The sequence below is a fragment of the Ochotona curzoniae genome, unplaced genomic scaffold, assembly GCF_017591425.1.
Source record: "Ochotona curzoniae isolate NIBS_2020 unplaced genomic scaffold, NIBS_Ocur_1.0 patch361, whole genome shotgun sequence".
In the NCBI taxonomy this organism is placed as follows: Eukaryota; Metazoa; Chordata; class Mammalia; order Lagomorpha; family Ochotonidae; genus Ochotona; species Ochotona curzoniae.
The window spans coordinates 34085-95032 of record NW_024466930.1 but is presented as its reverse complement, the minus strand read 5'-3'; the positions used below and the strand labels follow the sequence as shown (position 1 = coordinate 95032).

At 42.8% G+C, this 60948-nt stretch overlaps 5 protein-coding genes and 1 pseudogene across 5 annotated transcripts; 4 read left to right on the top strand and 2 right to left on the bottom strand.

The window, feature by feature from the left end:
• Nucleotides 1-4092: 4092 nt before the first annotated feature.
• Nucleotides 4093-5028, top strand: LOC121167324 (olfactory receptor 1361-like). Its single transcript, XM_040996775.1, has one exon. The coding sequence runs from the start codon at nt 4093-4095 to the stop codon at nt 5026-5028; it is 936 nt and encodes a 311-aa protein (XP_040852709.1).
• A 3222-nt stretch (nt 5029-8250) lies between these two features.
• Nucleotides 8251-9270, bottom strand: LOC121167323 (olfactory receptor 11A1-like). Its single transcript, XM_040996774.1, has one exon. The coding sequence runs from the start codon at nt 9268-9270 to the stop codon at nt 8251-8253; it is 1020 nt and encodes a 339-aa protein (XP_040852708.1).
• Nucleotides 9271-23393: 14123 nt separating this feature from the next.
• On the top strand, nt 23394-24332 carry LOC121167322 (olfactory receptor 10C1-like). The gene has a single exon (XM_040996773.1). It carries the CDS (start codon nt 23394-23396, stop codon nt 24330-24332), a length of 939 nt encoding a protein of 312 aa, XP_040852707.1.
• A 7033-nt stretch (nt 24333-31365) lies between these two features.
• Nucleotides 31366-34363, top strand: LOC121167321 (putative olfactory receptor 2I1). Its single transcript, XM_040996772.1, has 2 exons — nt 31366-31446; nt 33422-34363. Exons 1-2 carry the CDS (start codon nt 31366-31368, stop codon nt 34361-34363), a joined length of 1023 nt encoding a protein of 340 aa, XP_040852706.1.
• Nucleotides 34364-35392: 1029 nt separating this feature from the next.
• On the bottom strand, nt 35393-35881 carry LOC121167364 (ubiquitin D-like). The gene has a single exon (XM_040996815.1). The coding sequence runs from the start codon at nt 35879-35881 to the stop codon at nt 35393-35395; it is 489 nt and encodes a 162-aa protein (XP_040852749.1).
• A 14998-nt stretch (nt 35882-50879) lies between these two features.
• LOC121167320 lies at nt 50880-51783 on the top strand (annotated as a pseudogene).
• Nucleotides 51784-60948: the final 9165 nt, after the last annotated feature.

Here is a 60948-nt window from a genome sequence, read left to right as displayed (position 1 = left end):
ATCAGAAAAATAAAATCCTGATAATTTCAACAGAATTGGCAAAACTAGAGGACATATGTTTAGTGAAATAAGCCAAACTCAGAGAAACAAAAATACATTGCAAATTGAACAAACCAAGGTGTAGGAATAAAATATAAACCTTCCTTATCTTGTTTTAATCTACATGCTAAATGTCAAATTATATATTTAGAATTATGACAACTGTTTCGCCACATCCCTGCCTCCAGCCACCTTTCACCATTCATGGGCAAATGATATCACTGTTTGCTGTCTGTCCTTGAATCCTTTATGCACCAGTGGAAAAGATACTTATTTTTACAAATGTATCTATCTTCAAATTTTTGCTGCAATGCATAATCACCCATGTATCACTTATACAAGTTTGTTTATAAACTCTTACACATGAAAATTAGACCAAAGGACACAAGTATTATAACATAACAGATAATATTAAATTTTTCAACATAGAGGCCATGTAAAAAAGCAGAGTTTATACTGTGCTGAATATCAGCAATTTTTTTCTTTCTAGATATTCCCTGAAAATATTTTACTCACTTTGTGACTTAATTTAAATCACTTCGTGACTTAACAAATAACATCTAAAGTCACTTCTATACTATGGAAATATATATCTTTTTGCCATTCTGTAATTTTTTTCAGGAGCCCAACACAATGGCCTAGTGGCTAAATCCTCGCCTTGCATCCATCCAGGATCCCATGTGGGCACTGGTCCGTGTCCTGGCTGCTCCAATTCATATCCAGCTCCCTGTTTGTGGCCTGCAAAAACAGTAGAGGATAGCACAGGGGCTTGGGACCCTGAACTCACATGGGAAACCAGAAAGAAGTTCCTGGCTCCTGGCTTTGGATCAGCTCAGCTCAAGCCATTTCAGTCACTTAGTAAATGAACCAAGGGACGGAAGATCTTTCTCGCTGTCTCACCTTCTCTTTGTAAACTGAATTTCCAATAAAAAATAAGTAAATCTAAGAAAAAATTGAGATTATTGGAAGCCCCAAAAAGAGTGAAATTGGAAGGAGAAGATAAGATTTAGGCTATTCTAAGAGGCATGCATGCAAACTGAAATATTCCGTATTTGAGCTTAAGATACATACCATTTTCCACTTAGTATACCAACTGCTATTTACATGAAAACATAACCAGTTGGTTTTTTTTATTATTTAGTCAACAATATCTCTGTACATATTATGCTTACCAAAGTTACGCATGAAAAATTTTAAATAGACACAATGAACTCATAGGGACCAACTCCATAGTAAAAAAGAATCTCGTAAGAATTCTTCTGAAGAAACAATGACCCTGAAAAGAACAAGTGGAATGCTTCATCACCATTACAGCATACCGAAAATTCAGGATTGAAAATAGATTGACAAGTTGATGCTTATTATTCCCTTTTTCATTGCTTATAATTTTATTTGAAGCACTCAAGCATTCAACTAAAGCATTTCACTCACATCCTTTCCTATAAATTGATTGTGTTTACATAACTAAGTTCCAGTCTATCAGCTATGGAAAAAGTTGTGACATTTCTTAAAAAAACATCTGAAATGGGTCAGAGAGTTGGGAGAGTCTTACGCATACACACATACACAATACATTGTATGCCTGAGAAGCAGCATAACTACCAAAACTAATACAATTGTAGCACTAACCTGGAATTTAGAAGTCTCCAATACATAGAACTGATATTTTAGGAAAACAGAAGGAACTCGAGTTTCTTACGACCCCAGAAATCAACCATACTCTCCCAATGCTACCAACATCTAATCCTCTTTTTATGAGAGAAAAACAAAATAAGCTTTTACATTATTTAAAACTTTGCCTCTTGATAGTCTCAAACACCTGATGTGATTCTTAGCTTACTTCAACAAAGGATGTTCCATAAAGCCATTCATTAATAGGTGAGTGTAGAGTGAGACACAAGGAGAAGGAAAGGGGTTATAACAAAATTTTACATTTGGATGGAAGTAAGTTTGATAGGCCTATTAGAGATATATAAGGATATGTGGCACATAAGTAGCCTAAATATTTCAATATGCAATTGTTTAGGAAAGGACAACGTGTGTGTGTGTGTGTGTGTGTGCATTTGGGGTAACTCAAACATTCATAACTATTATTCTCTTAAAGGCTATGAAATAGTATCGCTGTATGTCCTTCCTTAAAGCTGTTCTAGCTTAAGGAAGAATGGTAACGACTACAGAGAAGCTGTGACCTTTCTGATTTTATTTCCAAATCATTTTTAATAGCATACTTCTGCTTAATTGGTGTTTTTTTTTTCCTCAACGCCATCTATAGACAACTTTCTCACTGAGAAACTCCTTCATAATGCCACTAATGAGTAACTCTGGGAACCAGGCCTCAAAAGGCCAAGAAATATTCCTTCTCCAGACAAATTTCCTCAACTCTCAAGAGAGGGAAATGCTGAAAATGCTTAGCTTAGAGTTAACTCAGCTCTGCCTTCGGACGTGGGCTCAGTGATGCAAGTGAAAGAAGTCAACTCTGGTATGTCCAAGAACATTAGATAGAATGGATATTACCAAGGTCATCACTCAAGAGGTAAAAATTAAGGAAACCTATGAGTGAGGAAAACAAACTCTTCATAATTTTCACTATAGAACTGTTTCAGTTTGCCACACCGAATTTGAATATTTTGTAGCTATTATGCATGGAAATGCTCCTATACATTCTTTCTCAGCAAAACTATTGTTGGTGTGTAAAAGTTCTCCTAAGGTTTGTGTATTGATTTCTTATTCTGCAACTTGGCCGAATTTTCCTCAGTTTAATAGTCTCTTGGTAAAGTTTTTGTTCCCCTGTATATATAAAGTTTTTGTTCCCCATGCCATCTGTAAGCAATAATTTGATATCCCCCTTTTTGCTTTGAATGCCTTCTATTTTTCTCTTGGCTGATAGCTGCAGCATTGCTAGAATTGCATTTAATAAGACATCATCATCCTCTGGTCCAGATTTTTAATGGAAATGACTTGAGCTTTTCCCCATTCCATATTCCGTCAGCTGTATGATTGTCATATATGGCTTCTATTACATTGAAGTATGTTGCTTCTATAATATACAATTTAAGACTTGCTGAAATAAAGAATGTTGTATTTTCTCCACATCTGCTGAGATAATTCTATAATTTAATCTTTCATTCCATTGACATGATGAATCGCATTTGTTGATTATATGTATGGAAATGTACCTGGATTTTTTGGAAAAAGTCAACTTAATCTATGTGGGTTTCTTTCTTCCTTTTTTTTTTTCAAGATTTATTTATTTATTGGAAAGTCAGATATACAGAGAGGAGGAGAGACAGAGAGGAAGATCTTCCCTCCGATGATTCCCTCCCCAAGTGAGCGCAACGGCTGGTACTATGCCAATCCAAAGCCAGGATCCAGGAACCTCTTCCAGGTCTCCCACACAGGTGCAGGGTCTCAAGGCTTTGGGCCGTCCTCGACTGCTTTCCTGGGCCACAAGCAGGGAGCTGGATGGGAAGTGGGGCTGCCAGGATTAGAACCGGCGCCCATATGGGATCCTGGCAGGTTCAAGGCCAGGACTTTAACCACTAGGTCACGCTGCCGGACCCCTTACTTCCTTTTTTTTAACTAGTTGCAGCACTCAATTTGCTAGTATTTTATTGAGAATTTTTGCACCTGTTTTCATCAAGAGGAGGACAGCAGTGCTCTACTCAATCAGCAGCAGCTTAAACGAGAGCAGTTACTAAACAGATGGATAAAACAGCTTCTGAGCTCCTACGACATGCCAACCACTAAGCTAAGGAGTAAGTTGCAGCCTCTGCCTTCAGAGGAACTGTTGTCAGATGCAGCTCACACCAAGTCATAACAGCATCACGCAAAACAAAGTTGGATTGACCTAGTTCTTCACAGAGAAAGTCTCCCCTCCCCTGCTTTCATATTTGTGCCTCCTCCTTTGAATATCCCGTATGAATTTAACCCTTGTCTCTGCTACTGTTATTTTCATTTCTCTTCTCCATTTCCCAGATTGGTAATGGAAGGAGACCACATTCAGGAGATAGGACCCACACACTAGAGACTTCCTAGCAGCGCAACAACACCGGAATGAATTGCAGCCAGACTCCCGACCTGGTCCTCTCAGGGATGTCTAGTGGCCCAGAGAAACGGCAGTTCCTCTTTCTTCTCTTTCTGACTCTCTACTTGCTGGGCCTCCTGGGGAATTTGCTGCTTCTGCTGGTTATTACCACTGACACCCACCTCCATACACCCATGTATTTCTTCCTCAGCCAGCTTTCCTTTGTGGATCTCTGCTTCACTACTACCACAACCCCCAAAATGCTGGGGAACTTGTGGACCAGTAATGGCTTCATCTCTTTCTCTGAATGTCTGACCCAGTTGTACTTCTTTGCTGTTTTTGCTGACATGGACAACCTGCTTCTGATGATCATGGCCATTGACCGCTATGCTGCTATTTGCCATCCTCTGCGCTATCCAGTCCTCATGACTCCTTGTAGATGTGGGGTGCTGGTGGGTGGGTCGTGGGGAGTGGCCCACTCGGTATCTCTCATCCATACTCTGTTGCTATCCCAGTTGTCTTTCTATACCAATCAAGACATTCCTCATTTTTTCTGTGATTTTGGCCCGCTCTTGTGGCTGTCCTGTTCTGATGCCCACCTCAATGAGGATCTGATGATGGCACTGGCTGGATTGTTGGGAATCGTGCCCCTGCTCTGCATCGTAGGTTCTTATGCTCGTATTTTCTATGCTGTGGTTAGGGTTCCATCCACACAGGGGAAGCAGAAGGCCCTGGCCACGTGTGGTTCCCACATCTCCATGGTCATCCTCTTCTACAGCACAGTCTTCGCCACATACCTGAAGCCCCCATCACCTTCCCACGCCTCTGGGGAGCTGGTTGCTGCTGTCATGTACACCTTGGTAACTCCCACTCTGAACCCTTTCATTTACAGCCTGAGAAATAAAGATGTGAAAAGTTCACTGAAAAGGATTCTGGGCTGGGAGGACTTTCAGGATTGGGATTAACCAAGCACTTGAGGAAACATCACTCAGTTCACACCACTCTAGCAAAGCTAGTAGTCACATAACCCCACGGCTATCATAGGGTGCTGTGTCATCTGCTGGAAACAACACTGGATTGTTTGAATTGCCTTCCAACATTAATATCACAAAAGCTTGATTAGCTCCATCACTACAATCATTTGGTAACTCTCGGCGTTTTCGTCAGTGGTTTAATGAAGATCCCCAGCCAGCACCTTGACTGCAGTCCATGACATCTGTGCTGTCATCAACATCACTGAAAATTACCCTCTTCAGTTCTATCTCCGCCAATGCCATCAAGACCATCCTTGTTAATAAGAATAGGGTTTTTGAGATTCTCCCTGTTTAATTCCTCACTTTTCAGGGTACTTTGGGTAATTCTGTGCTTATCCTGCGCATGTGTCATTCTGAGAGTTTCTGACTGTAAATGGAAATTGAAGGCTTCATTAGGTGCATTGCTTTTACACTCCTTGTTTTGTAGTAGAATAAAAAAATATCCTGCATATGATTTTGTTCTAAAAAAATAAAGTGCATCACTAGAAGAAACTGTTCTTTCAGATACAGATAGGGAAAAGATAATTCAAAGAAAATTTTGGATATATTATATTATAAATAGAATGTGCACTGCTTCAGTCACTGTGATACATTCAGCTCCTTTATCTATATGTACCATGTATTACAGCAGACGCTATGTACACATTGTTTTTATTTGCACTACACCATGCAGTTAATGTTATTGTGCATTAAGAATTATACGATTTAAACTCAACTGAAAAGGAAAAAAAAAAGAGATTGTAGAAATAATAGTCTCACCCACCTTCCTATAGTCCTTGAACCTTTGCAACCTAATTACCTATGTAAAAATCATCCAAAAATAAATAAATAAACATGACTTGAATTAAACTTTCTCTCTCTCTCTCTCTCTCTCTCACACACACACACACACACACAAACTGTGGCCCAGCGTGGATCTAGTGGCCAAATTACTCGCCTTGCACACATTGGGATGCCATATGGGCAGTAGTTCATGTCTCAACGGCTCCACTTCCCATCAAACTCCCTTCTTGTGTCCTGGAAAAGCAGTCAAAGATGGTCCAAGACTTTGGGATCCTGCACCCACGTTGAGACCGGGAAGAGGCTCTTGGCTTCGGATCAGCTCAGCTCTGGCTGTTGCAGCCACTTGGGGAGTGATCAGTGGAGAGAAGATCTTCCTCTTTGTGTATCTGACTTTCCAATAAAAATAACTAATTTTTTTAAGAAAATACAGGTGATATTCAATTTTATTCAGAACAATTCAGTGTATGAACTACACACAGCTCTGTCTTAGGAGGCAGATCCCAGAGATTATCCAACTGAATTTTCTTTACAGTGCCTGTATCTGATCCACATCTAGCCAAGACTTTCTTCCTGTATCACCTATACCTACAATTAAACGCCTCCTTTCAAATACTACTATAATAACTTATCATTTTCAAATGAATGATTACTAAATGGATAACTTAAGTTCGCAATTCATCTGGCCTTACAAAGTCTTTCCTGTTCTCCAGGATCTGGTGAATGAATATAAACATTTTTCTCTCTATCTGAATATTCGTTATTTAATCAGACATCGGATGCCACTGGAAAAAATGTGTGTGTGTGTGTGTGTGTGTGTGTGTGTGTGTGTGTGCATGTGTACACAAAGAGAATCCAAACTCTGGGTAATGTGGACGTTAACAGGAGAAGTAACAACCACTGATGATAAACCCAATCTAGAACATGGGACATCTTACCAGACTGATAAGCCAGTTTCTCTGTGGCATGAACCAAAGGGGAAGAAAGATCTACAATGGTGTAAGGGAACTATCAGCGAAACAACCAAATGTTTTATGCAAACCTCAGATCTCCATTTAAAGAAATCTCTTGGAAATCAATAAAGAAATTGAAACATACTATGTGCTAGATGATATTTGTTTACAATTATGTTAAGCGCCATAATGGTATACAGTAGGCATGTAAAATGTGTGCCAGTGAGAAAGCTATTAAGCACTGACTTGTAGAATACATACAGACAAAATTTACACAGCACAATTCTACAGCATTGAGAATTTGCCACGAAACTTCCCAACAAAGCAAATACATTAAGAAAAACAGCTGAGCCTAATGTGGTAGCTTAGTGGCTAAAGTTCTCGCCTTGCAAGCACTGGGATCCCATATGAGTGTCAGTCCCTGCTGTTCCATCTCCCATTCAGCTCCCTGCCTGTGGCCTGGGAAAGCAATTGAGAATGGTCCAAGGCCTTGGGACCTGCACCCCTGTGAGAGACTTGGAAGAAGCTCCTTGTTCCTGGCTCCTGATTTTGGATCAGCACAGCTTCAGCCTGTGGCCACTTGGGGAGTGAACTATCAGACAGAGGATCTTCGTCTCTCCTTTTCTCTGCAAAACTTCCTTTCCAATAAAAGTAAATAAGTATTTTTTTAAAAAAGGAGAAGAGCTAAAGGTAATTAAGACAAGATTAGCAACATATTGATGCTGAGCCTAGCTAATGAGAGATGAGGATAAACTATGAGATTTTCTACAAAAAAAAGTTGAACTAATAAATGCAATGAATTCAGATTTACTTTTTAAAGATATGTGTCATTAGATCTTGAAGGTTGAGCCTTATAATTTGATTATAAATCTTACGTGACCAGCTATAGGAATCTACAAGCAAAGATTTTATAGCATCTGCTTCCAGATACATTCTAAGCATCTAAGCAAAATGTATCCAAAGAACTAAATCACTATAAACCATAATAATCTGAATGTAATCTAAATATAAGAAATGCATGTTTAGTAAAGAGCTTGAATGCAATTAAAAATTTCTGAACAATAGACTAAATAAATCATGGTTAGCCACATTATGAAGCCCAGAAGACTAAAGAAGCAAATATTTGTCAATACAGGTAAGTTATTCATGACATATTGCCTAACAGAAAATCAGATAACAAAATATATGACCCAATCCAATAGGAAAAAAATTTGAAATGTCATACAGCAATGATATTCATAAACAATGGGCTTATTTTAGCAGTTTTTATTTTTCTATACTAAACATTTATGGCATATTTCATTTTTAAAACATGTAAATTTAAACCAATTTTAATACTACACTGAAAATTGCTTTGCTATCATCCTAATTTTTAGCATAATTGCAAACGTGTGATAGGAAGTGTTGAAACAGGGTAAAGTTAATCTTCAGCTAATTCTGGAAGACTTCCCAATGGAGGTAGAGAAAATCCAAATAAAATCTTCATTCCCCTCCTTCTGGAATCCAGAGTTGCTGTTTGCCTGAGGTGGAGAAGCCTCCATAGCACCTGATGGACCTCTTTGTTCCTCAGGGTGTAGACCACAGGATTGAAGATTGGAGTGACAACAGTGTAGAGCAGGGCAAAGATCTTGGCAAGGAGCTGGGAGTGGATGGCAGAGGGTGCAGCATACAAGACAATCAAGGTTCCGTAAAAGGTGGACACTACAGCGAGGTGGGAGGAGCAGGTGGAAAAAGCCTTTCTCCTGCCAGTCTCAGTAGGAACCCTCAGAACAGCCACGACAATCTGAACATATGATGTCAGAATCAGTCCAAAGGGCACAGTGAGGCAGACCACGGAGAGAACAAACGTTGTCATCTGGGCCACCGTGGGATCTGAGCAAGCTAGGCCCACCAGAGGCGTGAAGTCACAGTAGAAGTGGTCAATGTATTTGGAGCCGCAGAATCTCAGCTGGGCCATCAGAGCCACAACCAACCCATCCACCATGAAGCCAGACAGCCAGGCTGTGAGCACCAGCCCCAAACACCACCTGGGTCCCATCAGGAGTGGGTAGCGGAGTGGGTAGCAGATTGCCAGATAGCGATCATACGCCATGACAGCCAGCAAGAAGCATTCGACTGTGGCTAGCGAGCCAAAGGTGAAGAACTGAAGCAAACAACCAGCCACAGAGATGGCTGCCTCCTGCAGGAACCCCTGCAGCATTTTTGGCACCACTGTGGAGGTGTAGAGGATTTCCAAGAAGGACAGATTAGCCAGAAAGAAATACATGGGTGTGTGGAGCCTGTGCGAGCACACAACGGCCACAAGAATCAGCATGTTCCCCATGAGGATAGAGGCATAGAGGGCAGTGAATACAGTGAAAAAAAGGGGGTGCAGCTCGGGGATGTCATAGAAGCCAAGCAGAACAAATTCAGTAATAGTTTGATTTGAAAGAACTTCCATGTGGATTATGTAAGTTTCAACGTGGCAGTAATTCAGAGAGAAACTTTAGATGCTGTATCATCCATACCAAGGATAAAATTCATAGGGCTGAAACAAAGATAAAAATGAGTTTCCAAGTCAAGACCCACTTACACAGATCCTGCTCTGTCTCCCTTTTTTCACTCTTGCCAGTGGTGTAGTGGCATAGCAAGCTAATCCTCTGCCTGAAGCTCCAATTACCCATATGGACTACTTTACTTCCCATCCATCTTTCTCCTAATGGCCTCGAAAAGCAGCAATGGAGGATTCAAGATCTTGGGCCCCTGCACTCACATGATAGACATGGGCGAAGCTCCTCGTCCCCAGCTTCAGCCCAGGCCAGCTCTGGCTGTTGCGAACATTTGGGAAGTAGAGCAGCAGATAGAAGATCTCCATGTAAGTCAAACTTTCGAGTAAAACAAACAACACGTTAAAAAAAAAAAAAAAGTTGCTACCACTTCCTCAAATCCTGTTCTTCCCTACATTTTTAATGGTGGGGAATTCTATAAGACTTATGAGACCTCATCCAAATTTGTCATTTCAGTCTTCCCAAGCCATCTAACCTATCATTCGATCTGCTACTGCTGTCATAATGAATCCTAGCACCCTCATCTGTATAAAAGAGTCATAACCTCCTTCATGTGTACCAATGTCAGCCTCCAAATACTGCGGCATCTCCCCTCTTCAGCTCTATGTCATCATGTTCAACCACAAAACCTTCTGTCTCTCCCAATCACAATCCACTTCTCTGTGGGTTGATCGAACACCTTATTTGCTTCTCAAGATCACTATTTCATAGTCATCTCCATCTCAGCCACTTCTTTGGTGTCCCAGTCAGTGAAATCTCCTTAGCTGCGACGGCAAAGTCTTCGAGATGTCCTTGCTTATCTCATGCCTGAATAAACACAATGCTTCCATGTGCATTATTCTTACTCCCAAGTTGTTTTTTTTTTACTTTAACAGAAGTCTTCTTCAGATATTAATTTTACCAAGCTACTCATGGGCTTATAAATAAAACGTAACAAATTATGATAGCAGCGTTGTAGCAGAAGGGACTAGGATCACGGGGCACAGTGGGTGAGAATCAAGGTCAGGAAAGGCTTTCTGAAGGTGATGGCACAAGGGCTAAGTTTGGAAGAGTTGCTAATGTAAATGATGAAACAGGCAGATTATTCACGGTAAAAAATGATCTCTGTGAAAACAAAGTCGTAGCTGAACACGACCCTTATGAAAATGGGCCTGGATGCTGGAGGAAGGACTTAATTTGCTTTCCAGAGTCTGGTCTTTTTTTTTTTTTCCTCAAAATAATCAGAGTACATACAATGACAGGGAGAATTAAGGAGAATGCTAAGTAGAGAGTTTAAAAAGATAAGCTGGGCCCGGCACGGTAGCCTAATGGCTAAAGTCCTCACCTTGCACATGCCAGAATCCCTTATGGGCGTCAGTCCATGTCCCAGTGGCCCTGCTTCTCCCACTCAGCTCCCTGCTTGTGCCCTGAGAAAGCAGGCGAGGACGGCCCAAAGTCTTAGGACCCTGCACCCATGTGGAAGAACTGGAAAAAGTTCCTGGCTCCTGGCTTCGGATCTGCTCAGCTTCAGCCATTGTGGCTACTTGAGGAGTGAATCAATGGAAGGAAGAGCTTCCTCTCTGTCTCTCCCCTCCCCTGTATGTATGACTTTCCAATAAAAATAAATAAATCTCAAAAAAACCTTACTTTGACACAAGCATAATTGAAATCTGTGCTTACATGGAATCTTCAAGAAGTTTATGGAGAAACACACCATTAAAAAAAAAAACTATGTGTCGATTTCAAAGTTTTTTGAACCACAAGAAAATTAATTCCATTTTCATAAACTCTTTGAAAGCATCCTTATAATTATAGAGCTACATTTTTTATTTTAACGGCATTGCTTCTAGGCTATGGAGTTAATAAGCATATATCACATTCATTAAACATAAAATGTAAGTTGTCATTAGTGCAAATAGACTGGAACATAAATTGTGCAATTGACTGTCAGAGCAAATGGTGGAAGGCTTTATGTCATGCTGCCTTGGTTCATCATTTTATTGTAGATGGTTCTCTTTCCCAGAAGACTACAACTTAATTTAGCATGGAAGCCAAATTTTCCTATCTTCTATTATATCTATAAAAATTTGATGCCTCAATAAATACTTAATGTTGAAAATTACTTATCCCTAACTAAAACCCATGTGAATTATGAGAAGTTATGTACTGCATAGACCATAAAACTCCACAAATCCTGTTACTACTCTTGAACCCCTCCACTCTGCTCCCCATATATATCTCCTTGTGACATGGATTTGGGACTGTCTCCATGGACCTCCCTTAAAGCAACTTAGTTTATCTGTGTCAGGTGCAAGCCAAATCCAAAGCTGAGATCCTCTCTTCAACATTCCATGCAAATCAGGCTGGAACACTTCACTTCAAGTATTATATAATGCGTTACCCACAGATCCCTCAGGAAACCAACAGGGTCAGTGAGTCATACTGACTCTCAGTGAGTTGTGCCTACAGTGAACCAAGATATGCCTTGCTACAGCCTTCACTCATTCATTCTCCAGTTCACAAGTAAACAAAATGTGCCAATTTCAGTCCATTTCATGACTGTTCAGAGGAAACATTTTCTTATTCCTCTCATTGCAACCACCCTGGAGGGTTTGGTTCAGTAATGCTGAATACAGACAAAAAGAATTTGGGAGAATCACAGAAGAGGAGCTCTAATCGACTTCTTAATGCAAGTGGCATGCGTTCTGAGAAGCAATCTATAGGAATTCAAAATTGGAAATTGAAAATTGCCCCCACCTTCCTATATGAGAAGGGAGCAAAAAAATTACACTGTCCCACAGAGCTGTATATCTTGGTCATGTCATTGAGCAAATGCTAAACAATGCTGATTTGCCCAGGGATGTGGCTGGAGCTAATAGCTTTAACAGGAATGAAACCCAAGTATGAAATAAAAGTATTATGAGCATGTTGGGATTTTCAGATATTTCCAAGTGAAAACAAAGTATGTAATCCACCTGTACATGATCTAGTTGACTTCATGGGGGAAATAAAATCTTTCACTATCTCTCTGCAAATTCAACTTCTAGTTTAACTCTGTGTGTGTGTGTGTGTATGTGTGTGTGTATGTGTGTGTGTGTGTGTGTGTGTGTGCTTTCATACTTCTGCAAAGTATGCAAACATTCAGGTGTATTCTTCTTCCATAATAAGAGTGTTTATTGAAATGCTTAAACATTTCTGCACATGAAAGCTCTTCAGATTAAAAAAGAAGAAGAAGCATCATCCTTCTCTTTGGATTTTTGGATTGGCAGAACACCATGTCCCCAGCCCTATTGTTCTGGTAAGGAAACAGAGGTGGAGGAAATGAAGCAAAGGCGAGGGAAATGAGGATCACAGAGAAGTGAAACAAACTCAGCAGCAGCAGCGTGATGGGAGGCCGCAAGTCACCCAGAGACAGGGAGAGCTCACAGAAATGGCTGAATGTGCAGCGGGACACTGCCAAAGAGTTGAACGGAAGTTGAAGTTTAAAATTTTTTTTAAATGCAGGAAGATGACTTCCACCATGGTAACTGGTAAAGAAATGGAAAGCGTTCAGATCGCCTGTCTGGTCTGGTGATCATCCATCCAGTCAGTCTCTTTCCCAAGTGACAGCTCAAGTAGAAACCAACCAAGACTCAGAAACCATAGAGCCCTTATTTAAAAACTATCATCAATTCTGCTGTCTCACCTTCCCTCTCCATAAAGTCTGCCTTTCGAATAAAAATAAATAAGTCGTTTAAAAAAATTAGGGGTAATAATTTTGACATCACGGTATAGTAGCTTAGCCCCACCCGAGGCACCAGCACCCCATATTGGTGTCACTTTATGTCGCTGTTGCTCCATCTTTGATGCAGTGCCCTGCTAATCACCTGGAAAGCAGTGAAGAATGGCTAAAGTGCTTGGGCCCCTGGACCCACCTGAAAGACCAGAAGAAATTCCTGACTCCTGGTTTCAGATCAGCTCAGCTCCAGCAGGTGCAGCCATTTCAGGAATGAGGCAGCAGCTGGCAGATCTTCTCTCTGTCTCTCCTCTGAAATTCTGCCTTTGCAATAAAAATAAATTCCTTTTAAAAAATTAAGAGAGTCATAAAGAAACATACTACGTTAAATTCCATATTCAAGAAATATGAAAATTTATTTTTGTACATGTTACACTGCTGTTTTTAAATGAAAAACTAAATATATTTTAGTTGGCTTTTTAATTTGATAATTATTGAAATATCTTAAGCAATTACTCCACAATAAAGTAAGAAAATATGAAGGATTTTCAAAATCTTTAAAGATTTTTTTGGATGATTTACAAAGAGGAGAAACAGAAAGATCTTCCATCCTTTGCTTCACTTTCCAAATGACTGCAACAGCCAGAGCTGAGCTGATCCAAAACCAGGAGCCAGGAGCTTCCTCTGGGTCTCCCACGCGGGTGCAGGGTTCCAAGACTTTGGGCCATCCTCCACTGCTTTCCCAGGCCACAAGCAGGGAGCTGGATGGGAACTGAAGCAACCAAGACACAAATTGGCACCTATATAGGATCCCAGCACTTGCAAGGGTAGGATTAGCCAATGAGCCATTCTGCCAGATCCAGTTTTCAAATTTTCATGTAAAATTCACAATGGAGAAAACACATGCAGAAATCTTAAAAAGTTTTGTGCCAAACAAGCTTATCCTTGAATTCCACTTGCAATAATCTTTTTTAAATCCCCTCTAGTATTAAAGGGTTTTTTTTTTAATTACTCAGGTTTTTTTTTATGAGAAAATACCAGAACAAATTTCCAATCTGGAGAAATTGGTCTAAGGGTGTCCTATTTCTTCTTGCCAGTAAAGTACTCCTCACAGCATGGATAGCAGCACTGCCAAATGTTCCCCAACTTCCAGGACAGAAGAGATATAACAGAGGCAGAAACATAGCACAGAGTATGAGAAATAAGCTTTTAAAGGGTCCAATAGGTGAGATGACACACTGGGATTTTAGTGGACAAATGTGGGGCTTCCCAAAATACCACTTGAAAAGAAAAATTTTGGGCCCGGCGCAGTAGCCTAGCAGCTAAAGTCCTCGCCTTGCACACACCAGGATCCCATATGGGCACTGGTTCTAATCCCAGTGGCCCCACTTCCCATTCAGCTCCCTGCTTATGGCCTGGGAAAGCAGTCGAAAAAGGCCCAAAACCTTGGGAACCTGCCTGGGAGACCTGGAAGAAGCTCCTGGCTCCTGGCTTTGAATCGGCTCAGGTCTAGCTGTTGTGGCCACTTGGGGAGTGAACCATCGGAAGAAAGATCTTTCCCTCTGTCTCTCCTCCTCTCTGTATATCTGACTTTACAATAAAAATAAATAAATCATTTTTAAAAAAGAAAATATTCATCTCTCCAGGTTAATCATATGCCTGCTTAGAAGAGAAATGATTATACAAAGAGAGAAACACTTTAGACTCTTTTAAAGGATATTTTTAGCTAAAGTGTGAAGAATAATACCAAAATAGGAAACATCTGAAATAGTGATCCTGCTCTCCAGAAGTAAGGATATGCAAAGACAAGTGTGGGCTGACTTTACTGAAGTTTCAGAGTGGCTTTACCTTCCTACCTGCCACTCCCTCTCTGTTCAAGCAGATCAGGAAGTCACAGAGGCCCTGGATCAGAAGCGTCCCCCTTGTCACCCTGCACCTGTGTACCGTTCTCTCCTCCTCCATTCCCAGGGGCAGCTCCAACAAGATTGGTCCCTTCATTATAGGCCATTCCTTTTATCGCAAGGGAAGGAAGACAAGTGCCAAGAAGGAAGAGGCCCCCGAGAACCAATTACGGACACAGCGAGGAGCAGCCACCCCCAAGAAGCAAGCCGTACATCAGGTCCCCAAGGAACTTGTATTTTTTTCAGAGAAAGTTCCTAAACTTTCTCTTCAACCAAAAATGAAACAAACCAGAAGAGGCATAAGAAAATCCACATCTCCATTTCCTTCTGAACAAATGCTCTGCCCCAGGCATCTCATCACCCTGGTGCCTAGTGCAACATCCCTCAATACCCATCACCAGCAACACTGCTCTTCTAACTGAAAGGTTTGATCTCAATTTTCATTCCCTAATCTACAGTCTCCAGACCAGTATTCTGCATAGATCATCCACCTCATCAAATGTTGAGTCTAAGGAGAAAGAAGCTGCCGCGGTGTTAGGAAGTGGTTTTCAAATGATTTTGTGCTGTTTCAGAATCCTCTAAGCCCCAATGTCAGCCTGGCAACTTTATCTCCGACCACTCCTTCTTTGAATCTTCCACTAGCGGACTCTTCTCATGCTCAGCCTTGGATGATGAGGTTAAACACCCTTCTGTGTCACTTGTCAGATACACAGAGTTACAGTAGCTTAGCTTAATGATGCCGATGTTCCGTGTCAGTCAGAGTGCTTGGGTTCGAGTCCTGACTTCGCTCTTGATTCTAGCTTTTATTAATACGCACCCTGGGAGGCAGCAGATGATGGGTCAAATATCTGAGTCCCTGTCACTCACAAAGGGGGTTCAGACTGAGTTCAGATTTCTGGCTTCAACCTTATTCAGCCCTGGTTATCGTGGGCATTTGGGACGTGAACTTGTGGCTGGGAGATCCTTCTCCCACTCTGTCTCACTCTTGCTCTCTCACTCTCTCCTCTTCCTTTCAAATAAAAGATGAAAATACGTAATAAAATGATTCTCTTAGTTCTACTTTTTCCCTGACCAACAAATTAATGGATAAAATTTGTCTCACAAGAAGAGTCACCTCTCTTAACTATAATAAAAATGGAGCCTAATTCACAGTAGCCAAATTTCCGTAATTCTCCTGAATGACATCCCTGTAGAGGGCTAAGCTCAGACACCCTTACTCTTCCTGGGACGAACTCACTGCCACCTCCTTGAATGTGAGCAATCACTGGATGGCAGGAGAGCCCAAAACAAGATGAGGGAGAGACATCAAGTCAAGACAAAACATGGAACAAGAGGAAAGGGATGGGGGGGGGGGGAGAGGAGACACTATCAGACAAAAGAATGAGGAGCCAGCATTGTGGTGCAGTGGGTTCAGCTTCCTCTTACAATACCAATATCTACACTGGGAAGTCTGTTCAAATCTCAGTTGTTCTGCCTCTTGTCCAGCTTCCTGCTAATGCACAAGAGAAGGCGGCAGAAGGTAAACCTAGTACTTAGGTCCTGCCACCTGTGTGGGAGACCTGGACAGAGTTCCAGGGTCCTGGCTTCAGCCCAGACCAGACCAGGCCGATGCACTCTTGTAAGAACTAATCCAGCAAATACAAGATTCTCTCTTTCCATCTCTCTCAGTCTCACTCAGCCTTCCTCTGCAAAATAAATCAATAGTTAGTTATAACTCTTTTTTGAAAAGAAGTAGACAAAAGATCTAAACATAAAAGAAGAGCTACAAATGACCCACAACACATTAAAAAAAAATGCTCCGTATCACAAACCATCAGGGAAACACAGATCCAAACCACAACGGGGTATCATCTCACTTAGTAAAATTATTAGAATAGTTATTATCAAGAAGTAAAAACTAATAAAAACTGATGAGAAGTTGGAGAAAAAGGAACCCAACTATACTCTCCATATGATTGAAAATCATACAACTGCTATGGAAAACGGTCTGGAGATTCCGCACAAAACTAAAACTGGGTCCACGAAATGACCCAGCTATCCCACGTCTAAGTCGGGATGTTAAAGAGGTATCTGTGCTCCGTGCTTGTCGCAGCACTGAAAGCAAACACTGAATCTACTCACATGTCTGTCGGTGGGAGAATGCATAAAGGAAATGTGGTCTTTACACGCTCAGACGGAAGATTAGCTTGACACACCACTGATATGCCCCCAAATTATAAAAGATAGTTAATAAACAAGAGATTTTTACTGCTGCTATATAATCCTAACCTACATAAAAAGCATTTATTCTAAAGCACTCCAATCATGAAATTTCCATTGATAATATTAAACTTGTTCTGAAAGACAAATCCTACATGATATATAAGCACTTCATATTTTTAAATCCTCTCATGGCTTACATTAGAGTTAGACCCAGGTTAGTTCAGATACAGTAACTAAAAAGTGACCCACCTGAAACTCCGTGTTACTGCACATGCTGTATAATGGGTTTCTGTAAATAATGGTTTTCATTTATTATTTTGCTCTCCAATTTTTTATTCATTTACTTTTGAATAGAAAAAAATTCTATGAAGTAATTATGCAAGAACACACCTTGTACTGGTGGTGTCTTAGCCTAGATGTCCATCAGTAGATGAAGACAATAAGGAACTGCGCTATATACACACAATGGGACAGCATGCAGTCATCAGAAAGAATGAAATCCTGACATTTGCTACTAAATGAATGAGATCAGAGATTTTGTTTTGTGAAGTAGGCCAGACACGGAAAGATAAACACCTTATGTTCTCACTCATGTGTGAAAGCTTTGATTTAAACTTAGAATGCTGATGACTACAGTCTGAGAATGTCATGGGAGCGGGAGTGCAGAGAAACGTTGGATAACACATTTCAAACAGAAGCAGCAAGTTGGCAGCTCCACAGCCTAGTGGGGTGACCATCAATGTAATATACAACACTGTACAAAGAACTGAGGCGGTGCTGGCACTGCAGCCTATCAGGCAAAGCTGTAGCCTGCAATATAGCATCCCACGCTGGAATTCCTGCTTGAGTCCTGGCTGCTCTACTCCCTGCCCAGCTCCCTGCTAATGTCATGGGAAAGCAATACAGCATCACCCAAGTGCCTGGACCATGCTCCCAATGTGGGAGACCTGGGAGAAGCTCCTGGCTCCTGGCTTTGGACCAGCCCAGCTCCAGCCACTGCAGCCATTTTGGGAATGAACCAGTACGTGGAAAACCTCTGTATTTGTTTCTCTTCTTCTAACCCTTCCTCTAAATAAATAAATAAATCTTTTTTTAAAAAGCAAACAAATAAACTAATAAACAACAAATATGGAAGAAAGACTGGTAGGCTCCTATAACAGCCCAAACAGTAGCAAGTGGCAACAGTAAGTCCAGGTATTCTGAAACATTTTTGGAACACACCCATAACTTGACCTTTGCCATGACATTGGGCTCTTGGAAAGTCCCAAAGGGGAGTGAGAGCTCATCACGTGAAAGCATCACATTCTGGGATGAGATCTTTCCTTGTCCAACAGCTCACACAGTAAGCTGATTGTTTCAAACCGGCTTGTGCATGCAGATGGGATGTAGTGCTTACTGATCGATAGTTTAAAGTTCTCAATGCTTAAACTGATTTGGGTGTTTGTGTTTCACGCCACTTCAGCTGATCGGGCACTTTGCATTATGCACTAGTGTAAGCTTGGTTGATTGAATAATCTGTATATATGTGCCAGTACTCTCCTAGTTGGTTGGATAATCATTGCTTAAAAACTTCTTCAAAACCTCTGAACATGGCTGGTTGGGGCTATTCCCCTCTTCCAAGTTCAATGAAACTCAACAGTCCTCTAGCCTCATTTTTGAAATGGATTTGGTCAACTTGCAACACCTGCAAACACGGGAAAAGGATAAGGAGTTCCAAAGACCAGCTGCCTGACTTGATTACTTTGTATTGTGTTAAAGTGTCACGCTATACTCCCTAACATTGTACAAGAATTGCATGTTGATCAAAGCTTTTCAACAAAAAAAAGCAACAATGATGGTATAGTGATATGAATACAAAATCAAAAATAAACAAATAGATAAATAGCTTGATTTATTTCATTTCCACCTTCTGATGTCCTTTGGAGTTTTCATTTGTGATTAAACTTGAATTTGTGAAACAGTGTGAATTGTGAGGTATGATGTATTATGTTTTATAAGTTTAAATTAGAGCTCGTATGTAGATATTCTAATTGAGTAATACTGAATCATAGACTATATGCTAGGCCTCCTATGTAGAAGTTAAGTTGAAATTTATTCAACAATTCCTTTGGGTCTCTATTAAATTGAAATAATTACAACAGACCAAAATGCAGATCCAAGTCTTCCCCCCTCAAAAAATATACTAATATGATTTTCTCTTTAAAAATAAAGGTTTCTTTATTTGTGTAAAAGGCAGAGAGACAGATTACAGAATAAATAAAGAGAAAGATCATCCACTCACTGATTCACTTCCCAAATGGCCACGAAGGCAAGGGCTGGGACAGGCCAGAGACCCAGAACTTCATCTGTGTGTCTCACATGAACGGCAGAAACTCAGGTACCGGGGCCACCACTGTGCCTTCCCAGTGCTTTAGCAGGAAGCTCGATTGAGAGTGAAGCAGCTGGGACTCAACAGGTATTCCAGCATGAGATGCTGATGCTGTCAAAAACAGCGGCTTAACTTGTGCCACAGCACAGGTATAATAAAATATTAAACATCTTTCCACTTTTTATTTTGTTATTGTTTGCTATGAATATGTATTCAAAGCTTAAAGACTGTCTCAATGCCCTCACTTCCTTTCATTGTTATTCATTTGAACTCATGATTGTGACCGAAAGACACAAAAAGGAGCTGTAAAGTTGATCCATTGTGGTCAAATATGGCAGCAACATCATCAGTTAGCTCAGTCAACTGTGCACCTCAACTTCCTCATTTGAAAATGGAGCTCCAGCATCAGTGCTGCCACAGCGGTCAACCTGGACGCCTGCATTCCACCTCAGAGGGCCGGAGTTCAAACCCCACCTGAGCTTCAGATCCAGCCTCCAGCCTCTGCACACCCTGGAAGGCAGCAGGCGCTGGCTCAAATGCCCCGGGTCCCTGCCACTCTTGTGAGAGAGCCAAGGGGAGCGCTAGACTCCTGCCGTTGGCCTGGCCTGGCAAAGAATAAATCAGCAAATAAAAAGAAGATCTCTCTCTCCTATTCTCTCCCTCTCTCTCTCTCTCTCTGCCTTTCAAATAAATATAAAACCAATGGTAATTACCTATATTCCTGAAAACTGATGACAACACCTATAAAGTTCATCATTCTGTCACATGGAATCATTCAAATGGTCACTACAATCAGAGCTTTAGTTTGAAATTAACTAGTGAAAAGTCATCAAAAAAGTTTTGAAAGAAGCGCATGTAAGTTCAGTCGAAAGGAAAACATGACAAAAAATGACAACGCGTTGCAGGCTTGAGAGGCAGATGCAGCTCATTGCTGCCATCGTGTGGTAGAAAGGCCGCAGTACTTCAGCTTCGTGAAGGAATGTGCCAGAATCTGCTTTGTTAGGTTTTATTTTTAACTTGTCGCATTTTTGCACAGAGAAAAGAAAAATTAAATAATCAAGATAGAACTTGCTTTAATTTATTCCAATAGAAAATTCTAAAGCTAATATGCACATAATAACTACTAACCCTGGGAAGGCAAAAAAAAAAAAAAGAGTTCACCATATATACTTATGTAGCTCTTTTTAATTCCACAAACATTATTATAAATGAACATTGATTTTCCAGAATTAAGAATATTAAGTAGCTAATATTAACTGAGCATGCACGTTGAGTTCTTTTTTAAAGATTATTTATTTATACGGTAGGCTTGGTGGAATAGCAAGCTAGTCCTACATCTGCAGAACCATCATCCCATATAAATCCTGGTTCAAGTCACAGCTGGTCCAGCTCTCTGCCTGTGGACTGGGAAAGCAGCAAAGGGTAACCCAAATCTTGGAACCCGCCTCCAAGTGGGAAACCCAGAATAAGCCCCTGGCTCCTGGCTCCTGGCTCCTGGCTCCTGCCTTCAGTCCAGCCCAGCTCTGACCATTGTGACCATTTAGGGAGTGAACCAGCAGATGAAAGATGTCTTTCTCTCCTCCTCTCTCACTCTTTCAAATAAAAAAATAATAATAATAAATCTTTTGTATAAAAAGATTAGTTATTTACTTAAAGGGGAGTAGCAGAGAGAGAGGGGGGGAGTGACAGAGAAAAACCATTCTTCCACCTGCTTACTCCATAAATAACTACAAGGGCCCAGATGAAGCCAGGAGCCAGGCACTCTATGAGGGTCTCCTACGTGAGTGCTGGTGGCCGAGCACTGTGCCATCTTCCCAGCAGCATTGGGAGGGAACTCAATGGGAAGTGGAGCGGCCAGGATTCACCCAGGTCTTCATGCCACAGGAAGTGGCTTTTCACCTGCAGCCCAGCAACACTGACCCATCAGCCTGCGTTTGTGACAAATGCCTAGAATTTCTCTGTGAGGCAGGTCCTCAATTTACAGTTGAGTTTCAGTAACTGATTTTGGATTCCTGAGGACTTTTTGGATCTGAGGAAAGCTACTATAGATGATTACAAAAGTTTTAAAATGTACATCACAGCTGAAATTCCATCTTTTTTTTTTTTTGAGCTGCTGGTATTTCCATACAATTTAATATACTTCAAATTGAATCTAAAAAAGAGGTAAATATGAGGGAATTAGAAGTGATTTCATAGAAGGTTTGGTATAAATAAACCTACAGCGTCTCGATTTATGAACAAATAAGTGGGTTTGTTGTTTAAACAGGTTGGGTTGGAAGTTTTTTGTGGTAATGGTTGCTACATGTCTTGACAGCCTTATCTGAAATACTGACTTTATTATAGCCAATAAAATGTGTTAGAACACAGAAGAAACAAATCAAATAATAAATTCAAACAATGGGGATTTTAAAAAGGGTCTTGTGTAATAAATTAAAATTCAAAGTAAGAAAAACTAAATTTTTTTTAGAAGAAAACAATATTTTTTAATTTATTGAGTTCCAAACTACATTTACTTTTTATTTCTAAACTTTGTTCTATTGAGAATAATTAAAATATGTAATTACTTATGAATGGTTACCAAGGAAATTAATTACTTAATTATGCAAATATCATAAGATAGGCAAAATTACATTATTATCTTTAACAGATAATAATGTTAAAGATATTATCTCTAACAGATGTACTGGGATAGCTACGACAATGGAAACAAGAGCATCACAAGAAAGGACAAATCAAAGCATTGCACCTGCTGCATTGTGAGCTAAAGGAAACCAGTGAGCCCAGACATTTTCTCCAAACTGCTCCTGAAGGTCCTCTGATGCTTTTTGTGATGGAGTAAACAGTCTCCAAAATAGCAGGTTAATTGTTGAGGTGAAGGGTTCTCCCCATTGGAGAGACAAACACGCTGGGAGACTGTGGTCTTCAGAGACCTGGAAGAGATATCAGACAGGGTACCTCTCTCCCTTCCTCCCCGGCGGGAGCCACGGGGAGAGGAAGGCGCCAACAGGCAGGTGCTCCAAGGCAGGTGAGCCACTGCTGACTTCTCCAAGAGAAGGAAGCTCTTCAGACACAAGCAGCTGGAAAAGACACCCAAGGTGGCCTGGACCACGGTTCCGGCAGCCGTACAAGGAGGCTCGCGTTTCTGTTACACGTTTTCCTTCGCTTCTGCTTTGATACGGAGTTTATCTATCCACTGAAATGCGTCTTCGGGTGTGTGTGTTTCAAAGTACTTTGACTTTCCTGATTATTGCTAGATGCTTGTATGGATTTACAGTCATTGATATCTTTGTAAACTTAGATAAACCGGGCACCTCAGAATACTGTTTTCTGTGCTTGAGTTCAGAAATGTAATGCATTAGCCAGTGTGTAGATCTGTGTATGTGTGTGTGGTTTGGGGTTTGACTTTGTTATGAGGCAAGAAGATGTGGTCTGAGAGCCGCTCTTGTCACCTCCCTTCCAAATGTTTCCTAAAACTAGAGCGCTCCTCGTTGTTCTAACGAGACCGAGTTATTTAAAGGAGAGCATCACTGGGACACTTTTCTTCTCCCTTCTCCGGTGGTAAGATGGTGGCGAGAGCTGGATAGATCCGAAGCAAGAGTCCAACAAGGACCACCAAAAACAAAGAGGGGAAAAACTGAGCCGCAGAGGGGACAGGAGCTTGGGGTGTTCTGTGGACAGGCAGGGGCGATCCGGTGAGGCTGGGGGACAAGCCCTCCCTCGGGGCACCTTGGCACCGGCGATCCGGTGAGGCTGGGGGACAAGCCCTCCCTCAGGGCACCTTGGCAGCTTGGCCGGGTTCCCCTCTAGGTGGCTTGGATCTCACTTGTCTCAGGCTCCGATCTCAGGTCCAGGATGGGGACCAACTCATCCACAGTGACCGAGTTCGTCCTCGTGGGCTTCTCGCGCCTGCCCGGGCTGCAGGGCGCACTCTTCTCGCTCTTTCTGGCCGTCTACCTGCTCACGGTGACCGGCAACCTGCTCATCGTGGCGCTGGTGTCTGCCGACGCCGCCCTGCAGTTGCCCATGTACTTCTTCCTGCGGGTCCTGTCGGCGCTGGAGATCTGCTACACGTCGGTCACGGTGCCCCTGCTGCTCCACCATCTCCTCACGGGCCGGCGCCGCATCCCTCGCTCCGGCTGCGCCCTGCAGATGTTCTTCTTCCTCTTCTTCGGGGCCACCGAGTGCTGCTTGCTGGCGGCCATGGCCTACGATCGCTACGCCGCCATCTGCGATCCGCTCCGCTACCCGGTGCTGCTGAGCCGCCGCGTGTGTCTGCGGCTGGCGGGCTCCGCTTGGGCCTGCGGGGCCATGGTGGGGCTGGGCCACACTTCCTTCATCTTCTCCTTGCCCTTCTGCGGTCCCAATGCCATCCCTCACTTCTTCTGCGAGATCCAGCCGGTCCTGCAGCTGGTGTGCGGGGACACGTCGCTCAATGAGTTGCAGATCATCCTGGCGGCCGCCCTCATCATCCTCTGCCCCTTCGGACTCATCCTGAGCTCCTACGGGCGTATCCTGGCCACCATCTTCCGGATCCCATCCTCCGCAGGGCGTCGCAAGGCCTTCTCCACCTGCTCCTCCCACCTGCTCGTCGTTTCCCTCTTCTATGGCACAGCCATCTTTATCTACATCCGCCCGAAGGCCAGCTATGACCCCACCACTGACCCTCTGCTGTCCCTCTTCTATGCCGTGGTCACTCCCATCCTCAACCCTATCATCTACAGCTTGCGGAACGCTGATGTCAAGGCTGCCCTGAAGAGAACTCTCCAGAAAATGAAACCTTCAGATTTTTGACAAGGGAGCGCTATTGGCTGGCTGTTGGGAAAGTTTCCCGGTTGGACCCAAGTCACCAAGGGTCAGAGGGAGAGGAAGCCCGGGCTGACCAGGAGGAGGAATTGACCCTGAAGGCTTCCTGGAGCCAAACGCCCTACTCAGGACTCAACAGCACACACATGCTGTTCTGCTGTCTGTTGCAAGAAACCAGAAACTCAGGCTGGAGAAATAATTTTGGCAAGCAGGGCAAATGGTCAGTTAAAGGGGAAAGTTACAAACTATCATTTCCCACCAGCCTGCCACAGTCAGAGTGTTCACCCACAGTAATGGACTTGAAGTCATCTGACAGCTGTGCTATCTAGATGATGCTGTTTCCTAGGCAGTGCTACTGTTCAGCACAGGTGGTTGTACCCTAACTGACTGTACTGCCAGGGGAAAGATACCAGCAGAAGTCAGGAGGGGCCAAAGATGCACCCAGGAAGGTGAGTTGTTATGGAAAGCGGGACATAGTAAGTGAGATTCCTGGTATCAGACAGACTTCAAGTTCTAATTCCCCCACAAGAGAATGCTGTAGGCTCTGAGCTTCCATGTCCTTATCCACGCTATTGGAGTAACAAGTACATTCCATTTCTTTTGAGTTTTTCACAGGATTCAGATTTGCATATCACCAAACTTAGCGTCTAGCACAAACTAATGAATCAAGAAATGTTTTTATTGGTGGGTAAGGTCAGCAGAGAAAATAACACCCAGCTCACATTGAATGCTTTTTCTGAAGGAAAGGTCAGTAGTGTTAGAGGCGAAAAAAGGGGGAAGGGAGGTAGAAGATGAGATTCCACAGGACGCTGTTATAGGAAACTGTCTCCCAGCACACACAAAACCCAAGGGATCCGGATGCTAAAGAACAAAAAGCAATGGCATGCAGAGTCAGTGAGTGACCTGAACAACAGATACATGAGAGCAGCTTGGAGGGTTCATCCCAGACCTCGAATCCACAGTTTTAATTGCTTCCAATATTGTATTTTTAATTACACTAGCATCCATTGAGGCTACTCTATGCGCAGTTCTCCACTGGGTGTTATCATAGACACCGTGCAAGCACCATGGTGATTTTGTGGAGAGTGCTTGCTTCTGGTCGGAGAGAAAAAAACATTCATCCCCACAGCCCCTTCAGAGAATGATGTGAAGAAAGAAAACATGCAAAACACTACAGTGAAGAGATGTAAGTGGCTACTCCCCCATCCCACCTCCCAAAGGGGCATAATGGCTTTCCCTGTGCTAATTTTATTAATAAGCAAAATCTCAAAGCCATTGCTTTTCAATTCTCAAAACTTCATTATAGAAGAACACTATTCAGGAAGGGCTAAAGGGTTTTTCCTCTAAGAATCTAAACTACTGGGGGGCCCATAGTGTGGGTTAAGCTGCCTGCTGCAATGCCAGCATAGATTACGGGCACTGGTTTGGGTCCCAGCTGCTCTACTTCTGATACAGTTCCTTTTAATGCACGTGTAAATGCAGCAGACGATGGCACAGCTGTTTGGGCCTCAGCATCCAAGTGGCAAACCTGGCTCCTGGCTTTGGCCTGGTTTGGGCCTGGCCATTGTGGTCATTTGAGGATAAGTGACCTTTCTCTCTCTCCTTCTCTCTCTCTCTCTCTCTCTCTGTTTCTCCTTCCCTCCATCCCTTCCTTTTCCAAATCAGTAAAATAAATCTTCTTTTTTAAAGATGTGTTTATTTATTTTTATTGGAAAGTCAGATATACAGAGAGAAGGAGAGACAAAGAGGAAGATCTTCCATCCACTGATTCACTCCCCAAGTGGCCACAATGGCTGGAGCTGAGCCAATCCAAAGCCAGGAGCCTCTTTCAGATCTCCCACGAGGGTGCAGAAGGCTTTGGGCCATCTTCTACTACTTTCCTTGGCCACAAGCAGAGAGCTGGGTAGGAAATGGGTTGCTGGGACATGAACCAGTGACCATATACGATCCCAGCTTGTGCAAGGTGAAGATTTTAGCCACGAGGCTACCACTTTGGGCCCAAATCTTTCTCTAATGAGAAAATCTTATCCCCGAAGCTACAGAAAAGCGACAGAGACCTGTCAGTTTAGAAGGCATTCTATATTTTCCACTTCCTACTTAGTCCACTTACCTACCCGTTATCCACAGAGCTGTTTCTGTTAAGGACTGCCCTGGCATTGTGCCACTGGCTTACACTAAGGAAGATGGCAAGAAGCAACATCATAAAAGTCTCAGGAGGAAAATTTCTCTCATATTTCAGTGATAGGAATACCTGTGCTTTTCATGTCACGTAAGCAAAACTTTTCTCACAGTTCTGTGGAAACAAATTGCCATGGAACAAAGTGTACATGTTCGTTGTACAGCCTGATAAGCATACCTGCCCTAGAGGGCATCAACATAACCAGGCAGTGAGTAAGCGTCTCCTGGAAGACCTCTCATGCCCCACTGGGCTCCCCTCCTTCCATCCCTCCCTGCATTTCTCATTCCCAAACAACCCGTGATCTACTTTCCATCCTTATCATTTTCTTCTTCCAGAGTTTCACATAAATGGAACCATAATTTATATACTCTTGTTGGTCTGATTTCTTTCATTCCACATAATTATTTTGAGAGTCACCATGTTATGGTGTATGCAACAGTTGACTTATTTTAATCTCTGGGAGATTTGGCACTGTATGGATACACCACAAATTGCCTATTTGTTTACCTGCCCAGAGAAGCATAAATATTTCCAGCCTGTGTGCAAACAAACAAAGCTTTTGTGCTTACTTGTGTATATTTTTTTAAAAATTTGTTTATTTTTATTGCAAAGTCAGATATATGGAGAGAAGAAAAGAGACAGAGAGGAAGATATTTCATCCAATGTTTCACTCCCCAAGTGACTGCAATGGCCAATGCTGTGCCAATCCTAAGCCAGGAGCCAGGAACTTCCTCCAGGTCTCCCACACAGGTGCAGGGTCCCAAAGCTTTGGGCCATCCTCGACTGCTTTCCCAGGCCACAAGCAGGGAGCTGGATGGGAAGCAGAGCTGCCGGGATTAGAACCGGCACCCATATGGGATCCTGGTGCTTTCAAGGTGAGGACTTTAGCTGCTAAGCCACTGCACTGGGCCATCGTCCACTCTTTTGTCCAGTCTTTTACATATCTAGACAAACTTTCTGGTCTTTCCTCAAATTTGTAGTTTTCCTCTATCAAATAGTATTCTGTTTTCTAGCTAATAAATGTACTCATCTTTTTAAAAACACTTATTTATTTTTATTTGAAAGGCAGATTTTATAGAGAAAGGAGAGACAGAGAGAGAGGTCTTCCATCTTCTGGTTTACGCCTTCATGGCTGCAGTGGTTGAAGCTGAGCATGAGCTTTATTTGTTCCCCCAGGTAGTTTCAAGGGTTCAAAAAAATTGGGCCACCCTCCACTGATTTCCCAGGCTAAGAACAGGGAGCTGGACAGGAATCAGTAGCCAACACACGAACCAGCACCCATATGGGCTGCTGGCACCACAGGTGGCAGATTTTAGTGTACAATGCCACAGTGCTGGTCCCATGATTTTATTCCTTATTTCACTGGAAAAAAAAGAGGCTTAAAGAAATTATGGGAGAATTTCTATAAGCTCTCATCAACCCATCTGCCCTCCTACTTACATCTGCGTTCATACACTAACTTTTGTTGCAATACTGCTAGCACTGTGCTATTTGTGTGTGTCTGAGGACAAGCCATTGGTCTGCTGCGCTCCATCCATTTCCACTTAGCCAAGGCATGACCCCAGCATGACATTTTTCTGCTTTCAATCTCTTTTGAATTGACTCCATAAGGCTTTACCATTGAAATTGTTTTTAACAAATATTATAAATGATCTCTGCTTTGCCACAGTCAGTACTCAGCTTTCAATTCCCATGTTAGCCAGGCCAACTGGATTCTGCTTATCCCACCTTTTATGTAGTCAGTGAAACCTACCGTATACTATTCTGTTGCTGTATTCTATCCATACCTCTGCTGTGTTACATGCAATGCAAAGTCTTGGGACCCTGTACCTGTGTAGGAGACCCCAGGAGGTTCCTGGCCCCTGGCTTAGGATCGGCACAGCACCGGCCATTGTGCTCACTTAGGGAGTGAATTATTGGATGGAAGATTTTCCTCTCTGTCTCTCCTCCTCTCTGTATATCTGACTTTGTAATAAAAATAAATAAATCTTTAAAGAGAGAGAGAGAATAGATATGGACGAGGGCAGCCTAATACAGTGCTTGCAGACCCTGCCTTGTGGGGTTTAGTAGTCATGAAGGTAAAATGAAGCCTCTCGGCATGGTGCTGGATCTTTCTCCAGTCTATCAGTTCAACAAATATACAAAACAACCAGGATTATAGTTGAGTTTAAGTAAGAGCAATTTAGCCAAGTGAGTGTAATAAAATGAAGCAGAGAGTGTGCACAGGACTGACTGTAATGGTTGTGCCAAGCTAGATAAGAAAGTGAAAGCACAGAGGAAATGAAGAACAGCAACACATCTCCAGACCTCTGACTGGAAGGAAATGACTAGAGATAGCGTGGATACAGTCTACAGGATACCAAATTCACCAAAGTATATGACAGGACTTGGTCGTGAGTCCCGAGCAAGAGCCTTTAAATAATGCCTGCAACATCAGAATCCCTATGGGAACCACTTCATGTCTCGGCTGTTTATGTCTCAGTTCTTGTCTCCATTTCTTATCCAGCTTCCTGCTAATGCACTTGGGAAAGCAAGAAGATGGCCCAAGCACACGGCCTCTACCTCCACTTCGGAGACTAAGAAGGAGTTTAGGGCTCCTGGCTTCTGCCTGTCTCACCTCTGGCTGTTGCAGCCATTTGGGAAGAGAATCAGCAGACGGAAGATCTCTCTCTTTTCTTGTCTGGGTCTTTCCCCTCTCTGTAGCTCGGCCTTTGAAATAAATTTTAAAATATATTTATTAAAGGATCTTCAAAGAATTAGAAGAAATAAAGGGGATGAAGAGAGAGAGATGATACAAAAAAGGGATGGTCAGCAAAAGCGAATGACGTCATTCGGAACTGCTTTCAAGAATGACAACAGGGGCCCGGCGCGGTGGCGCAAGTGGTTAAGTCCTCGCCTTGCACGCCCGGGATCCCATATGGGCGCCTGTTCTAATCCCGGCAGCCCCGCTTCCCTTCCAGCTCCCTGCCTGTGGCCCGGGAAAGCAGTCGAGGACGGCCCAAAGCTTTGGGACCCTGCACCCACGTGGGAGACCCGGAAGAGGCTCCTGGCTTCGGATCAGCATAGTATCGGCCTGTTGCGGCTCACTTGGGGAGTGAATCATCGGATGGAAGATCTTCCTCTCTGTCTCTCCTCTCTGTATATCCGCCTTTCCAATAAAAATAATAAAAATAAAAAAAAAAAAAGAATGACAACAGCAAATCTGCACCTCCGCCAAAACAAATATTTTCTTGCAAATTTGCAGGTAATCATCCTGAGACTCACTGAGGTCAAATGGCCAATTTAAAGTTGTTCAACCAAAGAATGAAATTCCAGTGGAAATGTAGATGAGAGGGTCTATCCTGTGGCCACCCTCCACACACCTCAGGGACACACACGACACTTCACACTCCACACTCCCCCTTGGGGGACTCCTCTCTGGACACATCCATACAAGGTTCTAATTATGGGAGTGGGACATGGATTCCCCAGAGCTCCAGTCTGTCCTCTAAATAGCAGAAGAAGACAATTCCCCAGTCTCCACTCCAGCAAGAGGACTCATCAACATAGCCCTTCCTTCTCTCCAAGTGCGAGGAAGGTATTGTTTTGCTGCCTCCAAGGCTCAAGTCCTTGCCTTGACTCTGAACATCACAAAACCTTCCGGCCACAGATGTCTCTGCTTAGGCCTAGATCCCAGTGTTTCCGAAACTTAAAACACCTCCTTGCGCAAGCATTCTACTGAGAGTAAGATGGTACCTACCACCTCACTTCTTCTGGGACCCCTGACTCTGATGTAATGCACCCATTTCACCAATTTCAGGAATCAGTAGAATCACGCAACTGAGTCTTCTAATAATCTCTCCCTTCTGCCATCTCAAACCTAGGAAATCCAGAGCAGGAGCAAGGAGCCAACTGATCACCTGGATATCTAAGGTCTAACTATTAATATCAGACATGAAGGTGAGTTTGTTCCTAGTGTTGTCAATGAAAAACTGGTTTTATAACTGAGGAGCACATTCTAGAATCTCAAGTAAGGTTTGCAAATATAGAAGATAAAATATTTACAAAGGATATACACTCTGGGTAAGTGAGAATATGATGGGGTGATTGTGCAGGTGCACACATGTGCCTGAGCTGTATGTTGGGGACTTGTTCATATGTTCAGTGTGTTTTATATGTGCAGTTTATCAGTGCATGCCTATTGCCTTGGTTTAGAGGGATGGTTTAGGGCTTGCCTAGCTGACCTGCTGTTCATTGTCACTGAAGAATCTGACATTTTATAACTGAGCTTCTCAAGCAATCACTGGATTATAAACATAAAGTTCACCTTTTTATTACTCATGTCCAATGTAATTTCAAATTATCTAGAAATTGACTTCCTTTCACTTTCTTTGCCCATGGTATCTTTCAAATAGATAAACTGTTTTCTAACTACAAGTCAGACTTTAGACATGTCTGGTGCAACACAGCCTTGTTTATAAAACGGGAGGGTGGGGCAAGGACCTTGAGCTTGATCAGATTAGAGTAAAACTCCCGTTAAGCATTTACAATGTGACCCAAGACAAATTACTGAATTCAAATTAAACTCCTGTCCTGCTTCATGAAATAAGATTGTTGTCTAATTTTGAGGTGAGTAAAGATCAGAGCTGATATATGAAAAGGAATATGAATGTTTACACCAGTTCTGACACCAAACAGAGGAGAAATTCTTTTAAATAGAAGTGTTTTCTGTTTTGGGAAAAGAGGGAAATAGGTAGCACTCACTGAGCACTTACTGTGTGCCAGGAAGTGCTGTGTATTTAGCCCTCTTCACCTACTTCTGTCTTCTTGTGAGAAAACTGGTGTACACACAGGCTCGGCAGTATGTCCAAACTGGCCGGCAAGCCCCAGAGCAGACACAAAACCAGGAGGTCTCTCTCCCCCACACTGATTCGGAATCACATGGTAAGATTTATTCTTCCCAATGAGAACCAACTTAGAGAAGCATATAGACAAAATATTTATTGCACAAAAGGGCTTTTCTCTCCCTAAGGACTAAAAACGTAGGGATTCTAATTTACAAATCCAAAATAATGAACAATATTTCAGATAAGGTATCCACATAATAGTACCAGTCAGAAAACATGCAGTAGAAACTTTTCTATGAAACTTACATATCACACCCATCAGCATGGCTTCTGAAGCATTAGGATATTTGTTCAACACCATTCAAGGATCAAAAAGACCATGAAGCATGGTGTCCCCTTCATTCCCTCTCATTTCCTTGAGAAATATTTGCTATTGAAGCCAGAGGAAACATAGATCATCTAGTCCCAAGCTTTTGACTTAAACACGAAAACCAAAATGAGGCAAAGGGACGTGAATTGATTTATCCATATCAATTGACAGCTGTGCTAGGTAGAACTATTTCTGATTTCTGGTTTACCAGAGAGTGTTTACTCCGTCACACAGCTAAGTCTTGAAGCGTGCATTTGCATGCACTTGCTGACCACAATCATTGCATTGGACCCTACATCGCCAAGCACATGCACATGAGAATCAGCCTCTGATCACATCAGAGCAGCAGTCAATCGGCAGCAGTACGATGAATGTGTTTAAAAGGGGCAGGTGCTGGTGAATGACAGTGCCAGCTCTGTTCCTGACTCCAGCTTCCTGCTAGAGCACACCTGGAAGAAAGCAGTAATGGTTCCAGTACTGGAGTCTCTGACATTTATGTGGAAGACCCAAACAGAGATCCAGGTGCCTGGCTTCAGCTGTTGCGGGTATTTGGGGAATGAGCCAACAGATGGAGTATCTCTCTGTGTCTCTGTCTCTCCAGCTCTGCCTTTCTGCCTTTCAAGTAAGAATTTTTTTTTTAAATTTCTGAATAAACTGAGGCACAATAACTACTTAAAGTTTTTGTCAAGATTTAGTTATTTTTATTTGAAGGTCAGAGTTACCAGCTCAGTTTAAAGTTTATTGGAGGAAACAGCAATTCACGTTGCAGGCAGCTACAAACTAGAAATGGTTTAGGAGTTCAATGTTTGGCCGGTTAGAAAGTAACCTTGCTTAGCTAGTTATGTAACTTTGTTCATTGGCTGCTTCTGACTGAGCTTAAGTCCTAGCTTCCTGTAGACAGGCATTTGCTGGGCATAGGTCAAGTTTTGCTTTTGTTTGCAAGGTTGAGATCACTCAGGAGACTTGATTGGCTTTGTCTGCCCCGGGACTTTTCTGAGCCAGTCACTAATTAAGCAGCTGGGCTGATCAAAGCAGAGTATCTGAAAGAAAGGAGGCTATAAGCGGATCTACCAAGACGGGTCAGCCAGCCTTTGGGGATCGCCCTGATGTTTAAGCACTATAGATTTTCAAAGAGGGGAAGAAGCTTAGAGTGAAGTTAGTCTTCAAAGATAGCTCAAGTGCTGTCCTGGAGAGAGCTATTGGAGCTTTTCTTTGGCTCCTAAGAAGTACAAACAGAACCAGGGAGCCGGGTGAAAGAACATGGATTGGGAAATCAGGCCAGAGTTCTCCTATAGAGTCACTGACAGCTCAAGTAACTTTTCCCTGTGCCTCGGGTCGATCCTACATAAAAATGAAAGTTTTGTCTCCCTCATAGGAGCTTATACATCTGAAGGTATCTTCCAAAAGCCCGTGGTAAATGCATAGGGCGAAAAAAAAAATGCACAGATTTCAAGCATTTTTGCACCAAGAGAAATCCCATTTATAAATTCCATTTCGCAGAAAGTTTTTGAAGTGTTCCAGTACCAAAGAACGCTAACAGGTGACTTATCAAATTAAGTCTTCAAATCTGTCAGTGAGACCACAGTGGATAAATTAACAATGCACTGTTTCTAGCCACGCCCCTCCATCGCCCCCCAGTGTCTTCTCACATTCTGCTGTTCTCAGTCACTTTGCAAACATTCTGGCAGTTTCCCTCCTTTAGGGCAATCATAGCACAGAACAGCACTTCCTCCTGCTGGGTTTCTCCGACTGGCCCTCGCTGCAGCAGATCCTCTTCGTCCTCATCCTCCTCTGCTATCTCCTGACTCTGGCGGGCAATTCGGCGTTGGTGCTGTTGGCCGTGCGCGACCCGCGCCTGCATACGCCCATGTACTACTTCCTCTGTCACCTGGCCCTAGTGGACGCAGGCTTCACGACAAGCGTGGTGCCGCCGCTGCTGGTCAACTTGCAAGGTCCACCGCTCTGGCTGCCGCGCGGCGGCTGCATGGCCCAGCTGTACGCCTCGCTGGCTCTGGGTTCAACAGAATGCGTCCTCCTGGCCGTGATGGCGCTGGACCGCGCGGCCGCCGTGTGCCACCCGTTACGATACCCCGCACTGGCTTCCCCGCGCCTCTGCAGTGCGCTGGCAGGCGCCTCGTGGCTGGGAGGCCTCACCAACTCTGCCGCGCAGACGGCTCTCCTGGCTGCCCGGCCGCTCTGTGCGCCCCACCGGCTGGATCACTTCATCTGCGAGCTGCCCGCGCTGCTCCAGCTGGCCTGCGGAGGCGCCCGAGAAAACGTGGAGCGCCAGATGTTTGCCGCGCGCGTGGTCATCCTGCTGGTGCCGTCCACCGTCATCCTGGCCTCGTATGGGGCGGTGGGCCGCGCTGTGTGGGCTATGCGCTCCGGAGGAGGACGGCGGAAGGCGGTGGGCACCTGTGGCTCCCACCTGACCGCCGTCTGCCTGTTTTATGGTTCCGCCATCTACACCTACCTGCAGCCCACGCACAGCTACAACCAGGGGCGGGGCAAGTTCGTTTCTCTCTTCTACACGGTGGTCACGCCCGCCCTTAATCCACTTATCTACACACTCAGGAATAAGGAGGTGAAGGGGGCCGCGAGGAGGCTCCTGGGGAGCCTGGGGAGAGGGCGCACCCGACAGTGAGAGAGTTGGGAGCCTGGAAGAATTGTACAGGGCACAAGGAAAGAAACGCCCATTGGCTGGTCTGTCCACTCAGCCCTCGTACTGTTTGATTATTTACTTAATAGGAATACAAAATTTGTCTTCAGGGAGTCCAAGATTGTTGGAGGAGATGACTTCCTCGCACCAGATTATGTTTGGATTCTTGAGGGACAATCCCATGTTTACTGGTTTAAGCAGAGAGAAACGGCCCTCCGACTTTTCTCTAAGCTCATCAGGAAAGGCAACATGACTTGAGGGACAGCTTCCTTATCCTCAGACTGGGCAACAGCAACCACCTTTCAGGAAGTCCATTCCTTTGGGAGGAACACCCACCCACAAGGGGCTCATTAGAGACATCAGATCTCTAGGTCCCTATGAAAGATACCTTTCCATGGCCACCACCATTCAGCGAAAGAACAGTTGGAGCTAAATGTGTGACACAGAGGGTAAGAGGGGACATGATCCCAGATTTCGTTTTATACCAACAGCTTATAAGAGGGGAAAAAGGCAAAAGACAGTTGTTTAATTGAATTTCTGAATAGTTTATTAATCAGATTAGTATCAGTAATTAATTCATTTCATAATGTGATTCTCTATATAGAAAAATTCAATTTGGGTGACATTATGGATGAAGCAATGGGTTTAATATAGAAACACAGAAATGAATAGAACATGAAACCCAACCTAAAATTTGCTATCTGGTTACAAAGGGAAAGAAATTGGCATTTTCCTATAAATCAGAATGGATCAAAATTTCAAGCTAACTTTTGAATACTATTTCTAGGTTGTGTTAAAAATGCATTTCCTATCCTCAGTAATACATTAGAAATGATCCAGACACTGTCAGCTATGTCAGACCGAAGAGTTCCAGGGTTGGAAATTACGCTTTATCCTACCCACTTAACCCCAAATCTTACTCTATTTCATTCTCTTTCATTTTGGGAAGTCTTCAGAATATATGGCTAAGGAAAAAAAAATCTGTTATTTCTGGTACCACTTCATCCCAAGTGGTCACCCTCCAATGCAAGAAGTTGTCATAAAGAATACAGAGCCCTTTTTAATTTGATAATCTGCCATGGTCTTCCCAGCTTCCAGCTTCTTTCCATTGCAAGTCACATTCTGGGACTCAGGAGTCACCCCAGTCAGGTTCTTGATCATTTCCTTCACCTGGACCACAGAGTTGGACCTTCGCACCTGCAGCTGGTACTTCTGCCCCTGATCTCGTGAATCCACCAGAGCCAAGGGAAGCTCTTCATCGTCACTGGGCTTCACCACTCTCAGGGTCAGGTGGATGGTGGTCTCCTTGTCGATGCCGTAAGATGACAGCCTCCTCTGGGGCTCTAGAGTCTTGGAGCCCAGAAGAAGAACTTGGTCCGGCACACAAACTTTGGTCTTAGCACGGACATGCTCGTTGATCTTCCTCACTCTGTCATATTTCTTGGCCTCAAAAGTCATTAATTCTTGGTTATAATTGACGCTCACCTGGGCAATGAAAGCCATAGAGAGAGAAAGAGTCAGTTGTCTGAAAGGCCTGTCACTCATGATTCTCCGATACATGGATTTCAAGCACGTCTGCACCAAAATACTTTTATCTTTTCATTTTTTTTTTCTGATGACCTTTCTGATTTACTGTTGTACCCCTGGCTTTCCCAGATCAATTGTTCTTACCCTTCCACAGTCTTTCTCGTATTTTGGCTTATCTCGAGCAATTCACATCCTTTCCTTTTTTGTAATTTTTCTTCCAAAATTCCAAAGTTGTAGCGCAAGCAAGAATATTAGTCTCATTACCTTGTTACCATAAATTTTGTCTAGCTCACGACATATTCATGATTTACCACTTTAATTACCTCTCCTGTCCAGATAATACTTGTCAAATTTCAAAAAGTAAATTCAACCACAAGGTTTCAAAAGTTTTATATAATATTCTAAAAACAACCTACCAAGAATTTTCAAGACTGTGCAACTCCATAGGATAGTTAAGATTTCTGGCCATACAACACCCTCCATGACTATCTTACAAGAAAATCCAGATAACAACATACCATTTCTGTACTGTTAGTTTCTTTTTTAATGCTCCGTTGTTCATAACAGCTTACATATTAGTGCCATGATGTTCAGTGTTATTGTTAATCCATAGTTCCTATACTTCTTTTTTATATCTACCTGTTGTAGAATATGATCCTTTCCCTAAATTACATCTGATTTAGGAAAAGACAGAAGATATAGCCTGTATCTCTATCTTACTTCATTAACTTTACTTCAATAATCCTGAAAGTGAATTTCATCTCTGTGCTAACTCTTTTTTTTAAGATTTATTTTATTTTTATTGGAAAGTCAGATGTACAGAGAGGAGGAGATACAGAGAGGAAGAGTTTCCATCGTTGATATACTCCCCAAGCAGCCGCAGTGGCTGGAGCTGAGCTGATCTGAAGCCAGCAGCCAGGAGCCTCTTCTGGGTCTCCCAAGTGGGTGCAGGGTCTCAAGGATGTGGGCTGTCCTCGACTGCCTTCCCAAGCCACAAGCAGAGACTGAATGGGAAGCAGGGCCACCGGGATTAGAACCAGCACCCAAATGGGATCCTGGGTATGTGCAAGGTAAGGATTTAGCCACTAGACCACCACACCAGGCCGTCTGTGTTAACCCTTAAAAGCTTAGGAGATTATCTTAGATCATAAATCATTTAAACAAACCTTGGAAGAACCAAGAATCTTAGCTTTAAAACCCTGGAAATACTTCCATAATTCTAAAGCTCAACAACATTGAGCAGTAAGTTCAGCCTGACTTCCTACCATTTACCCTGAACAGCAGTCAATTCACAAGAGAACTGAAGCTTGTCTTCAGAGAGCCCTCCTTCCCATTCTGCAGCGACTTAGGCCCATTTTGTCTTCTTCCCATCAGCTTCCCAGCCAACCAACTTTCAGAGCCCTTTTTTCTGCCAGAACACTATCTATTCCAGAGATATCTCCCCAACTGTAAGAAATACTTTCCCTTCCCCCTTATCCATTATTAAATTAGAACTTACTAAGATGCTGGAAGCATTGGGAGCCATCCTTTCGATCGCAAGGACAGACGAGATTGAGTGAAAGGACCTTGCATCCAGCTTATATACTGATGGCTGAGTTGGAAATCCCCTGCCTGCACAGCTGTGTTGTCCAGCTTGACTCTGCCCTTTGTTCTTATATGTCCTCATCCTCTTTCTTTCACTTTTGCCATCAGGCAGCTAATAAACATTGCTTTATGCTCAAGTACTTTGCCACTGCAGAGAAAAGGGCTGCCCTGCATTCACTGTGCAATAGAATGTAGTGACTCTGATACAATCACCAGGTAAGGGCAGAAGATGCTAGACCAAGTTGAGTGAGGTTGACAAACAGAAATACCTGCAGCATGTTAGGGATGGGGGAAGGGACTAGGCAAAGAGAAAGGAAAAGCTGTTTGAACGCAGACCTATATTTAAACTGCTTTCACTTTGCAAGCCCTGTTTGTATTACTTTCTCAGATCTTCATGTCATTTCTCAGAAGGCAAGAGGGTAGTTAAATGCTGCTTAAAAACAGACTCCCTTTTCCTCTCCTTTCCCTCTCTGTCCATCTCAGCCCAGGACCTTAAACTAGTTTAGAGCCAGTGACTACATTACGAGGGTATACAAGAAAAGCCTGGCCAGAGAAATGACAGTTCCCAGGAAATACTTTAATCTGCTCATGGCCCCTTAGTTCTATATCCACAGCCCTAAACTGAGTTGCATATGTAATAGGTTTAGCTTACTCACACAGCTTCCTGAAGCCCACATATATTCTTGACCATGCTAAGTTCTCAGTTGTCTCCATGCCAGTGAATGTACCTTTCCCTCCAGCTGTATCCCCAACACCATGAGCGTAAACAGTGTATGTCATTCAAGAAATTTCTCCTACCTCTCTACTTCCCTACCAGCGCCAATCTGATCAATCCTTTCTCTCAAAATCTCTCAAATAATGTTTTCTCATCAATAGGACCGTTGACCATTCAGTTTCAGTAAACAGAAGGATCTTGAGGGTCATGATTGTGTCCTGCTTAACAGCCAGAGAGCCTTGGTCCAGCATGCCTTCTGACACAGAAACACTTCAAATACATTAAGTGTAGAAATTAATTAGTAAAAGAATAAATAAGCAAGTAAATAACAACAAAAGGAAAATAACATTTAGTAAGTCCTGGCCACCTGCACTGGCATCCCATGTTGGCACATAGCTCACTGCTGATGTGCCCTGGAAAGCAATAGAAGACAGCCCAAGTGCTTGGGCCCCTACACCCACGTGGGAGACCCAGGGAGATCCAGAGGAAGCTCATAGCTCCTGATCTCTCTATCTCTCTCTCTCTCTAAAACATATCTATCGCTCGCTCTCTCTCTCTCTCTCGCTTTCAAACAAATATTTTAAAACATATTCAGTGAGTCCTTGAAACTGCACAAGAAATTATTAAATGATAACTCATTTGCATTTGGCATTCTAATTAACTAGTATTCTTTGGCATCTTAAGATCTCTGACACATTAAGTTGTGTAAGCAGAAGAAGAAAAGGTCCAAATTAAAGTGTCTGTTATTTTCTTATTATGCTGCTTCAATGGAAAAAAAAAAAAGGAGGCAGAAAAGCCTCTGCTGGAATAGGGGATTTCCAACACGGGCTTACAATGAGAACAAACCTGGGATGATGCCAAGAAAAATTAATTGGGAAGTTTTTCTATATAAGCGTACTGTGCTTCTGAGAAACGGTATCCTTTCAAGGAAACTGAACAAACTTGGACTCTGATCTCTTTCCCTTGTTTTCCCTTCCATTCCATTCCATTCCCTTCCCCCATGAAAGTCCTCCCCCGCCCAAGTCCAGACAATCTGTCCCAGATGCCTTGGTGCCAGTCTGCAAACCTCATCAGAATTTCTCCTTGGAACGTGATCTCCTTCATACCGCATTACTGCAGCCTCTTACTCAGTGCTTCTTACTTCATTCTTACTTCAGCTTTTTGCCTCAGCGTCAATCGGATATTTTCTCATTAATATCACAATATAGTTTCTTTTTTTAAGATTTATTTAATTCTATTGGAAAGACCAACTTACAGAGAGAAGGAGAGGCAGAGAAGAAGATCCCCCATCCATGCTTCACTCCCCAAGTGACCCCAACAGCCAGAGCTGAGACAATCCAGAGCCAGGAGCTTCTTCGGGGTCTCCCATGTGAGTGCAGGGTCCCAAGGCTTTGGGCCATCCTTTACTGCTTTCCCAGGCCACAAGCAGGGAGCTGGATGGGAAGTGGAACAGTAGGGACACAAACCCAAACTAGCACCCACATAGGATCCCAGCACATATAAGACAAGGATTTAGTCAATAGGCTATCATGCCAGGCCCGCTGCAATATTTTCTTTCAGCAGCAAAAATCTCTTTTCATTTGTCCCTTAACATATTCAGAAACCTAACCAAGGTGGAAAACCATGCTGGGAGATCCTTGCAGATTTTAAAATATCTCAGACATCCCCAAATTTCCCAGTTTGGTCCAGTCTGATGAGATGGTCTTAGCTCACCACTGAATTCCCCATTGAGGTCCCCTTGAAACACAGGTCTCTTACCAGTCTGTTTAAAATGCCCATGAATTTATAAAACTTGTAATCTGAAACATTGGTTCAGAAATGCCAAGATCAGGTTTAAAAAAAAAGGTTAGGAATTACTGTGTATTATAATAAAATTTTTATGACATTTAGATAATTGAGAAGGACCGTGTGGACAACTGATTAGAATGGGAGGGGTCAAGGTATCGGGGAAAGTGGATGAAACAATTACTTTCAATCTTTTTTTTCTTTTTAAATCAAGGCATATGGGGAAAACGAGTGGGGGAGAGGACTGCTTCCAGCAGTCTAACTGCATCATACCTGAGGATGAGGGATGCCCACTCAATATCACCCTGCGGTCCTTAATATGGAACCTGTTCTGAGGGTACTGCTTAAGTGGTTTCAATAGTTCTGAGATGCTGTTGATTTCATTGCTGCAAGGTTGAGGAAATCCTTCCAAGGCCCATTGGCTGACACAGTCCACCCTAGAGTCTCCACTCTCTCAAATACTTACTGTCAGAGGAATTATTTATCAGCAGTTAGACAAAAAGAAAAAACAAATGTCCGTCTTCAAAGATGAATAGTTTGGAAATTCTTATCAAATTAAAAAATGAACATGCCAGGGGCCAACACAGTGAGCTAAACTTCAACCTGTGTGCTGGCACCCCATATGGGCACTGTCAAGTCCCACCTGCTTTACTTCCTAATCAGCTTCCTGTTTGTGCCACTGGAAGGTAGTGGAGGATGGCTCAGGTCCTTGGGCCCTGTTGCAGCTATTTGGGGAGTGGACCATCAGATGACAGAATTCACTCTCTGCCTCAACTTCTCTGTAACTCTTAAAAAAATAATAAAAAATAAATCTTTCCTAAAAATGGATATGCCATATCAAAACAATCCAAATGCCTTTTAGTAACAGAAAATATATGCATTAATTGTGAAATATCAGCAGCAACATTAATGGATGGATTATTTCTGCAAGCAATCGCATAACTGAATTGCTACAAACTTATTACATAAAAAAGCAAGAGCAGGAAGATTTCAAAATACGCTACTCTTTACAAACAAGTAAAATACAGAGTTGGAGAAACTACTTTGAAATTCTGATATATTTGCTTCTTAACAGATATGGAGCCCAATTTAATTGCTGATATGAGTTATTTGAATAGATGCTCAATGGGTAATAAGATCCCCCTGACATTATCTCATTGTCAAAGTCAGAGCCCAAGGAATTGGCACCATGGCGCAGCAGGCTCAAGCCAAAGCTGGCTTTAAGCTATGTACCTAGGGGAGCCAGTTTACTTCCTCGCCACCATTTGCCATTCAAACAGTCATAAAAATTTGATGGTTATCAACTAACTATTGTGATTCCCTAATCCCATTCACTAATATTTTGATAACATATCCCATAATATTATCTGAAAGCAAAGCAATCTAAAATTAGCTACAGAGGTCACATCTAACAACAAAGACATCAAAAAATGATTCAGGGATCCTCACTGAGCTTGGTTCTAATTATTGTCAACATACGAAAATCATGTAAGACACAGTAACTGGAATAGTTGATGCAGTCCTCAGTGTAAGATGATTTATAGGCAAGTGCTTGGCCATCCTGGAGGAAATCTAAGTCCCGCCTATCTATCTATCTCCCAAGCCAGTTATGTAATGACTCTGAAAGCTTAGTCTTTTCTATGATAAGCTAGGGCTTTCATGTAAGCTTGAGCTCTGCAGCCATTGATAGGGACCTGAAAATAATGTGGCCTTTCAATAATCAAAAGTATGAAACATATCAAAACCTGAATGTAAGAATGAGTGTTTGACCTGGTGGTCAAAATGCCCACATTCCATGTCGAGTGCTTATGTTGATACTCAGGTCTCCTCCTGACTCTTGACTTCCTTGGAGGAAGCTGTCTTGGCTCGAGTTGTTGAGTTTCTGTCGCACAAGTATCAGACATGGATGGAGTGCCTACCTCCAGCTACAGAACACTGGTTAGCGCCATCCGTCCCTCCTGCAACAGTCCCAGAAAAAGCATGGCAGAAGCCAAGGAGGAAAAGAGCCAGAGAGGCTTTACTTGTACTCAGAGGTTTTGGGGGAGAAAGAGCAAAATGGTAGCTGGGTAAGTTACTCCAAAAATCTTCTCCACACAACCAGTACTATTTAAGCTATTGACCATATAGCAAATTACGTTTACAAACTGTAGGAATCAGATGAGAGACCACAGTACTTGCTTTTAATAACTTTTAAACTACTTATTTATTTTTATTAGAAAGGCACATCAAGTTTTTTAAATAACAAATTCAATTTTATTTTTGATAATGTTTACATGGTTGAGAGGGATGCATGCCCATGTAGACCACTAATTAGGGTGAAGAGGGTATAAGAATGGAGGAAAGTGGATGAGACAAACACCTGCAATCTCCTTTTTCCTTCTGATATCTGGGGAAAGTGGAGAGAGAAGGGGAGAGGGCTGCTCCTAACACTCAATTGTATCACTACCCAGGAATGGGGGAAGGCTACCTGAAGTCATCCCAGAGTCCTCAATGTGGAGCGTGTTCTGATGATGCTGTTGAAGTGGTTTTGATAGTTCTAAGATGCTGTTGATTTCATTGCTCCAAGGTTGAGGAAATCTTTCCAAGGTCTATTGGCTGACCTAGTCCACCTTACAGGCATAATTTGTCCAGATATTCACTATCAAAACTTGACCAGGGAGAGGTCCAATTTGTTCTGCTCTTCATGGTACTAGATGTCCTCTGCAGGCCTCATTGAACTCGTCATGTCTCCCATGAGCACCTGAGCATATCACCCACCACACAGACCTCAGCAACCATGGAAACCCATTCTGACACATGCAAATCACGGTCAGACCATATATCCTGTGATTTTCACAGTGGCTGAAATTCTGAATCCAATGGTCCAGTTCAGGGGGTCCCCAAAGAAACCTCCCCAGAGGTAACTTCAGACCAGAACCCTTTGTGTGCCAGCCAGTGCAGGATCTGGCTCAATCCATCACCCACATCAGCCTACACACACACTGGTGGTTGCAGTCACCTGGTCAGTTCTGTCCCCAGCCCCATCTCATATGCAAACCAGTGGATGCTGTGGCCCAGCCTAACCCTGCCCACCACTCACTCTGCCCTCATACATATCAGCAGGAACTGTAATCTTGGTAGAGTGACCCACAATAACCTTCCACTAGGCCCACCTTCAACCCTAGTTCCTATGCTTGCCAGTATAGGTAACAGACTGACCCAGCCTGTCCAAAAACTCATTCAGCTCTCATACACATCAATGGGTGTTAGAGCCTAGTTCTGCCCAACAAACCCAGCTATCCAGCCCACACTCATGCCAGAAGTTTCTCATGCTCATTGGTGGCAACTGCAGTCCATGAGAGAGATATCTCCAGTTTCCCTACTGGACCCACTCCCAGCTCTGCAGTCTAGTCTGACAGGACTTAGCACTACTCCCAGCACTTGCCAGTTGACACTGTGGCAATATCCAACCTGTCTGCACCTATTCTGGCTCCTGCATGCACTTATGGACACATAGCCCAGCCTGGTTCTCCCCCAATCCAGCTCACATGCAGGTCAATGGTTGTTGTAGCCCTGCCCAGCCTGGTCTGCCCCCCAGTTCCAGCTCTCACACTTACCAGCAGAGCAATGGCACAGCAGAGGAGCCCCTGCTGCTGAACTTAACCCCATACCTAGTCTTACATGTGTTGGTGGGTGCTGCAACCCAGAATGGCATGATTTGCCTTACCTCAATGTCTACCAGCAGGAGCTGCAGCCTGACTTGGCTCTGTGTATCCCCAGTTCCAGCTCATGTTGCTGGGTGGTATAGACTAACCCAGCCCAGTCAACCACCAATCCCGGCCCTAATGTGAACTGGCTACTGTTGTGGCCCAACCTAGCTTGCCTTATACCCTATTCTGACTCTCAGATCTTCCAGTGGGTGCTATGAAGTGGCCCAGCTGTGGGCATGGACACCTGACTTAGTCTGGGCTGCTCCAAGCCTTGGTTCTTGCACTCACCTGTAGGCACTGTGTCCTGCCAGAAGAGCTCCCCAAGCTCCTCTATCAGGTCACCTTCCTGCCGTAGATCTTATGCATACTGGTAGATCTTTGGTCTGGTTTGACTTGGCCCACCTCCTGTCCTGGCAGGAATAACAGCTTTGCTTGACCAGCTCACACCCATTCTGGCTGTTACTATTGGGTACTACAGTCCAATCACGCCTTGTTCACCCCTAGATATATTTCTTGCATGGTTCAGCAGGTGCAGAGACTTAGCCTAGCCTGTTCTACACCTACCCTAGCATTTGTGAGCATCAGCAGGTGCTGGAATCTAGTCCAGTCTGGCACACCCCAGACTTAGTATGCATCCATTGAGCGAGATGCTGAGGCCGTGTCCTTCCAGTTGATCACCCCCATTCCAGCTCTTACACTTACTAGTGGGAACCACAGCCCAGCAGGGGCCTCCCATTAGTATGCCAGCCAAGCTCACTCCAGCCACGAGTCTTGCACATGCCAGTGGTTGCTCTGACCAAACCTGACATAGCCCCTTACTTTTGGCATAACCCACTTGCCATAGATGCTACAGCCTGGCCTGGCCTGGCCCAGCCCCAGTTCCAACTCTCAGTGGTGAGTGCTGTAGCTTATCCCTGCCTAGCCTGCCCTCATTCCTGACTTTCATGCTAACCAGAAGGTGTAGTAGCTTAGTCTAGCTCAGAGTGGCCCACATCGCATCCTGGCTCGTGTGTATGCTAGTGTGCTACGGTTTGACCTGGTCCCACTCAGTATGCCCCACAGAACCAACCCATACATCTGCTGACAAATAAAGCAGCCCTTCTCAGCCTAACACCCAACAATGATGAACATGCTCATCATCAGGAGCTACATCCCACCAGGGAAGTAATATAACCAGGCCCACTCACAAATCTAGATTTCACTCGTGCCAGCAGGTGCTAGGTCTTTAGCTGGCACAATGTGCCCTCAAGTGTTGGCCTTTGTGTGTGTGCTGGAAAATGTTGCAGCTCAGCCCATCCCACACCCAATTCTTAGGTGTGCCTGCAGGTGCTACAACCTTGACCAGCCTGGCCTGTTCTCATCCCCAGTATCCATGAGTATTGTTGAGTTATGCCTAGTTCAGCCTGTTACCATCCCATCCCTCAAACAAAACCACTGGTATCACAGTCCCTTTGGGATAAGCCTACAATCCCCCCACAGAATCTGCCCCAGACCCAGTTCTCACATGCTGGTTAGTCCTAACATGGTTCACACTCTGCCTTGGACTCACTGCTGGGTACTTTGTTCAAGTCCTGCTATGCAAGCCACACAGCCATGGCTTTTATGTGTGCCAATAGATGGTTGTTGATACCAATAATCCCAGCTCATGTCTCCCATGTGGGCAAATGTATTGGTTTGGCCTCAAAAAGTCCTCCGGTTTCTGTTGTCTAAACCACCTGGTCTCAGCCACCTCATTGAACTGCAAGTACATTAACCAGGTTGGTGGAAGTTCCCCAGAGATCACCCCTCACCTGTCATGTTCTCCCTCAGCAGTCCTCCCACCCACAAATCTCCAGATCTGCTTCCCTGAGCAATCCACAGTGCCCCATGCCTGGTCTTTGGTAATTTGTCATGGCACCTTAGGGTCCAGCCTACCCAGAGCCAAAACACACTGGCTTGTGGGTCAGTAGACCCTGCCTGTATTTATACATCAAAATACCTATTGTAAGAAAACTCATGGATTTTAAGAGAGGAAAAAGTTAACAATTAAAAAAAAAAACTGTAAATGTGATACACAATAACAATAGTAGCCTAGATCATATAGAGGAGTGAGTTCAAGGACAAGCTCTTTGAAAATACACACAATTGGAGAAGACAGAAAGGGGAAATTCAAGAAGAATGAAGAATGCTAATGGGAACTTTGAAGCATCGCTAAAAGAACAAACATCCAACTTATTTGGATCTCAGGTGGTTTTGAAAATGTTACAGTGTAGAGCTGGCTGTACAATAGCCTAGTGGCTGATGTCCTCACTTCGCATGCATTGGGACCCCATATGGGCACTGGTTCATGTCCTGAGTGCTCCACTTCCCATTCAAATCCCTGCTTGTGGCCTGGGAAAGTAGTTTAGAAGGGCCCAAAGCCTTGGTACCCTGTGTCCATGTGGGAGACCCTGAGAAAGCTTCTGGCCCCTGGCTTTGGATTAGCTCAGCTCCAGCCATTGTGGCCAATTAGGAGTAAACCAACAGATGGATGATCTTTCTTTCTGTCTTTCCACCTCTCTGTAAACCTGGCCTTCCAAGAAAAACAAATAAATCTTTAAAAAAAAAAGCCACATGGAAGAAGGTGTATGAGAAAGGTAATAATAGAGGCAAGTAGTTTGGTACTCTGGCTAAGCCACCACTTGGGATAACCTCCTATAACAGAATGCCTGTGATTGAATACTACTGCCACTTCTGATCTAGTTCCTTGTTAAAGCACTTGGGAAAGCAGCAGAGGGGGCCCAAGTGCTTGGATCCCTGATCCCATCTGGAGATCCAGAAGAAGCTCCTGGCCTCTGGCTTTAGGCTGGCCCAATCAAGGGCCATTGCAGTCATTTGAGGAGCACACCAGAGGATGGAAGAGTCTCTCTCTATCTCTCTTTCAAATAAATAAATCATTTTGAAATAAGAGAGGGAAAGAGACAGATATTTCCAGAAAAACAAAAGCTGGAAGAACTCATCTCCATCAGACCTGTTTTATAGGAAATCTTAAAGGGATTTCATCAAGCTGAAAGAAGGATGCTAATGAATAAGAAGAAAGTAATAGAAGGCAGAAAACTCATTGGTAAGAGTAACTGTACAAATTCATAATATGCTCTGATGCTAGAAACTGACTTAGTATTTCATTTGTGTCTATAATATTAAGACTAAAATGAAGATTCAAAGATAAAACTTTTCAAAAATAGCAATAACTAAAATATATAAAGATTTTAAAGAGAACATCAAAATTAAAAATGTGGAGACTAATGAAGTGCAAATGTAGAATACTTAATATGTACTTTTTAGCTTTCTCTTTTCACTTTCTTTCCCTGTATTTGTAATCACTGTTAAATTGTTTCAGTCCAAAATAGCAATTATAACCAAAAGGTGATTTGGTAAGCCTCACGGTAACTGTAAAGTAAAATGTATACTAGACTTACCAAAGACAAAAAGCAAAAACAAAAAACATACTAGAAAGTATCACCAGAGCATAAATGAGGAATGGAAGAAAGAAACTATGATTTCTGGGGTAGGGGGTGGATGGTAATAATGTGTATTAACAATAACCTTAAATGTAAATGGACTAAATTTTCCAATTAAATGATACAAATTGATTGAATGAATATAAAAAAGACTGACTATCTTTGACCTATAGGAAACTCACATTAAAATAAGATATTCTGTGCAGGGCTGGCACCTGTTTGTAGCAATTAAAAGCTGCCTGGGGTGTCTACCTCACATATCAGAGTGCCTGAGTTGAATCCTGGGACACTTCCAATACCAACCTTTTGCAAATATACTTGCAGAGAAATAGCAAGCTTAGTGGTTGGATCCCTGCAACCTATATGAGAGACCAAAACTGAGTCCTGGGATCCCAGACCCAGCTGTGCCCTGCCCTGGCTGATGTGCCCTAGTAGCTGGAAGATCTCCCTCTCCTTGACTGTGTGTGTATGTGATTCAAATAAATAAAACTTAATACATTAAAAATGTTGTAAAGAATAACATCATTTGAAAACATAGTTAATGCAAAGCAACACAAAATAAAGCAAGAGAAGCTATACTTCCACCAAATAAAAAGATTTTAAATAAAAAAATAGTACAAAGAAATGGGCCCGGCAGCATGGTCTAGCAGCTAAAGTCCTCGCCTTGAACGTGCCGGGAACCCATATGGGCACCAGTTCTAATCCCGGCAGCTCCACTTCCCATCCAGCTCCCTGCTTGTGGCCTGGGAAAGTAGTTGAGGATGGCCCAAAGCTTTGGGAGCCTGCACCCGCTTGGGAGACCTGGAAGAAGTTCCTGGTTCCCAACTTCGGATCAGCGCAGTACCGGCTGTTGTGGCTCACTTGGGGAGTGAATCATTGGACAGATCTTCCTCTTTGTCTCTCCTTCTCTCTGTATATCTGACTTTGTAATAAAAATAAATAAATCTTTTTAAAAAATAGTACAAAGAAACAAGAGAACCATTCATTTCTATCCAGTAGGAGGAAATTAAAATTACATGTATATATATATATGTATATATATATATTTCCAATATCAAAGCATCCAAAATGCATAAATAGTAACACACATAAACGAAGAGGTAAATTCCAAAAAAATAATAATAGTAGATAGTTACTTTTTATTTACTTATTTACTTGAAGGGCAGAGTTACAGAGAAAAGAGAGGGATGGTCAGGAAGAAAGAAGACGTCCATGCATGGGTTCACTCCCCAAAAGGCCACAACCACAGTCCAATGCTGAGAGTCAGGAGCTTTATCCAGATCTCTCCCATGGGATTGGGCCATCCTCCATTGCTTGCCCAGGTCATAAGCAGGGAGATGGATGAGAAGTGGAGCAGCCAAAACATATGGGATACCACTAACCAACACCACAGGCTTTATTATGCCACAACTCCAGCACCAATAGTTGGGAAATTTCATACTCTATCTTCATAAATCACAGATCATCCAGACAGAAGATCTACAAAGTAGCAGACTTACATGCACTGAAAACATTAGACTTAGCAGACATCTACAGAACTCTCCATCCAACAACCACAGAATACAAATTCTTCCAAATAACAAACATAACATTCTTGATCAAGATCATGATGATGGGTCACAAAATCACTCTCAACATATTTTTAAAAATAGATACCATATCAAGTGTCTTTTCTGACCACAATGCAGTAAGAAGTAGAAGTTAATAACAAGAAAATTTAAGAAACTGCATAAACAGCTGCAAATTAAACACTTTATTTCTGTGTTAACAGGCAATGGATCTTGGGAGTAGGAAATTTTAAAATTTCTTGAAATAGAATCCCGCATGTTTAAACCACCACCTGCAATGTGGGCATCCCATCAGAGTGCCAGTGCAGGCTTCCTAAAACTCCCCAAAGACACACAGGAGCAGAGGGAGACCTGGTTTTAAAGCCAAAGGGAGCCCTGTTGCTGGCAAATTTCCTCTGAATACTCCCATCCTTTCTTAGCATCATTAGAGGCAGTGGATAATTGTCTGTGGGCTCTGGGGCATCTTGGGTTCACAGAGATGATGAGCTGTTTCTTCCCTGGGATGGGAGTCAGGATCCCTCCCTCCATATTTCCTCCCTCTACACCTCTGGTACTTCTAAAGTGAGGTTAATTCACTATACTGGAGAAAGGAGGTGGTAAGTAAAGAGCTCCTGGGAAAAGCTTCTTCTGGTTCACACACCTGGGGAGTAATTTTAGGATGTGGCTAGAACATAGGCTCGTCAGCCATCCCACCTGAGCTCAAGTCTCAGCTCTGGCATATACTGCCCACACTTTGCCAAACAAGTCGCTCCTCCTCTGTGTGCCTTCATTTCTTGATATGCAATTGAAGTTAATAGAACCCATCCTTTAAGTTACTTGTGAGGAGCAGTATTTTTTTTTTTACAATCTTTACATAGTTTATTGGGGCAAAAAGGTTCAAGGGCTATAGGAAAGTGGGTATGATTATTATTTCCATATTGTTTCCTTCATGTTTAAAGGGGAGTATTAAGGGAGAAGGCCCACCCAATTTCCCACCCTCCCCAGGTCCCGCATGTAGGGTATGCTCCGAGGTTCTCGCTAGTATACGCTTTTAAAACTACTCAGAGGACCCAGTGAAATAGCCTAGTGGCTAAAGTCCTCACCTTGCGTGCACCTGGATCCCATATGGACGCTGGTTAAAATCTCAGCATCCCCACTTCCCTTGTGGCCTGGAGAAGCAGTGGAGGATGGCCCAAAGAGAAACATAAAGAAAACAGAAACAGAAACATATATTAGCAATTCATTAATATAAATAAATTATTGTCCTTTACTATTGAAAATGGTGTTTGGACTTTTATATAAAAATGTTCTAAATACCAAATAATTTAAAGAATCAATAACAGATTCAACAAAACCCACTTAAATGTTTCAGAATAAGCTCAGTGTATTTTGCTATTGATGTAATCTTCGTGAGAAGGGGGGAGATGTTTTAATTACATCACCTTTTTAAAAATGTTTAAGCCTTAAAATAGGACAATTGGCAAGATGTTTTTGGTCTTATTTTGCCACAATTAGCATAATGTTAAGTTTAGGTTAGAGCTTTCCATATGTAGACAAATCTTGTATTTAAGTATTTAATAAATCATAATCATTTGTTTAAAGAAATGAAAAAGTTATCCAGTTAATCTTTGTGGATAAAGTCACTTCACTCAAGGTGAACTGTCTTCAGCCACTGGAGGGTCTTCTGGCAAAAAAGAACTAAATAAGATCAAGTATGAATGACTTGAGAAAATTCATGCTCAGCATAAAAATAGTCCCACACAGATATGCATCATAAAAGCATTCTGTGATAACTGTTTCATAGTTCTTCTTGAATACATATAAGCACTTTCTCAGTATTCAGAACAAAAGAGCTGTTTGATAATTCAGTTGGTGAATTAATGAGGAGCGATTACTTAATCCATATTTTACCTTGTCTTCAGCCAGCAAATCACAGGTGCTATGTAAGGATGTCTCTGCTACCAGCACACTTGTGGTGACTGTCCTCTAACCAGACACTGGACCAGAAGAATCAGAGGAAGAGAAGGAGAAACCAGATACTGATGTCTAGGAGAGGGAGGCAGAGTGGGCAGAGGCAGAAGAGGAACACCACCTGATGTGACCTCACAAGTACCCAGGGTGTGTTCTCATAAAACAAGTTGGAGTATCCCCAGAGTGTCTGTATAGGACCACACCATGGGCAACCAGAGCTCCCCAAAAGGCTTCATCCTTCTGGGCTTCTCTGAACACCCGGAACTAGAAAAGATCCTCTTCGTGGTTGTCTTGCTTTCCTACCTTCCAGCCCTGGTGGGCAACACGCTCATCATCCTGCTGTCTGTGCTGGACCCCAGGCTCAGCTCTCCCATGTACTTCTTCCTCTGTAACCTCGCCTTCCTGGACCTCTGCTTCACCACAAGCTGTGTCCCCCAGATGCTGGTCAACCTCTGGGGTCCAGACAAAACCATCAGCTTCCTGGGATGCTCAGTGCAGCTCTTCATCTTCGTGTCCCTGGGGACTACCGAGTGCATCCTGCTGGCTGTGATGGCCTTTGACCGCTATGTGGCTGTGTGCCAGCCCCTCCACTATGCCACCATCATCCATCCTCTCCTGTGCCAGCAGCTGACCTCAGTGGCTTGGGTCATTGGACTGGTGGAGTCATTGGTTCAAACCCCACCTACCCTCCGCCTGCCCTTCTGTCCTCACTGGCAGGTGGATGACTTTGTGTGTGAGGTCCCAGCTCTCCTATGGGAACACCACCTACAATGAGATCCAGATGGCAGTGGCTGATATCTTCATCTTAATAGTGCCTCTCAGCCTCATCTTTGTCTCTTTTGGCGTCATTGCTCAAGCAGGGCTGAGAATTAACTCTGTTGTAGCATGGAGAAAGGCTTTTGGAACCTGTTCCTCCCACCTTACTGCGGTCACTATATTCTTTAGCTTAGCCATTACTGTCTCCTTCCAGCCTAGAAAGCATGAAGCCCAACTGAGGGGCAACTTCTTTGGCCTCTTCTACACAGTGGGCACTCCTTCCCTCAACGCTCTCATATACATCCTGAGGAACAAGGGGGTGAAGAAAGCACTTGGGAGAGGCAATGGTTAGGGAAGAGAGGGCTTCTCAGGGGACACTGAAGGAGAGCTGCTTAGTGTACTCTATAAGTGAATAGTATCTTCACTGTAAAAAAAAAAAATATATATATATATATATAGAAAGAGAGAGAGATGGAGATGCACGTGTATAGATAGATAGATAGATAGATAGAGAGAGAGTTGCATGTGTCACTACCTTTCCTTACACACACACACTTGAGCCACTGCAGTGGTTCAGGATGTGACTACATGGAATGAGAGAGAGACAGAGAGGGATTGGGCTAAGGGGAAGTAGTTGCCTCCATAAAAGACTTGAAATTCAAACATTGGCTTACCTGTAAATTCAATGTTTCCTTCCTAGCCTAAATTAATGGCCTTCAACCAGCTGCCTAACCCTGTTGAACATGGGGTGCAATGGGGTACTATCAGTTGAGGTAGGGTGGGGAGGGTGCTAGCCTGAGAGTTAAGATGTCCACATTCCACACCACAGTGTCCACGTTTGACTCTCAGCTCTGGCTCTTATTCCCAGTTGATCCTACTCCATTATCTTTACATCTTTACCTTCCCTAGTTTTCCAGTGCCCATCTAAGACGTTGTAATCTCTCCTCGAGTGTATTGAACACATAGAAGCACTGTTCACAATGGCATGCTGGAGATCTTGCACAGGGAATCAGATACTTGGAAGGATGCTTTTCACAGACTTTTACTCTGTTTGCTTAAATGTCAACCTTGGGTGTATATGGCATATTTGGTTTTCTCTGCTTTTCATCCATATAGAAGTGATAAACTCGCTAAATCCAAAAGTCACACATTTAGCAACCAGGTAATCAGGACTTGGTGTTGCCTGTTTTGTTTAGAAATTTTTTATTATTAGAGCACCACACCCTGGGAAGAACAAGTTTAACTGGCAGAAATTTACAAGGCAGCTTTTTATTAAGCATCAATAATTTGTTTTCTTTAGCTGAAATTTTATTTCAGTTGTAAAAATCTTCATTGGTAACAAAAAAAAATCAGAACCCTCAGAATTGTTTTTATAGATATCCTAAGTCTCAAACTGGAATTTTTAAAGAAGAAAAGCATTCGTTTTTTAAGTATATTGATATATTATTTGTGCAGTTCATGTACATATACTATCTCTTTTAAGGGAAGTCTGACTAGTTTTTCACACTAAGCATTGTAAAATAAAGGCAACAAAAGTTAACAAAACTGTTAACAAAAGTAAAATTTCACAACAGAGGATGGAAGACAAAATAAATCAATCATCTACTCCAGCCATGTGTTGGCAGTGAAAATCTGGGCAAACTGAGACTCTAAGGTGGACTATGTCAACCAGTGGATTCTGGAGAGATTTCATCATGCTTGGAATGGTGAGATTGGCAGCAATTCAGAACTGTTGAACTATCAAAACCACTTGAGCAGTGCCCTTGGAGCATGCCCCACATCAGGGACCCTACGATGGTTGGAAGGCTGGGTGAGACTTCTCCTTTTATCTCCCCCCTTATCCCAGATACAGAAAAAAAGAGAGAGAGAAAGAGAGAGAGGAGAAAATGTGGAAACAATGGTCTTACCCACTTTCTTGTAATTCTTGACCCTTTGTATCTTAATCAGCTATATAAAGATTATCAAAATAAAATAAAATGATAATAATGAAGTCTCAAGGGAAGGATTTAGTAGTCAATCAATTACTGGTTATAAAATATGAAACAATATATTTATTGGATGGCTTTTTATTTTGCATCTGCCTTACACCCAAAGTACAGATTTGTTTTAAATAAAGGCTACATTGAAATTCACTTAGTAGTTGACTTAGGCCAATCTTTCTCCTCTCCATCAATCTTTCTCTTCCCCATGACTCCCACCTTCCCCTACAGTGGAGTCATATTATTAAAACATTAACAACTTACACTTCAGAGCAAAACATCATTTGAGTAATTTTTTTAAAGATTTTTGTTTTAAAGTCAGATTTACACAGAGAAAGAGAAACAGAGAGAAAGATCTTCCATCCACTGGTTTACTCCCCAAGTGGACACAATGGCTGGACTCAAACTGATTCAAAGCCAGGAGCCAGGAACTTCTGGGTCTCCCACGTGGATACAGGGTCCAAAGGCTTTGAGTCATCCTTGATTGCCTTCCCAAGCCACAAGCAAGGAAGCTGGATGGGAAGTGGAGCAGCCGAGTTACGAACCAGCATCCATATAGGATTCCGGCATACGTAAGCCAAGGACTTCAGCAACTAGACTACCAGACAAGGCCCATTTGAGTAATTTAAAATAAGTGGTTTTTATGTAAAAAGATGTTTTTCTGGTACTTAAAAAAGTAAGTGTATCCAAATAACTTGACATATTATACCTTAGCAACTACAGAACTATAATTTTGACATCTGATAATTTATAATTAGGCAAATGTAAAATGCTAAAAGACATGAACAGATGTTCTTTTTAGGTTTAAAGAACTTCAAAACTCAGGAAATGACTTTAGTTTTTAACATTAGCAGTCTGTGATACAGAATGCCAAATCAGAAAGTACAAACCTGAAGGTGATCATTTTGCTAAACTGCAAGGCTTTGGCCAAATAATACAGTGTTCTTTAATACAATAAAATTGTTGTTTTTATTTCATTTGTGTGTCCACTCCAAAAATATCATTTAAGTACTAAAGTAAAACATATGTGGTGCTAACAAGATATCATTTAAGTACTAAAGTAAAACAGAGTAGGTGCAGGCTGGTTAGGCTTTGCCACTATGACAGCTGACAAGTGCCAGGACTGGGGGCAAGTCTTGTCAGGTTGGACCACAGTACCACCAGGAATGTGTAAGATCCAGGGCTGGAAGTGGGCCTATGAGGAAACTGTGGGCATCCCTCTGATGGACTGCAGCTTCCATCAATGAACATGAGAATCAGGGCTGAGGATCGGCCTGGCTGGACAGGTAGTATCATCCAGTAGCATTTTAGGCTGGGAGTCAGTTGTGCTGAGCTAGGCTTCAGCACCCATTGATGCGTATAAGAGCCAAATAGGATGTGTACAAGAACCAAAACAGATGTGAGATGGACTAGACTGGTCTGCTACACAAACTGGCATACACAGAAACTGGAGATGGGGATGGCCTGGTAGGGGCTATTGGGACTGAGGGTATTCATGAGGGCCAAGTGTGTGGTGGGCAGGGCTGAGCTGGGCCAGAGCATCCATTGGTTTGCTTGTGAGACAGAGCTTTGAATAGAACTGACCAGGTGACTGCAAATACTACTGTGTGTTGGCTGATGTAGGTGATGGACTGAGGCAGATACCACACAGGCTGGCACACACAACAGTCAGGTCTGGGGTTACCTCAGATGAGGTTTGTTTGGGGACTCTTTGAACTGGACAGCTGGATTCCAAACCCCTACCATAGGGAAACACAGTGGTCTGACCATAAAGTACCAGTGCCAGAATTGTGCCTCCTCAGTTACTGAAGGCTTTGCAGTGGGCAACGTGACAAGATGCACCTGGCGAACATAACAGACAGATGATTGAGGCCTGAAAAGGAGGGTAGAACAAAATAGACAACACTCCTGAACAATTTACACAGCACGTATCTGGGCGCGTCGAGACTCCAAGGTGGACTTTGTCAGTAAATGGACTTTGGAAGGATTCCCTCAACCTTAGAGCAATGAAATCAACAGCATCTCAGAACTATTGAAACCATTTAAACAATATCCTTGGAACAGACTCCACATCAGGGACCCTGGGATGACACTGCTAATTCATTTAAGAAAGCAGCATAGGATGACCTATGTCCTTGAGTCTCTGTACCCACATGGGAGACCCAGAAGAGCTCCTGGCTCCTGGCTTCAGATAGGTTCAGCTCCTGGCTTCTATCAGGCCCGGCTCTGGCTTTTGCAGCCATCTGGAGCGTGAACCAGTAAATGGAAGATCTCAACTGTCTCTCCTCTCTCCTTAAATCTGCGTTTCAAATAAAAATAAACCTTTTTTAAAATGTTATTTTTTTATTTTTTGAGTTAATATTAGAAACCTTTAAATGATTCATCCAACTCAGACAGAGTTTGTTTTAGATGATCATTTTGATTCAGAAGTCCTACATCTTCTTCATTATGACCATAAGTAACAGTCTTACTCCAGCATATTAAACAAATTCTTTTTACCTAAATTATAATTGTATTTTTTAAATAAAAGATACACATAAGATATTAATAGTAGGGGAATCCGAGTATATGGTATATGAGAACTCTGCAAAACCCTACAATTTTCTATTTAATTTTCAGATTTAAAACTAGTATGGTATTGTAATAATATGGAAAAAAAATCAGTTGGGGGTGAGAACTTGGGGAGGGGGTAGGGAAAATTTCAGACCTTATGAAATTGTACCATAAAATTCAAGGCTAAAGAAAAATTTTAAAATGGATTCTTGGGCCCGGCGGCGTGGCCTAGCGGCTAAAGTCCTCGCCTTGAATGCGCTGGGATCCCATATGGGTGCCTGTTCTAATCCCGGCAGTTCCACTCCCCATCCAGCTCCCTGCTTGTGGCCTGGGAAAGCAGTCAAGGACGGCCCAATGCTTTGGGACCCTGCACCCATGTGGGAGACCCGGAAGAAGTTCTTGGCTCCTGGCTTCAGATCGGCATAGCATCGGCCGTTGCGCTCACTTGGGGAGTGAATCATTGGACGGAAGATCTTCCTCTCTGTCTCTCCTCCTCCTCTGTGTATATCTGACTTTCCAATAAATAAATAAATCTTTTTAAAAAATAATAAAATGGATTCTTAATGTTAAAAATAAAATAAACACATCATCAGCCTACTGAGGGTAGAGGGCCTGATGGTGAACCTTGACCATCTGTATTATTTCCATAGAAACACTGACACTGTACTTCCTCCTGATCCTGCTTGTACTTCAACCTCAGCATCAATCTGCACATTACTCACTCCATTGCTTCTCCCCCTTCAATCATTTGGAGATACTGCACTTGCCATAAGTTCTTCGAGATAATGACTAAAGCTGACTCCTTTCACAATATTCACAGCTTCTTGAGGTAAGATGCCATTTTCTGAGTTCTGAGGTTGTGCTTTGTACGCAAGTCTCTCAACTACTGAAACCGTATTTGTAAATGAAGCATTAGTAGATTTGGACTTCATTATTTTCTCTACAGTATCAACAATGGAAGGTTCTTGAATACACGTTTTGGCTTTTGCTGCCCCAGTGAGTGACTTTACAATGAAAGGCTCTCCTCCCTCCACACTGAGAAATAACTGGAAAGGTTATAAATATGCCTTTCCAATTGAAAATAATTTTTAAAAATGAGAGGGGCTGGTGCAGTGACTCAATTGGCTAGTTTTTCGCCTGCAAGTGCCAGCATCCCATATGCATGCTGGTTCATGTCTTGGTTGCTCCATTTCCCCTTCATCTCCCTGCTTATGACCCAAGAAAGCAATGGAGGGTGGTTCAAGGTCCTGGGACCCTGCACCCATGGAGCAGAAGCTCCTGGCTTGGGATCAGCTCAGCTCCAACTTTACGGTCATTTGAGGAGTGAAACAGCAGATAGAAGATCTTAATCTCTCCTTCTCTCTGTAAAATCTGCCTTTATAATAAAAATAAATAAATCTCTCTCTTTTTTTAAAGATTTATTTTTATTATTTTTTTTATTGGAAAGGCAGATATACAGAGAGGAGAGACAGAGAGGAAGATCTTCCGTCCGATGATTCACTCCCCAAGTGAGTGCAACGGGCCGATACTATGCTGATCCGAAGCCAGGAGCCTCTTCCGGGTCTCCCACGCGGGTGCAGGGTCCCAAAGCTTTGGGCCGTCCTCGACTGCTTTCCCAGGCCACAGGCAGGGAGCTGGAAGGGAAGCGGGGCTGCCGGGATTAGAACCGGCACCCATATGGGATCCCGGGCGTGCAAGGCGAGGACCTTTAACCACTTGCGCCACCACGCCGGGCCCAATAAATCTCTTTTTAAATAAAGAATGAGAATAGCAGGGAGAGAATTTTAAAAATCCAGAAGATTTACTTAGATAAATAAAAGACAACAGATTCATAAGAAGAGAGGAAGAGTTCTTTTTTCATCAGATTCAAAATTATGAATCTAGAAGCAATAATAAAGGTTATAATTCCTAAACAGATAACAACCATATCAGGACCAGGTGTTTGACCTGGAAGTTAAGATAGCACATGACATATGCCGGGAATGAAGTCCTGGCTCTGCTTTCAATTCCAGCTTCTGGCAAATGTGCAACCTGGGAGACACTGGTGATGTCTCCAGTACCTGGGATATGAGGCACACTTGAATTGCATTCCAGGCCCTTGGCTTCAGCCTAGCTTAGCACCCATGGCTGGTGTGGCATATTGGGAAAGAACTAGCAAATGGAAGCGTGTGTGTGTGTGTGTGTTGTATGTGCACACATATAATTCTTCATGGCAGTCTAAAATTGGAAAGGACCTCAGTGTTTATCAACAGATGAATGAATTAAACTATACTATTTTATACAATAAAATAACAGCCATACAAAGAGACAAAGTACTACACTAATATGAGGAGCACTGTGAATGAATGTCAATAACAAACAGCAAAAGGAAGCAGGAACAAAGCGTATTGATTCCATTCACACAAGGTTCTTATAATAGAAAAAACTAACCTTATAGGAAAGCAGCTAGATAATTGTTTGCCTAGGAAGGGCGTGTTAGAACTTCATATGATAAAGGAAATCTTTGAATGGTATGACAGCTATCAGATTTACACACTTGTCAGAACTTACCAAGCCACACACTGAACGTGTTAATTTTCATCCCATGTAAATTGTACTTTGAAACAGAAATGAGTTGCTGATACATGGAACAACATGAATATCCAAAGGACTACATATTGTGTTATTCCACTTGTTTGAAGTCCCAGAAGAGGAAAAACAAGTTATGGTGGCAAAGAATCATGGTAGTTGTTGCCCCTGACATGGATAATGGGGAGGGTGGTGGGGCAAGAGGAAAGGGAAGTTTGTAGGGTGATAACAATATCCTCTATCTTCATCGGACTCACCAAACTTCATCAAATTATATGCTTAATATTTTTGCATTTTATTTATTTTTAAATATTTTATTTTTATTTGAAAGGCAGAGGGAGAGATCTTTCATGAGCTGGTTCTCTCCCCAAGTGGCTATGACATGGACCAGTCTGAAGCCGGAAACCTAGACCTTCTTCGTGGTCTGCAACATGGATTCCAGACCCAAACACTTGGACCATTTTGTACTGCTTTCCCAGGCCATAAGCAGGGAGCTGGATTAGAAGTGAGGCATCCATGACACAAACCCATGTCCATTTGGGATGCCCTCTCCCCCTCCCCGCAGTTGGAGTCTTAGCCCCCTATGCCAACTGTGCATTTTATTGTGTACAAATTCTTTACATTTTATTGTGTACAGTTTTGACAAGAAGGTAACAGACTACTGAGTTGGTTCATATGGCGTTTGAAAGAACGTGAAGCATTCAGCAGGAATAAAAGTGACCAAACAAAACCTTTGTACTCCACATGATTCAGACGAATAGAGAAGGACCTTTTTTCCTTACACAAGCAGCAGGACTGCTGGCAGCCTTCTCTGGATCCCCAATCCCTCTAACCATTTTTAGTGCCAATGACTAATTGTCTAAAGGCTCTGAGGCTCCAGAGTCTTGTGGGAATTAACAAGCTGCTTCTCTCCATGGCACTGGACTCCTGGGATCCCTTCCGGCATCACTTCACCATGACTCCTTGTTCCTTGCAGTGCCAGAAGAGAAGCTGGCTCACTGGACAGAGGGGTCAGAGGGAACAGAGGCTGCAGTGCATGTCTTCGCACAGAAAAGCAGAGCAGTGGTGTCTTCTGGTTAATACACAGTGCTATGGGCAGCCTGCCTGCCTTCAAGTCTTAGTTCTAGCTGTGTTACTATGAGAAAATTAGCAACCCTAACCTCAAGTCCTTTCCAAGGAACTCTGCCCCTCCACACTTTGCTTTTAATTCCGATTGTGACAGATGAACAGAGGCTCCAATGAGTCCAGGAACTCCGTGGGAAAGCCACAGCAGCAAGGCTGCTAGGAAATTCTGATCTACTTGCAGGTAAGAAATTTTTTTCCACCTTACAGCCCTTCACCTTCCTCACATCTTCAGTAGGGAAGCCATCAAGAAGATCAGATTTGTTAACAAAAGCTTAGAATCCAGACCTTACTCTTTGGGGCTGTGTAGATTTGGGCAAGTTATTTAACCTTTAATAGGGTCGTTTATTCTTTCACAAAGGCAGGATGATACTACCCACGTGGGAGAGGAGTGTTGTGAGAACCAAGCAAAAGGGCATGTTTATCTGTGTCTGTTGTGCAGGAAGCATGCAGTAAGTGACACCCGTGAGAGTTACAATGTGCCTGATCTGATTGGTTCAGAAAACAGAATCAGGGTCTGATTCCATGAACAATAGAATCAATGGGGTAGTAATAAAGTAGGTGAAATAAGAATTATCGACTTTATTTATTCATTTTTTTTAAGAAATCATACCCTCTGATCTGGTATCCCAAGCAGCACCCTCATTTCTATGTTAAACATTCACCCTAGTTTTTTTCAACCAAAAAGTGATTTACTAAAAATACTATTAATAATCAAAACAATAGTAATTGTCTCTCCTGGAGCAAAGTAGATATGAGCACAGTGCAGAAGGCATTTAAGTTGTAACTTCTGCTCAAATTTCACAAAACAATACCCTTCAGCTTTCAATGACATAACCCGATAAACCCATCACAAGTTGAAGATAATTGTTACGTTGGAAATGTATTTCGCACATCCAACCAATAGACCATTGCTAGTCTGCCTAAAGCATGCTCATCAAATACAATTTTATAATTACATGTTGACTATCATATGCACACACACAAACGGACATTTTGTAGACATTATGGAAGGCAAAAACATAAGACACAGTAACCAAAAACTGCTGGTCACACCATAGCCTGACATCTGCCCATGTGACTGTGGCTGATGGGGAGTGACGGCTCACTGCCACTGATAACAAGAATATCATGCCACAGATTACTGTCCCAGCAAAGGGGTGAAAATCTGTATATTACATTTATACCATAACAAAATCAAAAAGATAAGCTATAAGTCAGTGATCATTTATATTTTAAAAACCAAAGGCAAAAAAAAAATAACTTTCCCATAGAATGAAAAAAACAATGAATGA

Bases quoted from the DNA above. Each gene is read 5' to 3' on its own strand.
- LOC121167324 (XM_040996775.1), top strand. From the start codon at position 4,093: ATGAATTGCAGCCAGACTCCCGACCTGGTCCTCTCAGGGATGTCTAGT.
- LOC121167323 (XM_040996774.1), bottom strand. From the start codon at position 9,270: ATGGAAGTTCTTTCAAATCAAACTATTACTGAATTTGTTCTGCTTGGC.
- LOC121167322 (XM_040996773.1), top strand. From the start codon at position 23,394: ATGGGGACCAACTCATCCACAGTGACCGAGTTCGTCCTCGTGGGCTTC.
- LOC121167321 (XM_040996772.1), top strand. From the start codon at position 31,366: ATGTCCAAACTGGCCGGCAAGCCCCAGAGCAGACACAAAACCAGGAGG. The intron at 31,447-33,421 runs GTAAGATTTATT...TCCCTCCTTTAG, and splicing joins CACTGATTCGGAATCACATG to GGCAATCATAGCACAGAACA.
- LOC121167364 (XM_040996815.1), bottom strand. From the start codon at position 35,881: ATGGCTTTCATTGCCCAGGTGAGCGTCAATTATAACCAAGAATTAATG.